Genomic DNA, 70,633 nt, shown 5'->3' on the forward strand with positions numbered 1-70,633 from the left:
TACCGTCGATCATCCGAGGACCAAGCAATCACACGAGGCACGACACCGAGATTTGTTAACGAGGTTCACCGATATGGCTACATCCCCGAGGCTTGACTACGGGCGCTCCTCCCCGTGACACCGTCACAATACCGCACCCGGTCACCCTGGACACCGGCACATGCCGCCGGCTTCCCCTGCGTTCCGGTGTTATTATGTTGGCATAGGTTACATCGTGTGTCTACCCCGCTATATATGAAAGGCCTAGGATACAAGTGTCCTACTAGGACACGACTCCACATCCTATGTAAACACGATACAACTACAAGTCCAACTGTAACCTATCTTGTACACTATATTCGACACAACTCTAACAAACTCCACCTTGGCGAATATTCTCCACCACCATGAATTCGTCAATGCGTCAAACTTCCATGTACATTGGACTTGAGCTTATCCCGTGAGCACCGCTGCTACTCCAAAGACTCCATATGACTCCACCTGTAACTTGTAGTCTCTCCTTTTCTTGACCACAGTCAACACTCGAGCAAAATTAAGTTCCTTGTTTCTTTAGTTTGTGCTCCCAACTTCCAGAGTATCCGTCCAACACCATCATACACCGATCACTGACCTGCGTGAAAGTGAACAACTCACATATTGGATGCCACACATAAGAGTTACCTGAACTCAACATAACCGCTCCTTTCTTGACCGTCTGTCTGAAACTTGAAGGAATTTCACCATTGCTTGTAGTCATCCCGAGTCAAATTCGCAGTTGTCTCACCACATGTATGACCACCAGAGCCCTGGCCCGTCTCCATGTCCCGTGCGTACCGCACGCCTCGCTGCTATTACCGCGTCGAGCCTCCGCTGTCCCGGTCGAGTCTCAAGGGTCGTGAACCCACACCACTCAACCCCCACTGCAGAGTACCATCGATCATCACCGACCGATGACGAGTTTCACGTTTGCATCAGACCACTGGGCTCCAGTCTGAACTACGTGTCCCTCGCTTTTTTTTCGCCTGCTGAATAGGCTTCGACCCCGTCGACTTACGCCGTAGCCCCTCAATCCAGCTCCACCTTCAACATGACTCCATGGTAGATGATCAATCCACCCCTGCGCCTCATAGACTTCAAGCTCCATGTATACACCACCTTGAATCAATCCCGCGCCATAGTCTTGTCGAAGCCGCACAAGTCTCGGACATGTGCACCATGTGTTTCCATGCCCAGAAGTCGGTCACCATCAGCATCACGCTCCTACGTCGTCTTCGCCGATTCCACCACCGTCTTCTGTACCAACCGACTCACATCGATCCGTCAGACTGCCTAAGTCCGACCCAGCCGAACTATTCCGGCTGTACGACACACTCGAGGCTCCCAAATCATCTTCTGCGAATCTCCATCCATCACTTGATAATTCCATCTTAGCTGACACGACTTCCCGCAACGCCATCAAGCATTCCCATTGTGCCAACAAATCTTTCATCCGTGTCTACCATAACCCAAGATTTTTAGTTCCATGAACTTCTCCGCCTCAAACGTGGTACCGTGGGCGCCACAGTTCTTTATATGGTTGGCCCTGCGAAAAATTATCCGAGCTTTCCTCACGTGATGCCCAAGTACACAAGCAAAACCTGACGTGGTACACCCTCGTGCACTAATAGCAAATTCCAACCAAAGAACACTTTTGATCTTCACGTGTAGTAGCTCTAGCTCAACTCCTGATGCTGTTGTTGCTTTGTCAATGTCCCAGCTAGTATGTATCGCTCGATGGATTTCCTCTTTCCGCATATTGATTTGCCTGCCTATCTCCGTGTCGCATGGAGAGTCGGTCTCCTTTTTGTCCAAACAAATCCACGGTGTTTCTTCTGTATGCACACGCCACGAGTCCTCCACGTATGCTTCAGCCTGCTCTTGAGCGACACCTATGCGAGACGCGCCTCTGGCCAGCTTCGGGCTTTGCACCCTGCTGCAGCCACATGAGCCGCACCGCCGTGGGCCTCGCCTAGGCTTCGCCAGACGCCAGCGATCCCACCCGCACGTACACGCGCTGCCGATGCTCGCCCGATCGATCCACCGATCGATCGCCGCACATCCCGTGCGCGCACGCGTGCCGCTGCACGCGCATACGAGATTAATCTGACGCAACCCGTCGCCGCCGACGCATCCACCACGCAACTGCTTCTTCATCCTATAGATCAACCCCCCTCACGCCTAGCTCATGATACCACTTGTTAAAATAAATTTAAGGCATACCGTCGATCATCCGAGGACCAAGCAATCACACGAGGCACGACACCGAGATTTGTTAACGAGGTTCACCGATATGGCTACATCCCCGGGGCTTGACTACGGGCGCTCCTTCCCGTGACACTGTCACAATACCGCACTCGGTCGCCCTGGACACCGGCACATGCCGCCGGCTTCCCCTGCGTTCCGGTGTTATTATGTTGGCATAGGTTACATCGTGTGTCTACCCCGCTATATATGAGAGGCCTATGATACAAGTGTCCTACTAGGACACGACTCCACATCCTATGTAAACACGATACAACTACAAGTCCAACTGTAACCTATCTTGTACTCCCTTCGTTCCTAAATATAAGTCTTTGTAGAGATTTCACTATGGACTACATACGGATGTATCTAGATGCATTTTAAAATATAGATTCACTCATTTTGCTTCGTATGTGGTCCATAGTGAAATCTCTTCAAAAACTTATATTCAAAAACGGAGGGAGTACACTATATTCGACACAACTCTAACATGAAGTCTACAAGACGTCACAAGGATGGAGGTTCAACGTCCCCAGGCTGAAGTGACCCCCCCCCATCAACCCGGTGCTGGCGCGTTCCTCTCTTAGTTTTGCGCTCCTTACTGTCTCTCAGTTCTGTTTGAACCTATGTATGGGTTAGTTATGAAGTAACCTGACCGTGGCGAGGTTTATTCTGGCGCTCTCCACATGTGGAGGCGTCCTTTTCGTCTTTTGGAGATCTGTTAGCTTTTGGGTAGTTTGTCGTTAGGGTGCCGTTTATTCGAATGCTTTGTTGTATCGCGTCTGACTATTTCGGGCTTGGTTTCCCTTAAGGATTTGACTAAGAGGGTGTTTGGTTACAGGGACTTATTGGTGTAGTCCCTTTAAGTCTCATCTAAACCAAACAAAAGGGACTTATAGGGATTTAAAGTGAACATTTAGGACTTATAAAATAAGACTCTTAAGGAGGGACTTATAGGGACTTATAGTTGTAATATGGTCTTTTAGTCCATGTTAAGTCTCAGGAACCAAACAGGTAGGAACGAGTTGGGACTTATAAGTTGGGATTAAAAGAAGTCCTAGGACTTATGAACCAAACAGGGCCTAACTTCCACACATTCGAAGGATTGCATCACATCTGCACGATTTCAAAAAGTAACAACGGTGAGTGTGGTGTGCGAGCCAATTCCTAATTCATTTCCAAGTCTGCATGCATGCATGCATATAAAACAGAAATAATGACATCAGCAAAGATTCTAAAGAAATTCAAAATTCAAAATGTTTTGTAGCCCTAACCGCCGGTCCAATCGAAAAATGTTTTCACATAAAAGAACTGTCTCGACGAGACCTTCGAAACAAGATTCCATGTTAATATGTTCCGACAACTTTTTTTTCGACTAAAATGTTATCACATCTGGGATATGCAAGTTATCACGTCTATGGTACATAAGTTACCACGATGTTTACATATAAAAATTCCGCGCATAAAAATGATTTCTTTCAACTTTCTCCCCACATGCAAATGCACTTAAGGTGCAGTAAAGCTAATGTCATCATAGATTCACTTTATTTTGAAATTTCAAAATGTTTTATAACCCAAACGGTCTGTTCGATTCAAAATCCATTTTCACCAAAAAATCCGTCATGACGAGACCTTCGAAACAAGATCCCATGTTGGTATGTTCCAACGACTTTTTCTTCTGGATCAAAAATTATCATGCCTGAGCTAAGTAAGGTATCAGCCCTGTTGTGTGTATGTTACCATGTAAATTATATAGATCTTATCAAAGTATATTTTCAGCAATTTTTTTCATGGGTCAAAGTTATCGTGGTGTTTATACATAAGTTATCAGGCCTGGGAGCCTGTATTACCATGTTATTTACAGAGTACGTTTTCAATAACACATTTCCACGGGTCAAAAGTTATCATGGTCTTCGTACCTAAGTTATCAGGTCCAGGAGCGTATCTTATCATGCTTTTACATAAAAGTTATCGTTGGTATGTTTTCAACAACCTTTTCCATGTTTCAAAATTATTGTGGTGTTTATATCTAAGTTATCAGGTCTGAGAGCCTATATTATCATGCTATTTACACAAAAAGTTATGGACAGTTCCACCTTCCGACCGTTCGATATCATGCCATTGACACATAAGTTACGAGGTATGTTTCAAAAATCTTTTTTCCCTTGGGTAAAAAACATTATCACGGGTGTTTGTGCGTGAGTTATCAGATATGTGGTGTGAAATATCACCATGCTATTGACATAGAAGTTATCGAGAATAAGTTTTCAACAACTTTTATCCTTACGGGTCAAAGTTACCACGTTTTTATAGCTAAGTTATCAGGTCCATAGTATCTTACCATGCTATTTACACATAATTTACTAGGTGTATTTGAATGCCTTTTTCACATGATAATTTTAACAAGAGAAAACATGATAACTATATTATGAACGACATGACATGATAACTATAGAGGGTGTCTCAAACTATAACATACAAGAAAGATTCAAAGCAAACTATACATATATATCATAAAAAAGAAATGCAACATACACAACTAATTGCTTGGCTAGTTGGTTAGCATGGTCAGGTTAGAGGTCTTAGCTTGCCTGGGAAATTAGGATGAGAAGAGGACTGACAAAATCATGCAAATTAGGAGGTGACCCACTAATTAATGTGCTTGTAAGGGTCAACTTCTTTGTACTGATTCGTGATATGAATGAAAAAATTCTCAAAAAAAAAATAGGAGGCACAATTAAAACAAACCCACAAAATTGAGGCAACCCATTTATCACGGTATAATCATGCCAAGATAATTGCAGTAACTCATTAATTATGGGATAATAAGGTTGCCTAGAATTATGATCGCAATTAAAGCATAATCCAATCACCATTAATTACGGGATCGTGGAAAAACGGAAGGAAATAACAACTACCGTACAATTAATAAGCGCCGTCCGGTTTGAAATGGACGCGATCCGAGTCGTGCGGATCTGTCGCAGAATTCCTGCCGACTGGATTTTAGCTTTCTTGTTCCCTTAATGGAAATCGGAAGGGGAAACCCTTCTTTGTTAAAAAAAATATTTCCCACGCGCTCCCTCGCTTCCTTCTCTACCCCGCGCTTTGTCACTGTAGCCGGCTCGCCGACGCCGACGACCACGACCATCGCAGCAGCCATAACGCCGTCCGACCACCTTCTCTTCTGCAGCAACCCAGCCGGCTTCACCACCGACCACCACCGCTTGCTGCAGCCGGCTTCGTCGCCGTTCACCACTACCGTGACACCTCGTCACAGCAGCAGGCTCGCCCGCTAGCCACCGTTGCTTCAACCCTCGTCGCAGCAGCCGGCCTCACGTCATCCCGATGCTTCCCGGCGAGCGACCTTGCAGCATCGGATGCTTCAGGCGAGTAGCCTTGCAGCACCGGTGCTTCGGTCGACGAGCGACCTCACAGCATCGATGCTTCCGGCGACCAGCCTCGCGGCACCAGTGCTCCGGTCGGCGATAGCATCCGATGCTTCCGGCGCTGCCCCGTCATGGTCGTCGTCTCGTCGACGCGGTCGCAGCATCATCGCGGCCAGCGGCGTGGTTGCAGCATCGCCGCGGTTATTCGACTCCGGGGTCCGCGGCCATGGACGCGCGCCTTTAGGCAGCATCGCCGTGGTTGTTCGACACCGTCACAGCACGCTTTTTGCGCCGTGGTCGTCGACATCCCGCACCACCTGCAGCACTATCTCACGGCACCGGCACCCTCCTTTCTTGCAGCAGCTCACACGCGTAGCGTCCAGCCCTGCAGCACCCGTCAACGGAAGCAGTCGTCGCCCTCAACCATGGTGGCCTAGAATGTCCGGTGGTGAGAGAGACGAGAAGGGCGGGCGTTGAGACGTGCGGCTGGAAAGTGTTTCATCGGCATAACGAGGAAGAGGATAAGCGGTGCGTGGGCCCTAGTGGACACGCATGGAGGCTGATGCGTTGGCTGTCTACATCCGGATGTACAGAATCAGTTTCCGGGAGAGAGCCAGGAAGATTGGATCGGTGTCGTGAGGAAAAGTGGAGAAGGACGTGGGCTCGTGGGGTGGGCAGTGGGACGACCGATCACGTAACAAAACCAGAACCGATCGCATAACAGTACCGGAAAACTGCACGAGTCGTAGTATAAGTGCCCTCATCCGGCCGTCTCGTTGAAACCATAAAAGACGATCAAGACGAGGACAGTTCCCTTGAACAACAACAAAAAAAGATAATCTACGCGGCGGCGGCGCCCGCGAGTGCCCCAACGTGAAGCCTGCTACCTCATCTTAACCCCGCGAAACACCAGAGAGGAGAGCGACGGCCGGTGGCAAGGAGATGGAGAGAGGATCCGGCAAGGAAATCGACTGGGAATCCTGGGCGATTAAGGACCGGATGAAGGAGATGGTATCCGTGGGGAGGGAGCGCGAAGACGTGCTTGACTCACTTACTCCTAGCCTTTCTGGGTGGAGGCAGATACACAAAGGGGAAAGCAGTAAATCGTCGTGGATGATCGCCGGAAAAGCCGCCAAGGAAACGGCGTCCGAACTGATGGAATCGGGCACAATGGAGCTACCCGAGAAAGAACTCGACAACATCTTGCAAGGTATGTAGGAGTTGGGCCACCGGATGTTGTCTATGGCGTATTTTCTGCGGAAATCCGGTGCCCCCAGCGTCTCCTTACACCAGGCCTCTGAGCTGCTTAGCGCTACATACAGATTACGGCGGAAATCCGGTGCCCCCAGCGTCTCCTTAGGAGGATTTCTACCAAGATACCGAGGCTGCTGAGAGTAGGAGTGCGGAGAATTTGTACCCAGATACGGAGGGTAGCAGTGCTGAGAGTGAGAGTGAAAGTGAGGTTACGGGTGACGATGATTGTGGTGATGACGATGAGGAGATTGGGAGTGATGATGATGACGAGGAGATTCCCAGCGAAATCTGCAATCTCACCAAGTACTTGAGATTTTGCTCTCATTATGAGAACAAGTTGGCGCTGATTGAAAATGAAGATGAAGATGAAGACAAGGACGAGGACGAGGACGAGGATGAGAATGGGGATGAAGATGAAGATGAGAATGAGGATATATCCGCATTGGAGTATCTCAAAAAGGAGATAGCTGATGAACAAGAAAGTTTCGGCGAAGTATATGACTGCTGGGAACGTGTATGGGGTAGCAAGATTGGAGGGTGCGGTGGCTTGGAAGATACAAGTAAAAAACTTCAATGCTACTCAGCTTACTCATCAATTAAATTTGTATCATCTGTTTGCTTCCATTTGTTACAAAATTTTAGCAGATCACTAACTTCATTTCTCCTTGAATGTAGAAAAGATAATAGTTTACTCGTTCATGTGAGATTTCTGACGGTTGACACTTGTCTTTGTTGATGCAGCTACATTGAGCCCTATGTTCTTTACCCACAGCTCACCTCGTGCCGTCCCATCCCCTGCTGCTATTGCAGGGCGCACGTTGTTGATCTATTCCATCAGGATTCTGGAAAAGAAAGGAAAAACCTTGAAGTGGCCACTCAAAGTGTATGGTGTGATCGTTGCTCGAGACACGGTGGATCGCAACCGCAACATTCTATTCTCTCGATCAAGGTGTAACTACCAAAAACTCGATAAACAAGTATGTACTATATATTTCAGTTTGCTCCTCAATTTTCTTTGTTTCCTCTTCCTACTTTCCTAGTCCATTGGAGTGTGTTCCTAGGAAACCATTGCAATCAAGAATAATGATATGATCCTTGCAGGATTCTTCTCTATGCTTGACTGGTCCATCTCGTGCAATTTTTGCTGTTGACACTGTTGACTTTGAAGTTGAACTCAAAATAAATGAGGGAGCCGAAGAAGATACAACATTGATCAGTTCTTGCAACCACCTTTATGACAGTGTATATGATTTAAATGTCCCTCAATTGAGGTCCGCAACTGTTGATAGTATGTCTTCAATATTGATCTGTGGCTGTTGGTGTGATGCAGAATTAACCTTTGAGAAGTTTGATACGGCGGTCCAGGCCACCATCGTGGGTGTTCACGTTGTTGAAGGGGGTTGGCCTTTCAAATGTGGATGCAGAGTTGCTTGCTCCTGGTCTTCTGCAACAAGGAATATTGGTCCCACTTCTAGGGAAGTTGTTTTGCTTGATTATCGTGGTGAAAATATGGATGTGGGATCAAATGGTTACCTTCATTTGTCGAGAAATGTTGTTCCTGTGGAGTTACAAGGAACACTGAGGCTTGTCATAGAGGCTTACCCGGAAGCTGGTTGTAAACCTGTAGAGGGTCATGTGGATTTCGGTGTCCAACATTGCCAAACAAGCAACCTATCATGTGAAGTTGACAACTCTACGGTCGAGGTTACTGTTGCCTGGTCCCCCCTTGTAAAGGAAAAGTTGGATCTGTTGGTGGAGGGCTATGCTGCCGGGCGTGATTGAAAAAATTGTGTATATGGATCCAACTATTTGTGTACCGACTATAATATGACTTGCTATGCTAGTGGTTTCTCAAAATCAAATTCCGTGTGTATCAACCTACTCGCACTCGAGTGTTCGATTTGTTTCGTCTTTCTATCTAGTTTTGTTCCTTTCTTTTGCAAACTTTCATTTAGCTTCGTTTGGCAAGAATGTTGTATTTTGCTGTATGTATATTTGTGTGTTAGCAGGATTAAAACTCTTTGAGAGTGGTTACGGCTAGAGGAGAGTGGATTAAGGCCTTGTTTGGATGTGTCTCACTGTGTCATCAATCAATCGATCACTGCAATTCCCTTTGCTTTCAATCTGTCTTGTGCCACTCCAGCTTTCACTCAAGCCATTCTTTGCCTGTCGACCATCACTCTTCCTCTTGCTTCCTTAGGAAAGAGCATAAAGAAGGCACCGAAAACAGGTGGGAAAGGAAAGGTATACTTTTGGTAGCCAACAAGCGGCCACGCTCATGCAAATTCTGAAGTTGTTTGTGTGAAAGAATTTCACACAGTGCCACTGTTCTATTCGATTCACAACAGAACTAGGTGTGACATTTTTTTACTTGATGTGACGGTGGCCCGATCTTTCGATGAGACTGGGGATAATTATCGATTTGGTGAATTTTGATCTTGATAATCCGGCTATACCACCGAATGATATGCCTTGGCAATCGATAAACCAATCTCCAATAGTTATTGATCTTGCCATAGACATGATCAACCTAAACAATGTGGTTCAAGTTCCTGCAAGAAACCAAAGGATGATAAACTGAGCAAGAATTATGATGAATTATGATTGGCAAGAATTATGATGAATTATGATTGGCAAGAATTATGATGAATTGCAATTTGAAATTGCGGATAATAAACTGAGCACACAAAAGATGAAAGAGTTCGGATCCACTGTGGATCTAACAAGGCGGCAGTCCTACATCAAGATGGCAACGGGGATGAACCCGTTGGGTTTTGCATGGACATCCTCCCCCCGACGAGAGAAACCCAAACCCGTCCCCTTCTCCCAAACTATGCGCGGGGACAATTTTTGGCCCATCCGATTTTCCGTACCCACAGAGAACCCATCCACATGAACGGTCATAAAAAAAACATTTGGGAGGCGACACTAGGAGGTAAGAAATGGGTGCGTGGTTTTTAGATTTTTGGGGCTGAGCATGCGATCTAGATGAGGGAGTGTGGTAAGCTAGCAGCTACAAGTGATTGTTTCGGGTGCACAGAGGCGGGACAACGGGGTTTTGGCCAGCCCAAGTCTATTATGGGGACCACATGTCATTTGTTTCACTGGTTTGATGAGTTTTGGGTGTGGGTAGTGCTGGAATTGGTTTGCACCCGTGAAAACTGACGGGTTTTAAATTTTATCCAAGAGCAGCCCCGCAGCAATAGAAATAGGTTCATCCTCATCCCCTGATAGGATAAAAATCCGTGGGGAAACGGGTTTCGAGGCCCCGTTGCCATCTTAAATCCTACATGTTTAGTAGATACAAATTATAGCGATAGCTAGACAATACAATAAAACCTAAATTATAAAACTGGAGAATCTATCTATTTATTAGGAGACGGATGATGTCAACCGGCGCCTGCCTCAGCACCTCGAACGACGTTGCGGTCCAAGGCCTTGTCCATACGTCCTACTCTCGTAGTCTTGGGCTCGTTCGTATGGGCATGCATGCATGGCTTGCACACGTATGGGCCTCATTCTTGGCATGCTTGCTGGCCTATGGTCCACTTAATGCATGTTGATTTAGTAATGCTCTAATGCAAAAAAATTGTACACATGCATATATAACTAGTGGTTGGGGCCTGTCATTGCTGGCCTCTTGAGAAGAAGTTGTGAGCCTATTTCTCTCTCTTAAATAAACCGAATAAACCTCACCTTCATCTCAAAATAAAAAAAAATTCTCGCAACATATGGACATCACATCCATCTCAAAAAGAAAAGGAAAAAGCCTAAAAAATCTCAAAAAGAAAAAAAGGCTCACTTCTGTCTTCCAAATATAATCTCCAAAAAAAACCTTTTTCACAAGAAAAAAAGTTTCACTTTCATCCTCCAAATATAATCTCGAAAACAAATCAAAAAGTTTCTCGCCGCGGCCAACCAGCATGCGTCAGGTGGCCATGCTGGTTGGCCACCCTTCTCCCGCACGTTACTGTGTGTAATATACACACATGTGTAGATCAATCAGTCCTCGCGTCTTCACCATTCTTCATGTCTTCTGTCATCCTATACATTATAAGATATTGTGTTGTGTTTTTGTTCTGAATAAAATAATAATAATTCATATAATTTCTATTAGAATTCACTAATAATTATTTTTATGCAAACAATTATGGTTATATTTTAAGGTCCATGTCCAAATCATACTCCTTTTCTTGGAAACAAAGCCGTCTTTGGCTTTGCTTATTATGAAAATAGACTAATCAAAAAAACAATGTGTACACATGGTATATAAATATATCATTCATTGTATCTCTCAAGTGTTGCACAATCAATATCTTGTGAGATTAAAAGTTAGGAATCATCACAAACAATATATCAACGGATTACATTGCAACTTAGTTTGCACCTATACTGCAGTGTATATTCATATCATCGAGTTGTAACACTCATCATTAAACCATCCCAACATATGTAGATAACTATTAGGGATATCCAAATTAGCATGTGTAGATAACCAATCAAGCAACATGCCACTTGACATGTAATCAACAATGATGCCGGACTTTGAAGCCTTCATGGCAGTTGATGATTTGGTTGTTTTTGCTCTGAGTGACCAAAAACAAGTCGTTGTCTATGGTGTCTTTGCGATCAAATGGGCGGAGGTGTGCATCAATGTGGCTCTCAAGTAGAGCGTCGTACCAACGACCAGGGTGGCTTCACTGTCGACGCCTTACATCGTCAATCTGCCGCCGCCATGAAGTTAAGACAAGGCAAAGACGGAAAAACTGGTGTGCTGGATTCGATTCGTGCGTATCCGTATATAAAGAAGCTAACCTAATACTCCCTCCGTTCGGAATTACTTGTCTCGGAAATGGATATATCTAGAACTAAAATACGTCTAGATACATCCATTTCTGTGACAAGTAATTCCGAACGGAGGGAGTACAACTCTGCTAAGAAGCCAGACACGACATGAAAGCCAGCCTAAATGCTCCTCTGCATGTTCCTTTTACCACGGCTACTAGATCATTGATGGCACGCGTTGTTGCGCCCGTCTATTTGTACAATGATATAGTAGGAATTTTGATAAATATATGGCCATATGAAATAATTAAGCTTGCCTAAACATAACCACACATTAGTTGGTAGTCCAAGGAAATCTTATATATATATATAGTCAGTAAAAGCAAGGTCACATATAAATTGACTTGGTATAACAGCATACACAACAATTTAGATAGTAAATACAACTAATCGGTACAGATAATAGGCAATAAGAAATAGATTGCTTTCATGATGCATAAATGAAATCTTCAAATGCCTCTACCAAAGAGCCACCATGTTTGGAAACAAAGAAGAATTATGGCAGCCAAATGCACCTGGCTATTTCTTGTGCAGGGCACACATTCATAGGACAACAGTCCTAACAAGGATTAAATTAATTGCAATATCAAATAATGATATACTAAATACTACCATACAAGCAGCAGCGGGGATACGTTGTAATCATATTGTTCATTTTGGTTTGCTTGTTTTGTTAAAGAGCAACCAGGCTGAAAGATATATGTAAGAAAGTGGCAGACCAACAATTCCATGTATACATGAAAAAGGCTTACCAAAACAAACCAGCATGGAAAATGGTGTCGCTACACTTTCACGAATTAAATAAGGTCCAAACTTACCAATAGCCCAGGTAACCAAAAAACACATGCACGAGGGTATCACTTACCTGGGAGAACTCTTGCAACTACGAGTCACCATCAGCTAATTCAGAAGGCCCCGTCCTCTTGCTATCAGCAGCTTTAGAGGTTCCTTCCATGTCATCAGTAGTAGTTTCTACCCCTCTGCATTTTTCCCGTCCTCCCAACTTTCTTTTTGTCCGGTGAAGGTGTTGCTGCTGCCGCATTTGCACTTATCTCCACCAGCAGTGCATCCTGGCTTCTGTTAAAGAAAAAATGATATCACCAGCCCCCAGTTTTGATTGCTTCTGTATCCGGCTTTGGTTTAGAGGTTCATGTAAAAGGAGCAGCTGTTAAAGAAGAAATGTAGACAGAGTATATTGTTTCTGGGTTATTTTTCCACTTGTGCTCTTAGAAATGATATAATAATTTTATCCTCATCCCAAAGTCAGTCAGTCACGTTTTATTTCTCCAGCCACCCAACTTACGTTTGGAATATCTTCTTTCCAAATATAATATACTCCCTCCGTTCCTAAATATTTGTCTTTCTAGAGATTTCAACAAGTGACTACATACGAAGCAAAATGAGTGAATCTATACTCTAAAATATGTCTACATACATCCGTATGTTGTAGCCATTTGAAATGTATAGAAAGACAAATATTTAGGAACGGAAGGAGTATCTAGCAGATCAACTGTTCAATTTACTTATGGTCTTAAGAAAATTTTATCAACTACCCTGGCAACATATTGGCTTTGTAGTAGTATCAAGAATTTAAGATACATGAAGAAACAACAGAAAAAAAAGGTACACTGAGAAGATCCAGTCACATTTATGAAACATCTTTCATCATGTTTCTACTCGAGGGATCAGTGTCAGCACTTGCCTGAGATCTCATCGCTGCGGCGCTCGGCACATGGCTTCCAAGACGTGGATTGTCAATAGCGAGTTTCTCACCTGAACGGTGACAACACAAGCCATAAAATCAAACAAACGTTAAAACTGATTTCGCGCACAAACATTCCCCTATATGCACGCTGAGCTCAACATCACATTACTCCGGGGCACTGGAGCCGAATCTCATCTTTGCGGCACAGGTCAGGCGCGTTTTACGGTCCAATGGAACCATGAATTTCAGTAAGCATGAGGGATCCCGACGAGATGCAATGTAGATCGATAGGATCAAGGACTCGCGAGGTGCGACCAGACGCAAGGGGCGGACACGAGCGTGCCGAGGAGGAGGCAGGCGAGGATGGCGAGCAGGATCCGGTAGGAGGCCAGGGCCGATAGCGATCGGGGGTCCTCGAGCGTGAGCGGGGCGCGAATGGGGACAGGGAGTGGGTACCTCTGGTGGAGCGGAGGGGACGAGCGCAGCACGCCGACCTTGCAGCCGTCACCGCCGCCCCGTGGGGAGGCGAGGAAGGAAGAGGGGGCGAAGGAGGCCTTCGCGTCGCGCTTCGCAGGGGAGCCGGAGGCGTGGGCCACCGCCGCCATCCTGGCGTGCCGCAGCCCGAAGTCGCCTGACCAGGGTTCCCGATCGAGAGAAAGGAGAGGTCGTGGTTTTTTTTTGAGGTCGTGGGTGGGTGTGGCCCGAGGAGATGTCGTTAATTTGTTCGCTGAGATGGGCTCTTCTTGGTGAGGCCGAATCAGCCGGCTGGCCCAATCAACGAGCGCCCTTCAATTTGGCTACGGGAGTAGCGTCCCCTAGGACAGCCGGCCCACTTGTAGGAAAACGAGGGAGATAGCACGCTAATCAGTGGCGGACCCAGGATTTGCTGACACCCCAGGCGAGAAACTAAGCCAATCTATGTCGCATAACTAATAAGAAACCAAACATAATATTCAATGGCAGCATTTGTTCCATGATGTGTCAACTTATGAAGCAAGACAGATCAAAAGACAATACGTAGCATATATAAATGATACAAAAGATTGATACCAAATCAAAGGATTGGTTGATCTAAGCCTCCCATGACTATATCTTCAATCGCACAAGAAGCTAAACCTTCAATTAGAAATTTTGAAATGCAAATCAGTGCATAATATAGCAGCTAAAAGTAGTTAATAACAAATGCAAAATATGAAAGCTTACGTTGTAGGACGAGGCAAAAGGCCTTTGCGTGTGCGGTAACTTATGTCTTGTTTCTTTTACTCATCTTGCGTTCCTGTAAATTTTTAGAGAAACAAAAATTTCTCAGTGCCAAATTTGGTTTCTACATCTAACAAACATTGGTATCAAGCAACAACATTTTAGTTTCTAACTGCTAAACTCAGATTGCTATGCTTACAAGATTAGACTAATCTGGACTAGCCTGCTACATGACAGATACTACTACATTCCTAGTTCCTAAAAGCAAAAGAAATCAAATAATGTATCATATGGGCGTATATGGCCACCACAACAAGGAAAGGTGAAGGAGCTGAAAGCTTGATCCTCATGTCAGCCCCCTGATTTCCACATGAAATATATTAGTTACAAAGAACCCAGCTATCCAGAATTAATCTACTGGGACAAAGACATACAACCGAGTAGTAAAATAACACAACCTCCCACGGCGTATGTTTTGATAGATACCAAACTACATTGTTCATGGCAGGTTAGCTTCATAACAGCAGTTCAGTCCAATTCAGAAATATAACGATCAGAAAGTTGAACTGTAATAATCATCTGAACATACACACAGGCATAGCTACGAATCAGGAGAATGCAACTTCAGAGCATTGTTTCATGGTGGTAAGAAAAATACTAGAATATACAAAGAGGAAAAAGAAAAGATATCAAACTTTTTGTTGGCAAAGCATCTCTATGGCATTCCCAACTTTTACCAGCAGAAAGAACCTAAAAGAAGTCCAGAAAAATGTTGTATAGGTGCAGCTTCACATAAGCAATTGCCATTGCAACCTATAACTTTTTCTGGATTCACCAATAATGAAGAACTACATATCGGACAGTGTAACATCAGCAGGCAGGTAGCGAATCCTGACTAAATCATCTTATCCTGCTATCATCATTTAACTCGGTCAGTAGTACTACAAATCTACAAAGGGAGATAAGCTGAAGAAATACCTGCAGTTTTTGGCTGTGCGGGGACGGAGAATGTCGGGGAGCCGCGAGGGACTGTGGGTGCCGCCGTGCCAGAGGAAGGGGACCAGAAGAGGAAGTGACCTGGTCGCGCTCGGACGGCGGAGGAGTGGCGATGCAGCGACGGAGAGCCGGTGGTGAGCGCGCCGCCGCTGTGGTGCTCGGCTTCTCGTTTCTCGCTATGCAAGCGGTAGGGTTGGGTAGGCACGACGGCAGGCGGCGGCGGCGGGCAGGGACCTAGGGTTCGTCCAAGTCGGGGGAAGGGGCAGCAGGCAGCCGGTTGGTTCATCCTAGGCCTGGGCATTCGGTATAAACCGAAATATCGGTTTCTACCGTTTGATGTTTTAGTAAATTCGGTTTCCAAAGTTGAAAACCGAAAAATCCATTTTAAAATAGGTAACCGAACATTCGGTTAACCAAGTTTTCGGTTTGGTATTCGGTTTATAGCATATTTACCGAATATGCTAAAAGAATTTTCTTAAAATCTAAAAAGCGATCGGCCACTAACTGACCGAAACGGGCGGCCGCGCTAGGCGACAAGCGGATCGCTACCAACCACCGCTTCACTTCTCTCCCAGAGAAAAAAAGCCGTCTTATCTCGATCCCTTTCTTCCTCGACAGTGGTGTGGTGTAGAAGGAGAGGAGCACCGGCGTCCACACCGGGGAGGTCGAAGGGTAGGCGGTAGATTGGAGGAGCCCAGCGAGCCGGTCGGCCGGCGCCATACAGAAGCAGCGCTGCCGTCTCCTTTCCCCCACTTTTTTAGGAGCTGGATCTGAGGTGGCCAACCGCCGCTGTCGCCGCCGCCCCGTCGGGAAAAGGCCACCATGTAGATCACGCAGCAGGCCGGTCCACCCGCTAAAATCTGTTGATTTTGCCCTTCGTTGTATCTTCTGCACCATCTGCTTCTCTATTCACCCGCCAAACAAATGAGTATGTGCCATGCTTTGCAGGAAATTCATTGAACAGATGTACCTCTTCTCCTGAAGCCGATGCTGCCATGCCTATGAATCGGATATGACCGATGCTTTGTCAAGGGCTCATATGAGAGAAGAAAAGGAGGCTGGAGATGCAGAGAAAGAAGCTCTAAGCTCAACAAAGGCATCAGGTTAATTTTGCTTCAATTCTTAGGGCCAACTTATTGTACTATGTAATCTATCTAGTTAGTTACCAGAAGATTTGCAATAAATAAATAGCTGCCTGGTTCTCAATAGGTTTGTAGCATAGTGCCAATTATGTGCAACAATACATGTTGAGAAGACAATCAAATGGAATTTAAATACAGTATTTTTCAAATGCGTTCTTTGCCAGGAAAGCAGAGAGGGAGAGAGAGAGGAGCAGTAGATGAACTAAATGGGTTGGTTGTGTTGGGTTGCAAGCCACGAACTGAGCATCACAAACATCCTGTACTAACCTAGAACTATAATTGGTATATGGATAATAGTATGCAGAGTTGGCCGCCGAAGCAGTAGGAGTTGTCCAGCACTGCTGCTTTAGTTGGATGGAAAAGCAGTCCTAGTTGCGCACCCAATTTTCTTGGGTGTCTCTGTGGCAAAATCAGTAGTACAAGTTGTGCATAATACTTGATGGAGTTGGCGCAGCAAAATAGTAAAATTTGAGTGTCATTTATATTATTTTTTCTATTTTTGTGGTCGAGTTTTTCTTCTAGAAGCCTGAAATCTGAATATTTCATTTCCCAAGAGTATCTAAATAATTGGCATCTCAAGATTTTCAGTTGCACAAGAGCATTCAGAAACATCCATTTTCCCTGATTTTTGGTTTGACAAGGATGAAAACGTCGGCATTAGAGTCGTGGTCGTGGCAGGGAAGGCGAACCCAGCGCAGCTCTGCCAGTGGCTCAAGAGGAAGATAAGCAAGGATGTCAAGATTTTCCGCCGTTGTCCACACGGGCTGAGAATTGTAATAAGCAGGTATGCATCCCTCTTGTCTACTTGTACTACAGAATGAAGGATGATGTGTGTAATATCCAAATGAATGTACGTTATTACGAAGGGCTAGCCGTGTGGGGTTAAGGTGCTTGCCGCCGGCGACCTGCGTGGCTCTCGGCCTGCATCCTCGCTGAACTCAACACCAACTATCGCGCGCCCGCGATGTGACTGCTGTTGCAACAACGACGGCCAACGGCTATTGAACGACGAGGATGCCCTTCGGGGTTATAGCATGCAAAGCAAAGCAGTTGCTCGATCCTCACAGCCAATATATCTCCGTGTAGAAGCAGAAGAAGCAGCAATTGATTCGTAAGCAGCAATTTTATCTGTTTCATTCCTTTGTATTTTTGCCCTCTGTTTCTGCTGAATGTATGTATCACTTTTTTCAGATATATTGATCTTCACATTCTTAGTTGGCATCCATAGTGGTTGTAGTTGTACACATAGCCGTTCTCAGTTGGATACGACAATTAGAAAGTTGCACAACACTAAACCTTTTTCCTACGGCGATGAAAGTGGAACGGTATACATTGAACTGAATACACATGGCGTTCATTTTTTTGGCATTTATAGTAATTCTTGTTGCACACATAGTTGTTTTCGTCGGAGACGATCATTACTAGTAGTTGTAGTTGCACATACAGTTGTTCTCAGTTGGATCCTATTATTGAAAAATTGCACACATGGCAATCATTTTTTGTTGGCATCTATAGTAGTTTTAGTTGCACACATAGTTGTTTTCAGTTGGACACGATTATTGGGAAGTTACACACACGGTGATCATTTTTGTTAGCATCTATAGTAGTTCTAATTGCACACATATTTGTTCTCAATTGGATACGATCATTGGAAAGTTGCACACACGGCGACCATTTTTTGTTGGCATCTATAGTACTTCTAGATATTATGCACATAATTGTTCTTAGTTAGATACGGTCATTCGGAAGTTACACACACGGTGATCATTTTTTGTTGGCATCTACAGTAGTTCTAGTTGCACACATAGTTGTTTTCAGTTGGACACGATCATTGGAAAGTTGCACACACGGCGATCATTTTTGGGTGGCATCTATAGTAGTTCTAGTTGCACACATAGTTGTTTTCAGTTGGATAGGGTCATTGGAAAGTTGCACACACGGCAATCATTTTTTGTTGGCATCTATAATAGTTCTAGTTGCACACATAGTTGTTTTCAGTTGGACACGGTCATTAGAAGTAGTTGGCAGGGGCAATAGAAGTAGTTGCACAGAATCTGCTAGTCAAAACTTCACGGTGGCGAAAGATTCCTCTTAGTAAAACTGCAGAGAAGAAAGGTGCGCGCGGAGGCAGTATCCAAAGGGGTAGATGCCACATCTTCTGCAGCAGCCGCTGTGGTAACATAAAGTTCCATCAGGAATATTTTTTACTCCACATACAGGCAGCCAAGTGTATGAATTTTCATACAAGTGTATGAATTTTCATACATGATTGCAGAAGGACTAATTAAGCATTGGCATGCTCAACTTTCTCAGTTGCTCAACGTTGCCATCTTCAAGTTTTTTAGAATTGTCCCAAGAGTATGTAACAACTTGGCATCCTCAGGCTTTCTAGTTGCAGAATAGTATCTAATTAGTTGGCAACCTCAGTAATTCTAGTTGCACAACAATATATAACTAGTTGACATCCTCATCTTTTCTAGTTGCACAAAAACTCAGATTAGTCCCATCTTAAAAAAATTGAGGATTTCCCTACAGTATGTAACGACTTGGCACCCTCAGGCTTTCTAGTTGCAGAAGAGTATCTATTTAGTTGGCACCCTCGGCAATTATAGTTGGACAACATTATCCAAGTAGTTGACATCCTCAGCCTCTCTAGTTGCATAAGAATTCAGATTTATCCCATCTTAAAAATTTTGAGGATTGCCCAACGGTATCTAATCACTTGGCACCCTCAGGATTTCTAGTTGCAGAAGAGTATCTATTTAGTTGGCACCCTCTACAATTCTAGTTGCACAACATTATTCAAGTAGTTGTCATCCTCAGCCTCTCTAGTTGCACAAGAATATCTCATTAGTTGGCATCATCAGCATTTCTAGTCGCACAAGAATATCTCATTAGTTGTCATCACCAGCATTTCTAGTTGCAGAACAAACATAATATCAAGTTGCCATCCTCAACATTTTAATCTAGTTTTCCAGAGAACAAATATTTGTATGTAATGATAACTAATCACCTTTGCCTTTTTTTGCAAACCGCGAGATATTGTTCAAGGAAATGAGAGTAATGAAGCAGATAATGTTGAACGATAGTCACAAGCTGGCTACCTGATGGAGACTACTCTGGATACCTGATGTTTGAGTTGGATAGAATACCTGTTTTAGTTGGCTATAATACTCTAGATACCTGATGCATTTTTTTCACCCCTGGATATGTTTGTTTGCAGACATCCATGTGAAAGTTGGTTTCAAACAATGGTTTTCTTGCACAGGGAACTGAATTTCTTATGCTTTTACTTGATCTTCCTTCTCTGCTCAAAATCATGGAGTTTTTTTTACTTGATTTGGGAGATTCAGAGGGAAAGGACAAGGGGTATAGTCAACAAGGTTTGGACATGGGAGAGGAGAAGGATTTCTTACCTTGGCGTTGCTTGGTAAGCTTCTCTTCTCTTCTTCATGTTTTTCTGACCAAGATCTCCTCACCTTGGCTACTTTGCCATGGCAGCTCTACAGGATCTGGTTCATGGCATTGTATCTGGTTTCTTTCATGGGGAAGAAGTTGACGACCAGCGAAGGAGAGAGGGTGGGCGAGAGGGGCGCTAGTAGTTTGATGGGTATCACGTGACAGCGGCGGGTGGTGAGGGGACTCCGTTAATCTGCTATTCCCTTTGTTTGCGCGTGAGAATAGGTGGGAACAGCTGGCGCAAAGGATCTTTCCTTCCCGGGACTAGGGGACAGACGCTTACCTTTTCTGGCCTGCCGCTCGCTAGACGCGTCCAAAAATTTTTGAGCTGCGTGCATGGCACCCTTACCGGTTATATAGCCAATCTATCCAACTGCTTGTGTGTGGCCGGCCGAGGTGGGACTAAACAACAACGGGCAGCGCCTCGTGGTTCTAAAGGTACGCACGTACAAGCACCGGTCAAACAGCAGCCTCATCACACTAGAGAAAGAAGCCCACAACGGCTTGTCTGCTTGGGCCTTGCATGCAATAATTTTTCGCAATAAAATATCACCCCCGATGGACTGATCCAACCAGTTGCTGAGCTGCATGCGTTCCTTGTCTCGATAAGTAAAAGCTGCATGCGCTTCTGTTGCATGCAGTCACGCACTGATCTAGCGCGTGATATTTTATTCTGGCGGCGCGGGAGAGCAAGATTCGTTCAGCACCTTCACATACGCTCGGTTTTTTATTCGGTTAACCTGGGTACTGCCAATTAGTTCGGTTAGCTAGTGTGAAAACTGAATTTTTATGTATTAGCCCAAAAAACCGAAATTTCGGTTTATTCGGTTTCGGCACCGGTTCGATCTTTGGTTCATCGGTTTTTATGCCCACCCCTAGTTCATCCTGTCGACTGTCGTCCAAGTCGACGCCCCAGGCAGGCAGGCAAGCAGGCAACGAACGAGATGGGCCTCACGCCCCAGGCCGCCTTTGTTAGCTACAGTACATTTTGCTACAGTAAACGAACAACATGGGCCTCACGCCCCCAGGCCGCCGCCTGGGCTGCCTGGGGCCTGGGTCCGCCCATGACGCTAATGATGATCAGACGGCCAGAAATTGATGTATCATGCAAACAAATGGCCGTGGTTGCTGATGGCCTGAGAGGGCTGGGATTAGGTGTGGTTATACTGTTCTTAATGGATTGGACATGCATGAACGAGCAATAATTGACCCATCCGACCGTAGAGCTCCAACTCGCCTCGCTCCAGTCCAGCATGGAGTACGCTGGCAAACATCTCATGAAAAACAAACACACAAAACATTTTTTTTGACTTATTGGTGGCAATGGGGGAGGTGTTAATTGTTGACAACTACAAGCAGAAACTCATCTCCCTTATTAGGTATAGATAGATAGAAAATATTGGGGTTGTGTTGGGGCGCGGCTATGTGTTGCTTGCAGCGACGCCTACGCAAGGCTCGCCTGCAGGGAGCCCGAACTGGTCTGGCCAGTAACCAATTGCCGCGTCTTGCTGATGTCAGGATGATGTCATGCTTGTTTCTTATTTTTGTTTTTTGTTTCAGTTCAGATATTAATTTTTGTTTTCTAATTTTGTTTATATTTTGTATACAAAAATGATTTACATAAAAATTTAAAAAATGTTAATCTTGCACTTGAAAAATGTTAAACGGGTACAAAAAATGTTTCTGATGTATGCCGACAATGTATAACATGAATGAGAAACTAGAAATATTTATCAATTGTATGAAAAATATTTAATCATGTGTATGAATTTCTTTTGTGACAATTAAAAAATGTCACACATTTAAGAAAATGTCGTATATGCAATGTAATTTTTTGTGTAATTCAAACAAAGTTTTCATACATTGAATAAAAGATTCGTCAAATTTTTTAAAAAATACAAGTTTCGAATATGTGTTCGTGATATTTTAGAAAAAAGTTTGCTGCATACTTCAAAAAAAATGTCTTCTATATTTTGAAAATGTATTTGAAAAAGTGCTTAACATGTATTTGAAAAACTCAAAACATGTTTTTGTACAAATGTGAAATTTGGATTTGAAAAATGTTAAATATGTATAAAAAGTATTTTAGATGTATACGAAAAACAATGTGTATCAAAAAGTTGAGATGTGTTACAAGAAGAAAAAGGACAGGCACGTTCATAGAACAAAAATAAAAGAACACCGACAAAAAACAGAAACGCAATCGAAGAAAGAAACCAAGAAACAAACAGAGAAAATCAAAGTAAAAGAAGAAGAAAATGAAAATCAAAGAAATCATGAAAAACAAACAAAACCAAAAACACAATGAAGAAAAAAAATAAAAACCCAAAGAAACCCATCGAAACAACAAAAAAGCTCCTTAAAAAAAGGGAAGCACTTACCATCAACCGGCGGATAACAGGGCCGCGTCCGTCACCTTCCCTGCGTGACACGCGCCCCGCAGACCATCCTTCAATAAACTCGCTTCTGCAACAGGAGCTATACTTCCGAAACATATGCGGTGTTGCAATACTCTATGACGGTCTATGTTTTACAGCAGAACTTCTCTTGTGAATTTTTTCTGTAACAAGACCTCAGTTACAAAAAAATACAAAAAAACTGACGTTGCAAAAAAAATCTGCAACAAAACATATGTTGCAGAAATAATTCCGCAACAAGACCTGCGTTGCAGAAATAAATTCCACAACAAGACATGTGTTGCAAAAATAATTCCACAACAAGACCTGTGTTGCAGTATGAAGGCGCGTTCGGCCGTGTGATGCGGTAATCCGACGGCTCGTGACCCGGAAAACAAAAAAGGCATGAAAAGAAAAAAGAAGAAAACCGGACTGATCGACGGAAACTGCGACCGGACGCGAAAACAGCGAAGGCATCGAGACCACAGACAACGGGCCAGCCCGTAGTCGTCCGCCCGCACTCGATTCCGATTAGGAATCGTTTTGGGCGAGACATAGCACTTGCGGCCGTGCCGGGCTGACCCGGCCTTCTCGTTGAAACCCCTTAATCCAATCAACATGGCGGCGGTTCCCTCGACAACAACAAAAAATCTAGGCGATGGCGGCGAGTATCCCAGCAGCCATCTCAACCAGATAGCGACGGCCGGTGGTGGCGGCCCCTGTGAGATGGAGACGGAATTCAGCAAGGAGATGGATAGGGGATCCAGCAAGGAGAAGGAGAGGGTTTGGGTTGGGGAACTCCGGAGGATACAGAGGGCATACGAGAGGGAGATGAAGAAGGAATCGGAAAAGGAGATGGATTGGGTTCGAAAATTCCGGAAGCTGGATAGGGACTACGGGGAGGCGATAGTGGAGGCGGCGGAGATGAAATGGGTTCGGAGATTCCGGAGGATGGAGAGGAAATACAAGGAGGAGATGGAGATCCAGTCGAGCAAGGACATGGGGCGGACCACCTACCTTGTCCACAACAAGAGGGAGGACACGTTGCTGAGTTGTACAAAACCTGAGAGCCTTGCCGACGCTCTCTGTCGCCACATTTGTATCCAGAGGAGGGAGATCACCGCCCTGGAGAGGCAGGTCGAATCACGAGGGTTGGCGACGATCGCCGGAAAGAAGGCTTATCTAGAGAGGCAAAGGAAAAAAGGAGGGGTTTACGCCCCACAGCAGATGCCACCCGAGATGATAGAGCAGTTGCCCGAGTTGTCCGTCTCTAGTGAAATCAACTTGCTCGGGGTGGTAAGTTTGCCCTATCTTGTTAGGAACCATGGGGAGGCACTTAATTTTCTCGTGCATGAGTGTCAGGAATTGGGCTATCGGATCCAGTCTCTCGCATCTATACTGAAGAAATCCAGTGTCCCTATCCGGCTGGACAAGGTCAAGAAGCTTCGTCTTATGTCCCAAGCATTTGTGACTATCTCGGAAAATATAATGGATTCACGCGGACACTTGAATGTGGATGACCTTAGTTCTTACCATGCCGCCTGGAAATCTACATGGGGCAGTGAGATAGCAGGATGTGGTTCGTTCGATGACATAAGTAAGTTTTTTCTTCTTCTCCTAGCTAGCTTGTTTACTTTTAATTCATTTGACTACGCATGTGTCATTCAATGTAATCAGATCACTCCCAGCATTTCCTTGTACTACAATCAAAGATTTTACTTGGCTTCATTTAGTAATTCATGTCACTTGTAATTCGGTTCTGCAGCCATGTTGAGCCCTATGCAATTCACGCACTCCACGCCTGGTATCTTTCCACACGCTGCTGTTGCCGGCCCAGCCCTGCAGATCTTCTCCATCAAAATTGTGAATGTGAATGCCAACTTGGGCTGGCCGCTCCGTGTGTACGGGGTGGTTGCTGCACGAGACACCGTGGACCGCAATCGCAACCTTCTTTTCTCCCGGTCAAGGGCAAACTGCCAACAAGTCACTGAAGCGGTATGTATTAATAACACTAAGGCCCTGTTTGGATACAAAGTAGTTTTTGAGTGTTTCTGAGAATACCATGGTTTCTGAAAAAAACTATAGTTTTAAATACTTTGAGATCTTTGGATCCAAGGAAAACCATATATAGTTAAACAAACAGGAGTATTCCCGAAACTGTGGTAATTTTGAAGTATTAATAAATCTACCTCTGTCCTCTTCTTTTTAAACAGAGAATTGAAAGGCTTTCTGTTTGTTCACACGTGGCATATATCTGTAGTGTGGCTTTTCGATCAACTGATCAGTAGTGAGTTACAGCATGTGGTGCAGCCATCGCCTGGTTGTTTTTCCTTGATGAATATGTTTCTTCGTGCCTTCTACTTCTTGTTTACATAGCCTAGCAACCTCTATTTATATTACACATCAAAGTTTACATAACTCATCATCCCATATTGATACGTCTAGCAGCCCTTGACATGTAAATTTGCAGATAGCTACTTTATCCACAAGTAAATTAAAACCAACATAAGCTGAAGGCTCGACCCACAAAGATATCTTAACTTGCGTTGAACCAAATTGTGCACGTCCTGACACAAAGTTATTGGAATTATTCTTTCCCTCATAGTCAATTGACATAATTCAAAACAAAGTAACTACACATAATTAAAAAAATTTACTCTGGTCAATACTGTAAAATGCCAAATGCACTTAGTTTTTCTAACATTGGAAATTACGGTAGTATTTGTGTAGTGTGGTATTCAGGGCCTACATGTTATAATATTGTGGTTTTGGGATACTATGGATTTTAAAATACTCTATACCCAAACGCAGCATAAGTGGTCTCTTCATCCTCCTTTGTTTTTTTGTCATGCATGTTATCTTGTTCATTAGTCTGTTTTGATTAAGTAGAGTAATGATAATGATGATAACGATGCTTGCAGGATCCTTTTTTGCTCTTGACTGGCCCTTCTCGTGCAATTGTGGCTGCGGACACGGTTAAATTTGAAGTTGAGCTTAGAATTATGTATGCTGGAGCAGATACCAAAGATGCAGTATTGTTCTCTTCTACCTATAATTACTATTCCATGCAGCAGTATGCCAAGCCCAGGATCAGCAGCTGCTGTGGTATGTTAGAGTTAAGTGTTGAGCGCCTTAGTAGAGCAGTCCAGGCCACTATCGTGGGTGTCCGTGTTGTTGAAGGGGAGTGGCCTTTTCAATATGGATGCCGGGTTTCTTGCTACTTATCTCCTGATGAAGATCTTGTTCCCACTACACCTACGGAAGTCGTGTTAGTTAACTGTAAGGTTGAGGAAATGGAGAAACAGTCTGATGGTTACGTAAATCTGTCAAGAAATGTTGTTTCAGTGCAACTAGAGCAAACGCTGAAAGTGGTCATTCAAGCCTATTCAGAATCTGGCCTTGAATATCTACATAATGTTGAGGTTGACTTCCCTGTGCAGCAATGCCAAACAACCAAGTGTTTATGTACAGTTGGTAACTCGACGGTTGAGATCGTTGTTGCTTGGTCCTTTCTTGCCATGGATAAGCTGGATCTTGTGCTGGAGGGGTATGTTACCCCAGTGTAGAGGGCTATTAACTTATACTGTAAGTGTCTTTGTATCTCTAAGATGCTCAACTGTTTCTTCTATTGTCCAACTATTACGTTGTGTCTACAGACTATGTACCGACTATAATTTATATGGTGTGTTGTGTTATGTGGAATATTTAAATTGTGATATGTTTCCCCCTGATTTGGCATAGTATTAACTTCTGCATCCTCGTTAATTACACAGTGTATATCTCACTGCTTGCTGGAATTTTTTAAGTTTTCTTTTAGTTATTTGTTGTCCCGTTGGTCCCTTGCTGCTTTCTGAGGCCATCAAATTTGGTGCTTACAATGTACTCCCTCCGTTCGGAATTACTTGTCGCAGAAATAGATGTATCTAGACGTATTTTAGTTCTAGATACATCAATTTCCGAGACAAGTAATTCCGAACGGAGGGAGTAGTTACTTTGGGCACATTGTCACGGAAAGATGTTTCTGAAACCAACAAACACGGTTATATGAAGGAAACGCCATCATGGCTTACGTTATTGAAAATCAAATAAGGCTTACATCTTTCACGAGAAGATCGAAAAGGAAGTCTCGAGGTTCATCGACCCAATTTTTTTACCTAGCAATCTCGTGAGCGACCGAATTTGCCTCCCGTAAGCAACGACAAAACTGGATGTTCCAATTGAAGCAATCAAGTCCATGCAATCATAAAAGGATATCTCCCAACAAGTCACGGAAGTGGTATTTTTTTATAAAAAAGAAGCGGTATGTATTGACAACACTAAGGCCCCTTTTGGATACAAATCATTTTTTTAGTTTTCTGATAACCCACTGGCATCCAAATGTTTCTTTGGCTGACCGGCTTGGATGGATGTTGGACAGGACAATGCCTTGCTCGCCATGGACTTCCGCACTCGCCGGTTTGCATCCTATGTGACCAAGAACAAAAAACTATTCACCACCTACTAGTTGGTTGTGTCCTCTCACGCATCGTCTGGCATGACATCTTTCATTGATGCCGGCTCACCATCGCTCCTCCAGACGACATCTTTCATTGATGCCGGCTCACCACCGCTCCTCCAGATGGCACGGTTGGCTTCTTCGACTAGTGGACCATGGCTATTGATAACCCCCCTCCCTCTCTCCCCCAAGCCACCACAAGGGCATCGAAACACTCACAACTCACATTTCATGGTCTATTTGGACACACTAGAACGCTTGCGTTTTTTATGGCGTCACAAGCTTGTACTTGGGCGAAAGCGGGTGCTGGAGGGCTTAATAACATCTTACATGTAACATAAACTCCTCCTATCTCGGGCTGAGCAACTTGCCCCTCTCTGCGTCAAAGCATCCTCGCTAGTGCCTGTCTGTGTAATTTCTTCTCCTACCAATAAAATGATACACATTCATGCGTATTTGCGAAGAAAAAAACCTATGAACATTTCCATTAATAAAAAAAATGGGGCAAGAGTTCTAAAAGAAAAAAACTGAGCCGAACTGTGAATCTTCGCTCCCGTGGCTCGCGGGGAGCGGCGCCGCTGCTACCCCCACGGATCCAGGGAGCAGCCGCCGCCGCCATGTCCGGCTGCCCCTGCTCCACCTCCACCTCCTCCTCTCCACTCTCCCTCCTGCCTTCCAGTTCCGTCCCCTCTACTCCGAGATGCAGTAGGGTCGCCTTCTCCTCGTGCGGCCCACGGAGGAGCGGGATGCGACGCAGAGGCACGCGCGATTGCAGCAGCAAGGATGAGAAGGCGGAGGCGGGGGAGGAGGGAGAGCCTGCGTTCAACCTGTTCGGGTTCGTGGAGTCGTGGAGCCGCAGCGCCATCCAGGTGCCGTGGAGTCGCCCGCTCAGGACGGCAAATGTCGGCCAGATGGTCTACGTAATGCCAACCTCCACTTCCTCTTGTCTGATCCTTCTTGCTGCGCGTTTTAGCGGCTGATGACTGACGTGCCTTGTTGCTGCGCGTTTTAGCGGCTGATGACTGACGTGCCTTGTTGCGTGTAGACGACAGAGGACAAAGAGAGGGAGTATGGCAATAGCGTGAGATGAGGAGAGCTGGGATGGTTCGTGAGGGAAACAGGTAATTTGCCTTTTGTTTTGACAGTAGGAAACAGATAATTTGCTTGCTCATCCTTGTGACGTGGAGATGACTTTCCTAGGGTAACATTTGTATCCGGAGGGGGTAGTGCTGCACCGTGTGAAACTTGATTGATTGTGACGGACCTTTGTGGAGCTGAAACTTGAAACTGTTGATCTTTCTTTTTTCTAATGCAATTTATGTATGATGTAACCCTCACTTTTGGCAATGAAACGCGAAAACAAACTTGTTGCTGCATGCTTTCATGATGATGCTATAAAACTGATGTTTTAGTTTGTAATCTTTGTCAGCTGTGTCACGCCCTTCAATGTTTAAGAATCATCAGAATGCTTGTTCCATGTTCTGTAAAGTGTAAACACAATCCTCGTGCTTGTTAGTTATCATACAGTTCGCAATACAATTGTAGGTTCTCCTGATCCACGTGAGATGACAGGCTGGATATGGGTTCAATTCAAAGGTCAGGAAATGTCTATGAAATTCCCGGTACAATACTACAATTGTGTCTACAAAACTGGAGTTAACCAAAGATACACGCATCACTCGCAAAAAAAATGCATATGTATGTTGTACCATTTGTAGAAGAGGACTTCCACAAGGCATTTGATGAAGTTTTTGTACTCTAAATATCACTGAACCATTCTTCTTAGTTGTCAGGTACATACTTGGAAGTTTTTTCGAAAATCCTTGCCATGAAAGTTCTCATATGGATTGTCTGAATCACCTCATCATTTCCTTATATATAGGGATTTCTTGCAGGTTGTTATGGTTTGACATGGGCATTGAAGAACTCGAGCAAACTTCTTAAGGTAGCAATTCTTAACCGCCCACTTACTATTTTTTCTCCAGTGCCTGGAGTCTTAAAGCAGCTCAGGTCAGCTATTTATGCTTCTCTTTATTCCTTAATTTTAGTTCTTCTACGTTGTAAATTCAACTAGCATGCTTTGGTAGGTTTCAAAACTCATAGGGAAAGTTCAATAAATTCTAGTTACAAACTAACCATATACAAGTAGTTAACCTTGTCGGGCATATGTTCTCTTTTAGACTTGGGATGCATAAATTCCTATGTTGATGAATCACTTGTTTGAGTTGAACGACTAGTCGTCGACTAGTCGACGAGTCGCAACTGGCAGGTCAACTCAACATGTCGACTCGACTAGTTGGCTGAGTCGAGCGACTCAATCGACTAGTCGTGGTTTTTGAGTCAAACGAGTCAAATTGGCCCCACCTGTCATATTTTTTTTCTATTTGCTTGCCGCATCCCCCCTGGAAACCTAGATCGCCCAGTCCCCGCCCCCCGACCCAAACCTCTCCTGCGACCCTATCCCTTGGCTGGTGCCGCCGCCCCATAATCCTGCCGGCCGGCGCCGCTGCAAGCTGGTTTGCTCCTCCCCTGGTTGCTGCGGTTGCTGGTCTGCTCCTCCCCTGGTTGCTGCATTTGCTGGTCTGCTCCTCCCCTAGTTGCTGCGGCTGCTGGTCTGCTCCTCCCCTGGTTGCTGCGACTGCTGGTCTGCTCCTCCCCTGGTTGCCGCTGGCTGCTGCAGGTCTGCTCCTCCCCTGGTAACTCATGTCGACTAGTCGACCATGAGTCTTGACTAGTCATGACTAGTCAAGAGTCGCTAGCCCAGAACGACTCGTCGACTCATCGACTCGAAAACCTTGGTGTTAATGCATCTTCATTTTGGAAATTGAAATACACAAGCCTTGAATTTTTCCTACTCTTAAACTCAACTTCAATTGGTTGCATCACAGTTCTTTCCATAGTAGCCGGAAACGGGGAACGGTAGGCCGTCCCTCGATCCCGATTCATCGACCCGGAATCGGATTCGGGAACGAGGTCGGATTCGGTACGATTTGATGAAGATTCGGCGTCCCCGCAGTCTGCTCCTCGATTCAGGTTCCAGGATCCAACAGCCAAAACGCGAGGCATAATTTACTCACGCTATCGTTTCTTTTCTCAGACCCTTCCCCAGACCCTGCGCAAGCGGGAGCTACATGCACTGGGGCTGCCCCCCTTATCGTTTCTTTTCTCAAGGACTCCTCGTTCTTCCTCAAGTCCAGTAATTGCAAGGGATCCATTAACAACAAGGAATGCTGACCGTCAGGGAGTCGTCATTCTCCAGGAACTGCGTTCCTCGACCCATGGTACCGTACCAGGTTCATCGTACCCAAACGGATTGGATCGCGTCCCCGCTATAAAAAATTCGTTCGAGAGATGTATATCCTCGTTGTACCCTATTTTTTTTCAGCCACCGACTCTCGTCCCTCGTTCCCGTTCCTCGTTCCCACCGTACCGGAAACATGGCAACTATGGTTCTTTCTCATTGGTTGGCGGTCTAATAACTTCTGCTTCGACATCATGGGCAATGGTACTCCTTTCAACTCCTACCCCCCAATTGCTATCATTTTTCTTGTTCTTATTTTGTTGATGGCTTCTAAATAGTCTTTCTTTTCCGATTTCATTGTATATCTACAATTGTAACCTTTTATTTGTGATGATTTTCCAAATTTGGAACCTATTTCTTTCCATATTTTCATACTGTAGGGTGCCTCTAAAATTAAATTCATGTTATTGAAATGTGATTTGCTGTTTGTTGATTTTGATATACGATTTCCAATTTCTTATAGCTATGAGAAGATTTGACATCATAGTGCATCCCATGTTTTGCTACGAGATATGCTACAAGGGCATCTTTAAAATCTCAATTCTATTTTTGCATAGATCTACCATTTTACTTTACATATGCTCCTGTTATGTTAGTCTTTAACATAGAACCATGGCATTCCGTGTTCTTTATCTTGAATCCTGTATTTAACTTCCTTGGCCTCGAATGAAGTATGATCAAGTTATTTTGGAATATATGCCGATGTTAGATAGTGTGTTCTTTTGATTTTGAAACCTATTCCTCAACAATTTTTGTTGCTTTTTTGAACTCAACAATTTAGTTTTGCTTTGTTTGATTTATTGGCTTTTATCCACTTTTAGACTTTACATAGTGGTGCCCTTCTGTTGGCAACTATAAGAAGGATCAAGGATGTTGACTAGAGGAGGGTGAACATGCTGCTACTCCCGTTGTTCCAAAATGTAAGGCATAGTTTGACTGCTCGAATTCATGCTTTGACCGTAAATTTCTCAAACAATATTTATTAAATGATCACACAATCATAATTATAGTAAAGAGCATTTGAATTCTAATCTAATGATGTCTATTTTTTGTAACATAAACTTCATACCATTAGACCAATTGTTGATCAAAGCATGAATTTGGACAGTTAAACTACATTAACTACATTATATTTTGGAATTGAGGTAGGACAGAATGTAATCAATTCATTGGTTTTAGGGTATTACGAGAAAATGAAGGTTATCTCAATTACAACTATGTGGAACAAGCGTATATGGCAAGGCAATTCTAGCAAGTAGTATTATCAAGATAAAGCTAGTGCTACCACGTGTCATAGGAATAGTTAAATACTATTGGGGTCCCACCTATTCTTACATGGAAAATCAACATCAAGTGAAGTCAACAATAGTCCAAGCAATTAGTCATGGTCAACAAATCAAAGGAGGGGGACAAACAAAAGACAAGTCAAAGTAAGAAACGAGAAGTAAAGAAGCCCATGATTAGAATAAGCCCATGAAGCTAAAGGCCTGTCATGGTGTAGAGATGAGAAGGATGACTCACCATGGACTATGTACCCTATCTCACCATGGATTAATACCAACTCTTACCTAAATACACCTCCATACCTACCACCCTATAGGGTAGCCTTGGTCACTTCTAAGGACCCTAGCCTAGGCTATGAATAGTTCCCATGGGCATGTACTCTCATTCACACTCGCCTGAATAGAATCAAGAGGAGTGGCACACCCCCTTCAAAGGAACCACGGTTCTTTGGAGGCCGGGTATTGGGATCCAGGCAGGCCCATCGAGGGGCATGTGCGAACGGTGTGACCGCACAGGGCCCCAAAAATCGTGGGGCCCCGATCGAAGCAAATAACCAAGAAAACAGGTGCCCATCGAGGGTGTGTGCAAACGGTGTGACCGCACAGGCCCCCAAAAACCGTGGGGCCCCTGGTCGAAACAAGAAAACAAGAAAGTGGGTGCCCATCGAGAGAAAACCAGAGAAATTAATTATCCCCCAACATACACTCGTGCGTAACTCCTCCTCCTCTAATCACGCTGCCATCGGGAGGGCAAGGGCAACTAGGGTTCCAACTTCCCCTCCTACCACTCAAGCAGTCAGTCCCGGCCAGCCGTGCCCTATGCCAGACTCTCGCCTCCTCATCCCGGCCTTTCCCCCGTCTTCTGCCGAATTCCCGTTGCCCCGACCAGGTAACCTCTCCACCCTTCTCCCTCCCTCCCGTGCCATGATTGGTTTTGTTATTTCCTTTTCTATAATTGTGCAATTGTTGAATCTGGTGAGATTATATGCTTTCCTTTCATGTCTTGCTTGCGAATTATGAACAATTGAGACGTGTCACTTCCTTCCCCCTTCCCTCCCGCGTCGCTCCCGCAGGCGACCGGGAGGGCAAACCCTAGCCGCCGCCGGCCTAGGCCTTCCTCTCCTCCCTCTCCCCTCGCCACCGCCTGGGTGCACCGCCGGGCAAAGCCCGGCCAGCGTGGGCGGCGGCAGGGCTTTTCCCCCCTCGCTCGACACTGGTGCGCACGGGATCTGGTGTTGGGCGGCGACGACGTGCTGACGCGGGGCGCGGCAGCGTGACGGCAGGCATTGGCGGCGGGGTCGTGGCGTCGAGATCCGGCGCGGGGGGCTGCGTGGTGCGGGCTTACGTGGCGGCGGCTCTGGTGTGGCCTGGTGCGGGCGACAGGGGCGCCGCCGGGGGGCTTGTGGTCGCGTGGGGCTTGACCTCTGTCCCAATCCGGCCGGATCTGCGGCCTGGAGGCCGGCCTACGGCGCGGGAGCGGATGGAGTCCCGGCTGGGCGGATGGAGTCCCAGCTGGGCGGATGGTGGCGGTGGATTTGGGGCTTCGGGTGGTTGCGTGCCCGGCTGGGCCTCTCGGCTGGAATCTGGTGGGCAGCGCGGGTTGGGGCAGTGGCCCGGCGTGGTTGCTGCTCTGGACGTGGGTGGTCGCGGTGCTGTATTGTCCTTCGGCGGCCGTCCGGCGGTGTCGCGACTACACGATAGATTGGCGGCTCGGACCGCGGCGACTGCTGGTTCTTCTCCGGCGTCGGCTCGTTTGCGGTCGGTCCGTATCGACCTCTGCTTCATCTCCTCATCGCGGGATCTACTTTTGTCGAAGGGCTGGCCCTCTCCCAGCTGCGGTCCATCAGTCGTCTCGCGCCCGGTGCGGCGGGACCGACCTCGTCTCGCGCACGGTGTCGTCGGACTGAGCTCGTCTCGCGCACAGTGCAGCAGGACCGACCTCGTCTCACACATGGTGCAGCAGGACCGAGCTTGTCCCGCGCCTGGTGCTGTAGGACGAGTCGATGGAGCTCTGTTTTGGCCGACCTACTGGGTCTCAGCGCCGGGGGTTGTCCAGTGGTGGGAAAGTCAGAATCTTTCTGCTCATCTCTTTGGTTGGGGTAGCGGCGGTTCTCGGGTGAGATGGTGTCTAGGTCTTGGATGCCAGGGCGGCGGCCCTGGGGGTGGTGGTTGCGCGGTGCTCTTGGGCCGAGCCTGTGGCTTGATGCTGCCCGGTGGCCATGGCCGTGTGGGCGGCGTGGTAGCCGGGGTGTGGCAATCGGTGGCGGTGAGTGTCGTCCGGGGTGAAAACCTGTTCTATCTTCGGACGGACCGGCGACGGCGAAGCTCGTTCCCTTCTTGAAGGCGTCGTCGCGGCTCTCACTACCCTTCGTGCGGCTCCAGGGGAAACCCTGATCCCTGGATCGAGCGGTGGCGGCGCTCTGGTGTTGTATCCTTCCTGAAGGCGCCGTCTTGGAGCCCACGGTTCGTCGTATGCGGCTTTGTCTCTTCTCGTTAGTGCTAGGGGTGGTGTGGCTGCGCTCAGCGCCTATGTATCCTGTCTTGGGTGTGTGCGTGTGTTGTGGTGGCGTGCGTTTGTACTGGGTGATCGTGATCTGTGCTTTATATATAAAGCGGGCGAAAGCCTTTTTCGGTAATTATGAACGATTTCTTGCTTTGGAGTGTATATTGTGAGTTTATACGTGGAATGGAGTTTGTTTGCAAGGTGTTTGTGAGAATGCCTGTATGAAAAGATATGTCTTTTGTGTATTATATAGAAATTGACAGCGAAATTAGACCAGTCACATTATCTGCAACTTTCTCCTCATGCCTAACAAGTTATTAACACCTTATGAAATGTCATATATATACAACTGATCATCATCTACATGTTGTTTCAGCATATGCATGTGATTTAGCAGGATTAACAACAGATGCCAATTCATTATTGGGATTATGGTCCTTTTTCAAAACGAATAATGAGCAATTAAGGTACTATGTAGGTAAACTTATGGAGTATAAAAAAGGGATAAGTATAGTTTTCATCCTTGAACTCTCGCCAAAGTATAGAAATCGTTCCTCAACTCCAAAACCACCAAAAGTCAGTCCCTCAACTATTTAAACTGGATACTTTTCGTCCCTCAAAACACTTAAGGTTGTTTTACTGTGACGTGGACCCGGTTTTGACTGAACCCGTCCACGTGGCCTGGTTTGACCGCCACGTCAATTACGTGACTATGGGCACCGGCCGGCTCTCTCTCGCTCCTGCATTCTCTCGATCCACTTTTTCATCTGAACAAGAGAAAAGTACATTCCAGAACTGAATATAACTGAATAAAATCTGAATATAACTGAACATAGTTTGGACATTTCAGAGCATTGTACTGAACTTAGTTGAACATAGTCTGGACCCAATTTAGTTGAACATAGTCTGAACCCAATTTAGTTGAACATAGTCTGACAAAGTACTAAACGGGAAAGGGAAACAGTACTGAATATAGTTTACAATCAACAACAAACATGAATTCTATGGATCTAGACAAGCAAACAAGCACTAGTCTAGGTAGTTTTGCTGGCACTTTCTTTGCTCTTTTATTTCTGCCAATTTGGGTACTTGTCGGGCTGTAGGTAACATTGACAGTAAAGGATGAACTGGAGTTCACATTTGCTGTCACATTTTTGACAGCACTATTGGAGAAAGCCTTTATCTTTTGCTTAGGCAATCCTAGGGATTTAGATGACCTTTTCTGCACAGGAGCTAATGTGGAGCACACTTTTTTGGACGGATGGTTCTCATCACTTGTAGCAGCTCCCTTTAGGTTAGTGCTTTGTTGAGATGTTTGCACATTTGCCTAACAGGATAGCAGAAGAAAGAAATTCATTAGGAGTATTTAACAAAACAAGAAATGTTTGCAAGTATGTAATATAGGCTTTTGTACCTTGGAAGTAGACATCTTGGAGTCTTTTCCATTGCATCTGGACTTGGATAATGATATAGCATTTTGTCCAATAGTAGCCAGTCCATCATTTGAACCTGAAGCATCATTTCCTGGACATGTTGTTTTGTTGTGACCAGTACACTTGTATTTCCTGTATCTAATTACAGTTCCAACCCTTGAAACTTTGGTAGCTTTTGGCCCTCTCCTTTTCTCTCTTTCCTAGGCCTTCCTGGCATCTTAACATATCCAGAGCTAGTGGTTTAGGCTTGTCTGATTCTGGCCAACCCTGAGGTCCTTCAACTGATTGCAGGCAATGTGCATATGTTCTCTTCAATGCTTCCACAGAGTAGCAACTAGCCACATAACCATGTACGTAATTGATTGGTGTGTTGATGGACTGCAGAAGTCTTTTGAGTTGCAAGTTATTGCAATACAATCATTCTCCGTACGTGGACAACTAGCCAATGCGACAAAATGATCTGCTGCTCCCTCTGATTCACCACTAGCATTTGGACCCATCAGAAGCTCAACATCACTGCCCGGCTCCCTGTCGTGTTCGTCATATTCAGAATTTGGACATATCTCAACATATATTTCAGCTACACTTCCAACAGCAACACAATCTTTAATCTGTTTGCAATCAATATCTAAAGCAACCATTTTTAGACCATAAAACATCTCTTTTTCAGGAAATAGCCAATGGAACATCTTCTCATCCTTTGTTTGGCAGTGCATACCAAAACTCTGAATAAGATCGAAAAAACTGCCCTTCAAAATGACATGGCCTCTTTTCCCCCAATATATTGCACTGATTTCCCATCATTAAAAAACTTCCCTTCAAAATGAAATCTAATGAACAACACCTCTCTGGGACCCATGTGACTAACCTATAATCATATAAAAAACAGAACTTGTTTGGCTGTAAAATCTGCAAGCAAAAAATACCTCCGGCGTCGAGCTTGCTGTCGTCGTTCAAGGGCACCACCGCCCTGCCCAGCCAGCGGCCACCGTGCAGCCGCAGCTGTGCTTACCCAGCAACCGCGGGCCTCAATCCCCCTAGGCCACGCTGTCGTAGCCACGCCTCACCGCCGGCCGCCGCCGCCGCCCATGGCTAATCGCCGCCGCTTCTCTAGCTAGGGTTCGTGAGAGAAAGGCGATTGAATGAATGTGGGAGAGCGAGAGAGTCGGCGGGTGCCCTTAGTCACGTGATTGACGTGGCGGTCATGGCGGTCAAATCAGGCCGCGTGGATGATTTCAGTCAAAACCGGGTCCAGGTCACAGCAAATCCACCTTAGGCGTTTTGAGGGACGAAAAAATATCCGATTTAAATAGTTGAGGGACTGATTTTTTGTGGTTTTGGATTTGAGGGACGATTTCCATATTTTGGCGAGAGTTCGAGGATGAAAAATATACTTATCCCTATAAAAAGTTTCATTGCTTGCAAGAGGAAGCTTTGACAAATGCTCAAACAGCAAACCAGAATGTTTGGTAGTAGGTTTCACAATCAGAATCAATGTTCCTAAATGCCTTAACCAGTTTTTCAAGGCTAGTTGTTATACAAGACAAAAAATAGGGCATGTCATGTTTCTAAATAAAATGCTACCATAAGTTCATAACATGCGCATGTGTAATAGAAACAAATAGATCCAACGCAAAATAGGATTAAGATTTTTTTTTGACAAACACAGTACAAGCAAAGCTGCTCAGAAACACACACACACACTCACCCCTACAAACGCAAAGCACGCACACCCTGTCATTGTGAACACCTTGAGAAACTGAACAGGTAGATCTTGAGATTGTCGAAGTCGCCACATGCACCTTGTAGTTGATGAGCATGCCATGCCACTGAAAGAAAGCACCAAAAAGCCTGGAATGAATCCAGGGAATTAAATTGTGGGCACCAGTGGCAAGTCCAGGACTTGAAACCCGGGTGTACTGGTGCCCCCACAAAGAATCTAACCAACTCGGCCAATTACCAAACAGGGTTGAGATTTTAAACACTGACAGTAACATATTTTGTAGCGAAACAAGAGATGCAAGTAAGAACATGTTATCATACACTTGTGTAAAGGATGAAAAACTAGGCCAAACAATACCTTCCAGATTATACATTAAGAATAAATAAATTCTGGACCTTATTTAGCAGTGGCCACAATAATGTTGTTTATGATGACTTTCTTTGTTGTCACATCGGAGGTATTTCATTTAGGTTAATCTTGATTATAAAACTCAATCCGCGTATTTCTTCCGTGAATTACTCAAAAATTTGGCCTCACAAGATTGGTTGGTTACAAACTTTAGAATTGAAACCCTTTTTCACACTTCTTTGTTGTGAGGGTCAATGAATGTCATCTAGGTGAATCTTGATTATAAAAATCAATCCTGTTTTTTATTCTGTGAGTTACTCTAAAGTTTAACCTCACAAGATTGGCTGGTTAAAAACTTTAGAATTGAAACCCTTTTCCCTCTAATTTGAAGGTAACCACATGATGCAAATTAAGATGATGCAAATTTGAGTCTCTGTCGACCGGTTCCTAAATTAAGATGATGCAAATTTGAGTCTCTGTCGACCTCCAAATAATTTGAAACTAAATAGGATGTAACAATGGTTGTACCAAAGAGACATGCGAGATGTCAGAGCTAGACAGAGGCACCTTTGGCCTATCAAAAGGTTGACTAAAGTAATATGGCTATATATTACCTCTAGGTGATTCCTAGTGACAGAGTGAAATGTAAACATGGTGCAACATTTATTAGGTACTAGTAGAACGCCCATGCGTTGCTACGGGCTACAATATATATAAATGAATCAAACAAATTATTAAAGTGGTCTTCAAGGTCGAACATATGTCTGGGCGTGTCTGGACATCAAACGGGCGCCCAACAAGATCCCCAAAATACAATTCAGGCTCTTCCAAATCCAGACCATATGTGAAGGAGAAATATGGTTGTCCAGACTATTTACCATTTTATCTCAAACACGCGGGCCCAACAAAAGAACCAACCCACGACACACCTTTCCCTTTTTCTGCCACAACCTCCCCTTCCCGCTTGATTTTCTAGCGGGACCAGATGACGTCCACCTCTCCTTCACCATGGCGCCCTATGTTTTTCATCCCGTCAACCGCCCCGCTCTCCACCGTATCCAAGTAAAAACAGAAGTAATTATGTCTTATTAACCTATATATATTCCTTGATGATATTCTTGACTACTACACAATTGCTTGCATTTAAAACTGAGAACTCCCTATAGACGGCGTGTAAAAAATCTGTTTGTGCTGCTAAATCCTAGTAACAAACTATTCTAAATTGTTAAGCTCATACAGCAACCTTGAAAACTTAAAAGAAATCATCTTTAACCAGTTATTATTATTAAGCTCATACAACAATCTTGGAAACTTACCAAAGATCATTTTTTTAACTTCTAGCTGTACCAAATGGCCCAACTCCTCTCTTATCGTTCTTCACATGATAACCGCAAGGAAGAACTTTTCAGTAGATAAAGAAGAGAGTTCACGTTTTGATGGTCCTTATTTTTGAATCCCATAAAAACCTTGAAAACAGAACTCAACACAATATATTGCAGGACCATGAGAACAAAATTTGTCCCCATCCTATGCTACTTATTCTTGACCTATCTATCAAACTTTCGTGGCACACCTTTAGATGCTGACATCTTTCTCCCAAAAATAGTAGGTTCAAAATGTATTTATTGGGACTCAGTACCTACCGATAGTTCCTACTTGTTTTTAAGTTTCAGCTTTTCTATCATACTCCCTCCATCCGAAAATACTTGTCGGACAAATGGATGTAACTAGATGTGTTTTAGTTGTAGATACATCTATTTTTATCCATTTCTCCGACAAGTATTTTGGGACGGAGGGAGTACAATATATTATAGGTGATTACAATGCTTTATATGTTGATTGATTAGTGCCACACAAATACCACAATACCAATTATTTAAAAGAATGGTTCCACTGTACAATGACGTTTGGACTACTTTAGCAATAATAACATGTGTTGAACCTGTAAAAAACACAGGAAAATTCTGAAATTGTAGTATAAGATTAAGTAACCTCGGACTATATTTATTCAGGTATAGAATGGAAGACAATATTGTGCAGGTATAGAATGGGCATCCCCTTGTGAACATTACATCATGGAAACAAACTTGTCTTGTGATAGAAATAGTGATAGAAGGAAATACTAACATGGTTAGGTAAAACAAAAAGATAATTGAGGCATACTTGTGAGTTGTGACAGAGAGAGAGGGAGATATCTTTCTCTCCGCTCCTCCTTCCACTCCACATTCATTCTTGTGACCATGTCTGAGCCCTATCTCTTTGAAATTTTGTACTAATACAGAATCCTTGGACCATTGAAATTCAACCGGAGACCACCCAACCTGAAAGGTTTTATGTATATAAATAATAGGTTGCAGAACTAACCACTCCTATTTATACGTATAACAAAAACAGTATATCACCAAAATCTGTACCGTCATCGATCGACATAAGCACAAAGATCAATCATGCATACCTTGAGTGGAAAATTCAGTAGACTTGCAAAGATAATCAATTCCTCTGTTCATTCCTCAGCGAAGAACCAACCAGTCCACAAGAGATAGGCAATTCCTCTGCCTATCAAACTCGTTGCCACCCGAGAGTAAAAGGGGAAAACCCAAGGGAAAAAAGCAGGGAAGAGGCCAGCCGTGGCTCAGGCTGCTCTGCTCCCAGCCGAATCAGCTGCCAACAACCTTCCGTTGACTCCGCTCCCTGCCAAATTGGCCGCTGCCGCTTGTTGTTGACACTGCTACTTACCAAAAAAGGATTCCCCCCGCTTTGTATTCCAAAGCAAACCACCAAGTACACATCGCAATGCTGGGGCGAGCAGCGCAACAAGCCCAAAGAAAAAGAAGAAGAAAAAAATGCCAACAACAACAGCTCGACAAAGCGCGGATGACCCGCGACCGCTGTGCCCTTCGGAAACAAACCCCCACAGCCCGAGGCTCCGAACTACCGCGAACTAAGCAGCACCTCCAAGAAGGGACGCGGCGCCGACGACGCTGCTGCCCGGACAAGTCCTAGGGTTTCCCCAGTATGCGGAGGGAGGTGGGGGATAGCTACTCCCGACACCCTCCAAGAAGGGATAGTAGCACCTCGGTGTCACCGCGTCGGAGCCGGACGAACCGGCAAGGATTTCTCCCGCACGCCAAACCCCACCAGCCAATCGGAGCCAACTAGCCAAACCACCGCCCAACAATGCGCCACCACGGTTGCGCCGCCACCAACACCGTCTCGATGCGAACACCACCACGAGGCCAAGAAGAGCGGAGAGAAGATCTGAGCGACGGGAGCAGCAACATCAAGGCCGAGCGGGAGGGAACCACCTCCACCGCCATCGTGCGGGAGGCCCGCGCCTCCGGCACCGTCGCGGTAGCTGTCCGGACACGGCAGCGGGGCATACCAGGCCACCCTGGCCCGGCCAGGCCCGAAACGGGCCCGCTAAGCCCCGCTGGCCACGCTGCAGCAAGCTGGCGTTGACGCTGCCAGGCCTCGCTGATCATCGCCGCTCGCCACCGCCTCCTGAAGGCCACGCCGACGCCACGCCTTTCGCCGGCCCGCCCCGACCCAGATGGAGCCTGAAGGGCCTAGATCGTGGCCGAGCGGGCGCCGCCAGCCCGCGCCGCCGCGCTGCCCCGCCGCCAATGGTGCCGCCGCCGCCTAGAGCTCACCCTCGCCGCCGCGCAGGACCGCCGCCACCTAAAGACACCGCCCGAGCTGCTCCGTCCCACGCCGGAAAAACCCTAGACGGGGAAGGGCTGGGGGCCGCCGCCACCAACGTCGCCCGAGCCAGGCCCGAGGCGGGCGCAGGCGACGGCGGCAGGGAGGAGGAGGGAGGGGGACGCGCGCGGGGACGGAGGAAAGGCGTGGCCGGCAGCCCTCGCGCTGCTACTTGCGCTGCTCCTCTTGATCTCGTCTCCTTCCGCCACCTCGCTGCTCCTCCTCCCATCACCGTCATCAGATCGGCAGAGACGAGAGAGAGGCACCGGCGTCCAACTGAGAGAGCGATCAAATCGAGAGGGAGAGAGAGATGCGGGAGTGGCGGCGGCGGCACGCAGATGGTTGGCAGGCGAGTGTGTCGGAAGCGGGAAGGAGGTGAGAGCGAGACGCAATGGGTATGAGTGTGTACGGCATATCGACCGAAGATGGTGGCAGAGCCAGGCGATGGTGTTCGTCACCTTACTCCAACGGAGGCCTAGGACGGCGCGATCCGCTAAACCCATCACCGACCATGAACCGGAGGAGGGCCGGGGCGTGGTAGCAGGCGACTGCTGCTGGTAGTGGAGAGCCGGAGACCAAGTCTCGGCATGCGCACGACGAGCTCCCACGAGGGCTGGCGGGGAGCGGCCGCGCTAGGATGGTGATGGCGGCGGCGGCGGCTTCTCGAGGTCGCGTAGGGAGAGTGCCCCTTGAACGAGGGGATCGAAAGCGAGGATGGGGGCTCGTGGGGATCGTGGCCAAGGAGCGGGTGCATGGTGAGGCTCGCGTGGAGAAAAGGGAGTGGGATCGATCGTGGGAAAAAAGGATCAGTTTCACGTACCTGCGAAGAAGGAGGTCAAACCATCACGACATTCGATCCTCCTTTAATAGTAGAGACTAAACATGATTTACAAGAATGTAAAACAACACATTATATTTCCAATGCAATCATTTTTCAGATAATGATATGGAGTCAGTCATTGGTCGCATATCTCCGTCGGTCCGTACAAGTCTATGGGATGGTGTGATCAAACTTCAGAAAATCACGGTGTTTGTGCTCGCCTTTTTTAGAAGGTAAATAAGTACCATGATTATGCTTTCAAATAATATTTTTACGTCATTCTCACCATTGATTTAGTATGATGTCTCATTGTTCTGTCTTTAGACAAGTAACATTATTCTGTCTTTAGACAAGCAACATATTTTCTTTCAATAACAGACAACCTTATACATGTAAAAATGATTGTTGTTTTTCCACTTACCAAATTGGTGTTTTGCTAAAACATCTTTCAATTTATTACAATAATAGCTTAAATAACATGGAGCACGGAGCAAAAAAAATGTCATTGAACTATTAACCACAATAGTAGCTTCTAAATTGATGTGGCTTCCTTCTATTAGTGTCTTAGGTATGAGTGAAAAAATATATTCAGTGTTAAAAGACAACAGATAAATGAGAGCAAAAAGGAGTATTATTAAATTTGATGCACGCCTTATATACTGAAATGACATTGAAGAAACAATATGCCCTTTAATCATATATATGCAGAGAGAGGCATGCAGCCATTCAGTAAATGTTTGAATTATAAGCATGAACTTGTATGTTGTGCCATCTGTTCTACCAATTGGTCCACAATGAATTCACTACTGCTGGGAGCATGTGTCATCTGAATGGCTTTGTTTCTTTGTTCCCAGAGAGAATTCATAACTCATAAATTGACCGCCATTGACACCACCTACAAAAGAGTGGCTCAACATTCTTTATCAATCCCTCCCTCTTTTCGATATCCTCTAGCGACAGAACAAACACCGTGAGACACAACTTAATCAACTATCATATATGCAGAGTAAAACACACCGCCTCATGCTTACTCAAGAACATGCATGGTGGACCAAGAGTCGAAAGTGAAGTTTTAATAGAATTTTAAAATCGCCGATGACAGATCAAAAGCAGATTGTGAAATTTAAACATTATCAATGAACTCCATCAGTCAACCTCGTCGTTGTTCCTATCCACCTTGACCTCCGCCGCAAGAGGCTTGTGCCACCGGCGCGATGGCGGCTGGTAACCTCCTCCTCCTTGACTTGACGCAGGCACCGGGAGTGAGCAGGGCAAGACAACGGCGCCCCAAATGTGCAACCGTGTGAGCCCGTCGTCGACGTGCTCGCTGTGCACCCCTGCCACGAGGTGAGGCTTGCGCGCTCCCCAGTCTCCCGTCATATTCCCTTCCCCTCAATCGAGCTCATCTCCTTCATCTCGTGCCCATGCCCCCATCGCGACGGGATTGCCGATTCCTCCTGCATAGAGCCTCCTCTGCACCGCCGACAGCGTCCTGGCTAGGTAGCACACGCGATAGTGTGTGCCTGGGTACTGACCTTCCCGCAACACATTCGACGAAGTCTTGCCCTACAACGGTGGCGATGAGCGTCTGCTTGGATCTGGATACTGCAGATGTCGCGGCGGCTGCCATGTGCAATGGAGAAGGCGCTGGCTTGCATCAGTGGCTCATGTCATCAAGCAGGTGCCTCAATCAATCCGTCCGCAAGGAAGCTGATCCGGCTGCTTAGCTCACAAGCGCCTCAATCGATCGGTCGATCCAGCCAGCTGCTTAGGTAGCTATATTTGTACGCGGGTGTTACCTTGGCCTCGTGCTCTGTATGAAGCTACCTCGGCCTCTCGTGATCCATATGAAGCGTCCTGTGGGATTGACCTCCTCGTCCGGTGGCTCCATCAGTTCCTCCTCTGCCTCCATGGGATCCGCTCCCTCGTGAGCCAATATTTAGAGGGGAGGGGGTGGGTAGAAGGCAACGATGGATGTAGAGTTCTCCGAGTCTAGGTCCTGACTTTTTTGGGGCCAATCCAGGTACTTAGGTGGGGATGGGGTAGGCCGAAGAAGGCCCAATGCAGCGATGGCGCGACATACCAAAATGAACGGACAGAGAACCAAGAAAGGATCCTCCCTTTTATATCATTTAATTTTATTATTCAATTTAATTAATTAATTATATTATACCCTCATCTAACTTATGTTTAATATAGAAATGATCAATCTCCACATGCTTCGTTCTATCATGCTGGACTGGGTTGTTGGCTATGTTGATAGCTGATTTATTATTGCACCACACCTTCACAGGGCCCTTTTTAAGTACTTTTCAGTTCTGACAGGAGATTGTTTTAGCCTTAACAGGAGATTTCTTTTCAGTTCTGACAGGAGATTGCTTGGTCACAACATCTTAGTAAGGCCTACTGTCATGGCCATGTACTCTGCTTCAGTTGTCGGTCTCGACACAATGGATTGCTTCTTTCTCCATGACACAAGGTTCCCTCCAACAAAAACACAATATCAAGAAGTTGATCTTCTATTATCAAGGCAATTAGCCCAATCAGCATCACAATACCCCTCTACATTCAAGTGTCCATTGCCTTTGAACCATAGGCCTCTTCCAGGACTCCATTTTAGATAGCGCAATTCTATGTGCTGCCTCTAAATGCCCACTTCTTGGGTCATGCATGTAGCGGCTCACCACTCACAGCATAGGACATGTCAGGTCTGGTGTGGCACAAATAGATGAGTCGGCCGACAAGCCGCTGGTAGCTCTCTCGACCGGATCTCCTGACTGTGCACATAGCTGATGGTTTTGCTCAATCGGAGTTGACGCAGCTCGGCACCCAACATACTCGTCTCAGTGAGCAGATCCAATACATATTTTCTTAGAGCGAGAACTATTCCTTTAGCTGAGCTTGCAATCTCAGTTCCCAAAAAATACTTGAGTTGACCTAGATCCTTAATCTCGAATTCTTTTCTCAACATCACCTTCAGCCGACTTATCTCTACATTATCGTCTCCAGTGATAACAATACCATCCACATTAACTGCAAGGATGATAATATGACTCTCTGAATGCCTATAGGAGTATAGGACACAATATGATCCCCATGACACTGTTTATAAGAGCATCTCCAGCCGTTGAGCCCCCTAGGAGGCATTTTTTTCGCCGTCTGGGGGGCTGCCGGCGATAATTTTAGCCTGGGTCTCAAAAACTTTCCACTCGTTGTCCCCCTCACCCCCTCGTCTGTCTCTCCTCTGCTCGGCCATGGAGGTGGAGGCGGCATGGCCCTGCTCCTCTCCCTTCTCTCCACCCAACCTCGCCGCCGTCCATTCACCCCATCTCCTTCTCCCTCGCCACCTGCTTCTGCTCCTCCTTCTCGCCATTCGCCATTCAGCCTCGGCCCGCTCCATGCCGGCAAGCGGCGGCTGCGTGAGATGGAGCCCCATCTTCTTCGACCCGTTGATGGCACGCCGCTGCACCGGAAGGACCGGAGGGCGCGGGGGACGGAGAGGCTGCCGGCGAGCGGAGCCAGGGGACGCGGAGGCCCGGCCACGCAGAGGCGGGCGCGAGCTCCGCCCCGGTCACGCAGGCGGGCGGGCGCGGGCGGGCGAGCTCCGCCACGCACAGGAGGATGGGCACGAGCCGCCCCGGCCACGAGCTTCGCCCCAGTCACAGGCTTCTCGGCGGCCTCCTGGCCTGGCCGCCAACGCCCTGGCGATGTAGCGAGAGGAGAGACCAGAGCCCGATGGCACCTCATCGTTCCTTTTTGTACTGCTCCGCTTGTAGAGCTGCCCGACCTCGACCCGGCCGCTCGTGGTCGCCGAGTCCAAGAACGCGTGGCCGCACTTGGGGAGCAGCCGGCGGCGCCGCCCAGTGTCCGGCTCCGGCCTCGCGCGGCCACGACCTTCGCCCCGTCCACAAGCTTCTCGGCGGCCTCCTGGCCTGGCCGCCGCGCGCCCCCCGCCTCACCGCTGGGCCAACGGCTGGAGATGTACGCGAGCAGGGCCATGGACGAGCTCCTCGCCTCCCTGCGTGCTCCGGCGCCCTCCCTGCGAGCTCACGCGGCCGCCGTGACGCCTGTAGGAATAAGCCACGGCGGGGCTGAGAGTGTGCGCGTGTGTGTGTATGCGCAGGTCACGTCAGGCCCGTGGTGGCCTCGGGTGCGTGTGGTGCGAGTTAGTTAGCTGGTTGTTAGCATTGACCGGTGGAGATGGCCGCGTCGTGCGCATAGTGTGCATGACCGGGCTGATGGATTGCATGCAGGGTAATTAGCTAGGCGGCGTGCGTACGTGTGCAAAAGGAAACATGGGCGCTGCGTTGTTGTGCCACTACAAAGCCATGGCCACGAGTGTGTTTGTACTGAGTGGAGCACCATGTAGACATTGCAAAGAGAAAAAAGATTCGGGCGTTCGTGCGCCCGTGGCGGCGTTCGTGCGCCGGCCCGAAATTTCTTGTGTCTTGTGTCTTTTTCTACCTCTAGCCGAGAGTGAGGAGAGGGAGAGGTAGCTAGAGGGCTGCGGTTCCAACAATTGGTATCAGAGCTTGGTGTCTTGGGCGTGCTTGCCGTACCGGAGGCATGGCAGCGATGGCGGCGCTCGCCGGCGGCTGCGCGATGGAGCTCCGGGCCGTGTGTCGGCCTATGGAGGTGGGCGGCGCTGTGACTGCCATGGCGCGTGGCAGAGGCGACGGACGGTGACGTCGTACGTGTGGCGACCGCGGAGGCCGCTGAGGCGCTGCGTGGTGGCGCGGCGGCGCAGCACGGCATGGCGGCATGGAGGCCGCGGCGGTGCAGGACAATAAGACGCGGCGGCGAGCTGGGCGCGACCGGTGCGTGTTATGGGTGCGCACCGGACGCGTCGGGCGCGCCGGGACCGCGGGCGTGGACCGTGTCGAGGCGCTGGACCTGGTTGCGCAGATCGCGCACGTGCGCGCCGGGAGCGCGGGCCGGGAGCGCGGGGACGTGGGGAGTGCGCGCGAAGGGCACGACGGTCGTGGAGACGAGGAGATCGCGAGGGACCTGCGTGGTGGCGCAGAGGTCGCGACGGCTCGGCGCGACAACCGTGGAAGGTGCGTGGCACGGAGACGCTGCGGAGGTGTACATGGCGGCGAGACGACGACGACGAGTCAGGGCCCCTGTCGGCAGGCCGTGCGGTGAAGCCATGGCTTAGGGGGTGAAATATAGGAATAAGCCACGGCGGGGCTGAGAGTGTGCGCGTGTGTGTGTATGCGCAGGTCACGTCAGGCCCGTGGTGGCCTCGGGTGCGTGTGGTGCGAGTTAGTTAGCTGGTTGTTAGCATTGACCGGTGGAGATGGCCGCGTCGTGCGCATAGCGCGCGCGTAGTGTGCATGACCGGGCTGATGGATTGCATGCAGGGTAATTAGCTAGGCGGCGTGCGTACGTGTGCAAAAGGAAACGTGGGCGCTGCGTTGTTGTGCCACTACAAAGCCATGGCCACGAGTGTGTTTGTACTGAGTGGAGCACCATGTAGACATTGCAAAGAGAAAAAAGATTCGGCCGTTCGTGCGCCCGTGGCGGCGTTCGTGCGCCGGCCCGGAATTTCTTGTGTCTTGTGTCTTCTTCTACCTCTAGCCGAGAGTGAGGAGAGGGAGAGGTAGCTAGGGTTGCCGGCATGGCAACAACAACGCCCGTGCCCGCCGTGACTCTGGCGCCCGACCGCCGTGACGCCCACGCTCGCCCGTGCCCCAGCTCCGGCGCCCTGCTCGCCGCGCCCATCCCGTCCCGTGCGCCCCTGCTTGCCTCGATGGGTGGGGGATGGGGGAGTGTGCTTGTGCGGCCGAGCACGTGGGTGGGCTGAGAAAAGAGAGGGAGAGAGAGAGGAGAGAGGGAGTTGAGACACTGACAATGGACCTTTGCATGCAAATAATATTGCCGGCGTCCCCAGCAGCCCCCCGGGGGGCTGGGTTTCGCCTGCGCGCGCCGGCCGTAATTTTCCTCGAATCCGGCAAAAACTGGGGTCTTGGGGTCACGAGTGGGAGGAATTTTAATCGCCGATGGTGAAAAAGTGCCTTGGGGAGGCTTCTTGGGGGGACGGCTGAAGATGCTCTAACCCATACTGCATATGGCTCGTCGGAATCTATCAAACCACTCGGTGATTGCTTGAGACCATACAGACTTCTTCAATTGGCACACCTTGTCCGTGGTGCTTGGACTACCAAAGCTAGGTAGAATCTCCATATAAACTTCTTCCTGAAGATCTTCATGTAACAATGCATTCTTGACATCCAACTGATGCAATGGCCAACCAGAGCTAACCACAAGAAATAAGAGTTCTTATTGTAGTCATCTTTGCAGCGGGTGCAAAGGTTTCATCATAGCCAATCCCATAAGTTTGACCTTAGCCCCTTGCCACTAGTCTTACCTTGTACCGTTCTACTTTCCCTTCCAGGGTTTGCTTCACGGTATACACCCACTAGCAAGTAACTTCCTGCTGGAAGAGAAACAAGATACCATGTCTTGTTCTTCTAAAGAGCTTTCATTACCTCCATCATGGCCTCATACCACTTTGGATCCTGTATTTCCTTGGGATCACAACAGATTGTAATGAAGCAATGAAAGCTCTATACCCTGGCGACAGTGAGTCATATGCCACATAGCTTGCAACATCATGCTCAAAATTGCACCTTCCAGGAGGCTTTCCTGCTTTAGCTTGTGGTTCTTTCCCGCTTTAGCTGGTTCTTTCCTGCTTTAGCTTGTGGTTCTTTCCTTGATGCAATAGGCAAATTCAATGAATCATCACCTATGATACAGGGCTCACTCTTAGATGAGTCCACTTCGATAGGCATTGAAATCTGCTGTTTAAACTGGCATCAACCAAGGAGCTTATAGACACCAAACTAATAGGAAATGATGGAACGCATAAGACCGAAGACAATGTGATACACGAAGTGTATTTCACAGTGTCGATCCGTTTGATAGAACGATAAGTTCCATCAACGACTTGAATAATCTTTTTATGCATAGGTGGATGTGGAGCATATGATTCAAACTCACTCCACCTTCCTGTGACATGTGCTAATGCTCCAAGAGTCTAGTATCCAGTTGGAATAAGAAGTTTTATTTGAGGTACCTTTGCCAATATGAGCAAGATTAACAAGATTTCCTAGAACTGTTGTTTTTCCACTTTGGTTTGGAATTTCTGCAGTCCTCTTTCACTGTCTCAATTTCTCTAACTCTTCCACTGAGGGTTTAAGCATCTTACTTGATCCTTTTGCACTCAAAGTTAGATTGCCATTTTTTCCTCAAACAAATGAGTGGATTTTTCATGTAGCTTCTTAATTCTTTGATTCCCCACCCCCCACCCCCATTGTTCAATGTCACCGGAAAACACCAAGAGCCTCTTCTCTTCTGCTCTATTGGATCTTCTCTTGCACTTTACTTGAGCAACAACAGTTAAAAAGTAGGTTCAGTGCAGCTAGCACACCAATGCCATGAATCCACCACGCTGCTCCCTCTCACAAACACCAACCACACCTCCTACTAGAAGTTCTCCTTTGCCTTCTTTCAGCAACCAGCGGAAAAAACAGCTCCTTCTCTCCACTAACAGATTTCGGCAACACACCTCTTCTCTGCTTCTTGCTACAGTACTCACTGCACCAGCACCGCTACCTCCAGGTGATAGTAGCCGTAAGGCTTCACCCAGCTCTCCTTTCACCAGCACCGACCAGCACTGCAGGCCTGCAGATCCTTCTACTTGCACGCGCTGCTGGCAGCCGTCTTGGCTGAAGCTTTCGATTTCGAGCAGCCACACCTCTGCCTCCTGTTGCTGCCCCCATCATCCACGACCTGCAGTACCTGCACGAGCCACAAGAAAGGGCCCCAGTTCCAGATTGCACACCACAAGCTTCAATGCCGACCTGTTGCGTTGCCCCACTCTCCTGGCCGCAGGCACCTCTTCTCTCCGCTCTAGTCCACCACCAGCAGCGCTTCTCTTCCCCTTGCTCCAGACCAGTTCCTCTCTGCTACAGGCCATGGCTCTGTTGCAGCTTCTCCCGTGCGATTTCCCCCTCACTCCAGGAAGCTCCACTAGCACCAGAACCTTCCTCACCCACAGCTACGAGTACCACCTTTCCTCTCGCCTTCGGCGATGGCTTCAGCCGTAACCTGGGTCTGATACCATGTTGTCTGTTGGGGAAAAATCTGGAACACTCTCTTGCTCTTTAGCTACAGCCTACAAGTATGAGTAGATATACACAAGGGTGGGCCTTTGGGCCAAACCCATACACACACTCCACACATACACTCAGCCCAATATATATCCTTAGTTCCTTACTAGGATGTTGATTGGTAGAAGTTTGCATCGTGCTTCTAAGTTATGTAACTGTTTTACTACTCAATCCAGTCAAATCTCCATTTCCTTACGTAATAGGTGTTCAAGCCTTCAACTGTAGGACATGAGATGGTTTTGGTCCTTTAGGCATCACTTTCATAGTAGTACAGGGACAAAACATACATTTTCTATTGGTACTAATGGGGCATATTGTCAAAAAAGAATTTGATAGCGAGAGGCCACTGAGGTCAAAACAAGTCAAACTCGAACAAAACGAGCCTTTTGTCATATTATTATATGAATTATAGAAGGTAGTTGTAACATGTTAATTATTTTGGGGTTGAAACATTTCGTTGTTGCAACATCTCCAATTCATATGATTCTATTTTTTGTATGTAACACGAGTTTGCACTAGTGTCTTCCCTACTATTTTCCACTTAAAAATGATACAAGGAATAATTGAGCAGGAAAAATAAAATAGACTTGAACAAAAGTCCACATATACATACGGAAATATACACTATCTGATGACCAGTACCAAAAATCTTAAATATGAAGCCTTCAACTGTAGGACGTGAGATGGTTTTGCTCTAATACGTATCATTAGCAAAGTATTCTTTGAACATCCTAAACCATTCATGAATGTTAGGTGTGTCACCATCAAATATGATCATGTTATTGTGATTCCAGTAGCTCCAGCATACAAGAATAACCATCTCAAAGAAGCATTTGTCTTGGCTCCCCTGTTTACTTTCTTCTGACATATCCAATCATGATCCTTAACCCACCCCTATGTCCTGGATATGGAAGCCATACTGTGAATGTAAACATAGGCTCTTTTCTGACTCCTGCTTTGACATGCTCTATAACAGAGATTTTCTGGGGAAGGACTGCAATACTCTTATTTTTTGGATGTGACTTGGCCAAATTTTTTGGTGGAGTGGAATTTGGACATGCAACTCATGGATATGTCAGAAGAAAGTAAACTTTGTTGCTGGAAAAAAAAGATCCTTGCCCACAGTGAGTTTCCAGGAGCTATCATCATCAAAGTAGCTCAATTGATCATGAATAATGACAAGGTTGTTGCATTGGGAGGATGGCATAGAAGACAGGGGAGGGTGAAACATGTCATATATAGATTCTTAGGTTAAGCTCTTCTGTATGGTGGTCTCCTCATCAATAGTAAAATAATGCAACTGGGGGGGGGGGGGGGTGATTGGATTTAGATTGCATAGTATGATCAGACCATGTGTCCTACCAAAACCTACCAGTATCACCGCTCCCAACATCACATTTAGCCAAAGACTGAAATTGGTCCCATGCAGACATACAATCTCGGATGTTCTGCTTGTTGAAGAATATGTATATTCTCTGATGAAGTGCCTCTACACCACATGACTTAGGCCTACATGCAAGACCTCATTTGGCAAGACATTTACTCCCTCCGTCCCATAATGTAAGACGTTTTTTGACACTAGCGTAGTGCCAAAAAACATCTTACATTATGAGACGGAAGGAGTACCTTGCTATCAATATCTTTGCCTACATGATAATAGTACCATTTTCTTAGTGAAGGTCTGAAGCATAACTAAATTGATATATATGGTGCTTTAATTGCTTTCTGCAAGTTAGAACTAATATAATTTGTCTTTGTACGACAACACATGTCTTGAGTTGCTCAGATTTAATGATAATCTGATGTGCATAGTGTATTTATTTGTTTCCACCGTAATCATACAGTAGGAATATACCTGTTTCTTAGATTGAGAAACAAATATTTAGTTGTTGTGAATGGTGGATGTTCAAACCATGTTGTTTCTTGTTATAAGATATCCTTGTGTTCTTTTTGCAGTGGGGAAAAAATTCAAGATATTGTCTGGCCGAAAACCATAGAAATTGAAGGAAGAGTGAAATGGGGGGATTTTAAAAAATTCCTCAAGGATCTTCGTCACTCTCAAAACCGGTCGATAATGGTAAGATTATTTTCTTACATTATAGATGATTCATCCTTGTTCTTATGATTTGACACTCTCCCCCTATAGGATTATTTACTATTGTGCTGAAATGAGTTTGAAATTGTATGTGACATACCTAGATAATTACTCCCTCCGTTACTAAATATAAGACTATTTAGAGATTTTAATATGGACTACATACAAATGTATATAGACGTATTTTAGAGTGTAGATTCGCTCATTTTGCTCTGTATGTAGTCCATGTTGGAATCTCTAAGAAGACTTTATATTTTGGAACGGAGGGAGTATGTGTTTTGTAGCGTGAGTTTTCTTTCATCATAAGTTTTACTAGTTGATGAAACATCACAGAAATAAACCTGAACTAATATTTACTTGCAATCAATATTCTATTAGGTAATTTCCCTGTGCTTGAATGCTGGGTCTTTGAAAGATGGCTTAAAGGGAACGAAGGAGGTAACGTTGACACTTGATTTTCCATTTCCAGTCTTTGTAAGGTATGGACATTCAGAATATTATGTTTAAGGTATTTATGACACTGATGCAGGTTGCAGACAAATTAAAAGTGAACAAAAGAATTGGTTTAGCAACAATAGAAGATGATACATGTATTTATGTATGTCCCGGACAGAAGGAGATAATAACAGTCCTTCAAAAATATGGTTTCTGGGAAGGCGCGTCAACAGTCGATACAAACCAAGACTCGTTAATCGGTTTTGTTGTACGGGACCGAATATCACCGGTAAACACAAGCAAGGGAGAGATAAGCATTGACAAAATACAAGAAATTGGGGGCACTCATGTGGAAGCACAACAAGTGATATATGGTAAGCTTGTATTATCTATTAGCCCACATACATGGAAGTCTTATTCTCTCACTGTCCTCCTCTGGTAGTTGCTGATCATGCACATCATCCTTCTCTTCTTTCAGATCAACGATCATACCCTGTTCACCCTCTTCATGTTCCAGTAGATGATGGCATATATTTTCGGCCTCCTCCTCTGGTACTAGCAGAGCAAGGCGCATATCCTTCATGTCCTCCTCCTGGACTACTAAGTCATGACTTTCATGCTCGGCATCCTCCTCCTGGACTACCAGGTCAAGGGTTACATCCTCGACATCCTCCTCATGCCCCAGAATGTCAAGGCGTCTTTCACTCGCATGCTCCTTGCGCAAGAGACCAAGGTTTCATTTCCCATCGTCCACCCAATTTTGCACCAGGATATTTGAGTCCCTCAACTGGTCATGGAAACAACAATGGTATTTCTCCTGACTAGCAACATTGGATGTTTAGCGAATGGCGTGAGACTGACTATGTTATTGCAGGTTCATTACACTTGAGGCCACCTAGCGGTTCTGCTCCTGGTCATGTGTGGCCTCCCATGTTGCACCCAAGGTCCGGGGATGATCGTTATGGTTTTGAAGGATCGAAAGGTTTCTCTCGCTCTAGCTCCACATATTACTCTAGATACGACAATGGCTCAGGTAGCAGGCCTCGCAACTAAAGTCATTGATGAAAGTGTAGCCTTGTCCCAAACAACATTCTGAATGATTTATCTTAGATTGGTGTATTCAGAAGTACAAGCCAGACACCAAGACATGGATTCTTGTTTCCTTTTCCTTTTGGACAAGTTACTCCCAATATCTGCAGAACAGAATTTTTGATGTGTACAATGATGTATTACTATGTTCCAACTGGCATTGCTTCATGTATCTTAAGATTTGGTGCTCAATGATGTTATTATGTATTTTTGTGGATAAGCCATAGGAAGTTTTTCTTCTGAATAGTTGAAGTGTGTCATAGCGAACTACTCCGGTATGGTAGATATGGCGATGGAACAAGTCCTCTAAGTCTCCTCCCTGTCTTGGAACTAGTTCTACTAAAAAGCTTGTCAAACACCTCCCTCCTTGTCGACTGCCAGAGAGCTTCCGCAGGATGCCAGCCGGTTGCCCAATAAGCTTGGCTTCGAATATAAAATCGTGGTAAGCTACACCGCAGTTGGAGTTTTAGGTGGTGTTGCCGGTTGTGAGTGTTTTTTCCCACATTGGCTGCTCTCTTTATTATAATTGTTCCCTTGACATAAATAGATTTAAAAAAAAATTTGGATGCTAAGTATTAAAAAGCTAGTTCTAATGGAGAGTTTTAGGGAGGTTCCATCACTGCAGCCAAGAGGGTGTGTAACAGAATGGCCCATGAACTAGCTGCTTACGCTAGGAGATTTGAGGACAGTGTTACCGTTGCTGATGTCCCAACTTCGGCTCAGGCGCCTCCTCCAGGAGGAATGTAATGCTAGTCAGTAATGTAATTGGCCTGGGCCTTCTCTAAAAAATAAAAGTTTTGAAAAGCTAGTTGATTTTCATTTGGGTAACTGTCGGTTTTTTGCCCATTCTGTTTTTTTTTTGAGGGCACAAGGTATATGTGCGCACATTTCCTCTGTCCTGATTGTATCCCTTCTCGTCTGCCTTTGATTTGGGTCATAGCCAAGTTCCCCCCTACTACTAACTGACCTAAAACTTGAGAAAAGAAAATCTAACGGTTGTGATCTTCTAGACCCAATAAGAGCAACTTCAATAGCCCACCTAAAAAACTTTCTGTAAAAGTCGTTTTACAGGATGTCTCTATAATTTAGAGGAACTTGTCGGAAGACAACTTTTTTTTAATTCCTGTAAACATCTTTCACTAAGATATTTTTTCTTATAATTTTTCATTAAACAAGCCTAGCTAATGGCCCATGGCCCGCAAGTCAGTGACACATGTGATGGTGGCCGATAAGGTGGCGTGGCAGCGATGATGATGGTGGCCGGCGAGGTGGCGTGGCGCCATGGCGTGAGGGTGTTCGGGCATGAAGGTTCAAAGCCGTTTCAGGCTGTCAAAATTATACATAAAGATCATCTTTCCGTAAACATAAGGAAAGTTATCGGCAATTATAGAGGAAGGATCCCTAAAAAAAAATAAGGGAGCTATTGAAGAGCTATTTTTGCCTCAACCTCTTGTAAACAATTGTGTTTTTAATCATATGGGAACTATTAGAATTGCTTGAACACCCGATGGGTAAACAACTTTGGTTGACTGCCCTGCGCGGAAAGCTGACCCTACATGGGTTGATGGTAGACATTTGTCTCTATAGTACTTTAAGAAAATATATAAGTTTTCATGTTTTACTTTTTTTCTCTTCATCTCTTCGTCCAACATTCCCTGCATGTGATAATCAATCACCTTAATCTACCCCCTAACCAATTTTATTTTAATTTATTTGCCAATCTTCTCATCAAACTATAAGATAAATCACGAGTGCGATTTGAAATTTTACACAATCACATTAATATAGGCATGTAATCATAAGTTAAATATTAAAATATTTATACCCCGTCGCAACGCACGGACATTGTCCTAGTAAAAAAAACCACCTGTTTGTAAGAAAAACCTTGAACATGAGCATATAAACAATGGGACAACTAACGTACCTGTGCATGTTGACAACACATGACAAAGGAAAAAGAGTAAGGCAAGATAGTAAGATCAGGAGAGCTAAGATGGTTCGTGAGGGAAGGGTCACACTGTTGCTGACGGACCGTATTGCACCATGTGAAAATGTAATTGACACCCCCTCCATCCCATAATCTACTATATCACTAAGCTCCCTAGGATTGGAGGCCTGTCATTCAATTGAGGTCACCAATTTGAGATTGGGTCACCGATTTTGATCGGGTCAACAATCTCTCACTCAATTATTTTAATTCATCATGCTCTCTAATTTTGGAGCTCTTTTATTCCATTGAGAAATTCAATATTGAATTTTGTTTATGATTTTGACATGATTAACAATTTTTCAAATCAATCGGAAGCAACTGGCCTATAAAAACATATCAATCCCAGGCACAATCTCAACATCTAGAAAAAATAAGCGTCAACATGTGATACTGTAGCATCAATATAGTACATGCAGCCGACGAAAATTTCCCTTCATAAGTATGAGTTGATTACCAGGCAACACAAAATCACACCGCGAAAGACGCACCAAAACACCGCATTATATGAATGAAACAAAAAACACTCCATCATCTTCCCCACCGATCCAACCAAATACTCCCTCCATTCCAAAGTATAACACTAGTAGAAAACAGGGCCTTGGTTCAGGCCGGGCCAACCCATTAGTCCCGGTTCAGCCCAGATCCGGGACCCATGGGGGCATAGGTCCCGGTTCGTGAGGCCAGGGGGCTGGCCGGGCCATCGTGGGGCATCGGTCCCGGTTCATCTGGCACCTTTGGTCCCGGTTCGAGGCTCGAACCGGGACCAATGTGCTTCGCTCCTGGCCCACCACCATTGGTCCCGGTTGGTGGCTTGAACCGGGACCAAAGGGTGTCCTTTAGTCCCGGTTCCAGCCACGAACCGGGACCAATGATGTGCCTATATATACCCCCTTGCCGGCGAGCAGAGCACTCCACACTGCTCTGTTTTTTCTGGACGGTGAGGGGAGGGCTTTGTGGTGCTCTAGCTCACCTCCTATGCACATGAGGTGTTCGATGAAATGCCCGAGCCACACTACTTAAGCTTTTTCCTCTTCAAGCTCGACCTCCAAACTCCATTTTCCTCAATATTTGTCTAGGTTTAGCGGTCTGTCACGTCCCATTCCCGTCTTCACCACCTTTGATCGCCCGCGCTGATCTCGTCGCCGACACCACCGTGGTGAGCCTCTTGCTCTTATCTTCTTTCTGAAAGGAAAAAAATTCTTACTTGTATGTTTAGATAGATACTTGTATAATTTTCTTACTTTTATTATTGCTTCTTATTATATAGTGCGATGGTTTTGGTATCCGCCCCTGTCAGCCCTCGTCCTATCTATGATTCGGATGTGGTATATATTATATTTTATAACTATTTGGTTCGTTTATTGTTTATGACAATTATGCCGACCAACATGACATAGATTTTATTTATCTAGGAGGTATGTGAACCGGAAATTTCAACCAACCCTATTGTCGAGGGGTTAAATTTAGTTGAAGAAGAAAGCAATTACTTGAAGGAAAAATAAAAAAAAAATTGAGGAGGAGAAGATGATATTGGAGTTGCATGTTGCGGATGTTGTCGATAATCACAAGATCAAGATGGATGCAATGCGCTTGAAGATTAGAAAGATTAGAAAATATGTCATTCATACTGAGGCTTGGTATCATTATGCCGTTGGATCAATTGTTACCTTGGTTGTGATTATGATCGCATTTGTTGTTGCATTGAAATGTTTTACATAGTTTCAATGTATGTTTTAATTAGATGCTCTAGAGAGCTATATGTTGTTCAATGAGAACTATGTATGTACTTTGGTTTTAATGTGATGACGAACTTCTATTAATTTGGTCACTTATCTATTCATGATGTTCTGTAATGGTTTTTGACACACTTAATTATATATAATGCATGCAGATGAACCGGCAATGGATGTACGGTGACAGACACACCTTTGAGTGCGTGCATAATTTTCTCGAAGTGGCTGAGGCAAATAAGTAAAATGGTTTTATGTGTTGTCCATGCCCTATATGTGGGAATACGAAGTTTTACTCTGACTCGAAAACCCTTCACACCCACCTGCTTTATAAGGGTTTCATGCCACACTATAATGTTTGGACCAAGCACGGAGTAATAGGGGTTATGATGGAAGACAATGAAGAAGAAGAGGACGATGAAAACTATGTGCCCTCTGAATACGGTGATGCCGCAACGGGGGAAGATGCTGAAGATCAAGAGGAACCAGACAATGTGCCCGTCGATGATCTCCGTCGGGTCATTGTTGATGCAAGGAGACGGTGCGAAGGTCAAAAGGAGAAGCTGAAGTTCGATCGCATGTTAGAGGATCACAAAAAAAGTTTGTACCCCAATTGCGAAGATGGCAACACGAAGCTCGGTACCGTACTGGAATTGCTGCAGTGGAAGGCAGAGAATGGTGTGTCTGACAAAGGATTTGAGAAGCTACTGAAAATATTGAAGAAGAAGCTTCCAAAGGATAACGAATTGCCCGACAGTATGTATGTAGCAAAGAAGGTTGTATGCCCTATAGGAATGGAGGTGCAGAAGATACATGCATGCCCTAATGACTGCATCCTCTATCGCGGTGCGTACGAGGATTTGAACGCATGCCCAGTATGCGGTGCATTGCGGTATAAGATCATATGAGATGACCCTGGTGATGTTGACGGCGAGCGCCCCAAGAAGAGAGTTCCTGCCAAGGTGATGTGGTATGCTCCTATAATACCACGGTTGAAACACTTGTTCAGAAATAAAGAGCATGCCAAGTTGATGCAATGGCACAGAGAGGACCATAAGAAAGATGGGAAGTTAAGAGCACCCGCTGACGGGTCACAGTGGAGAAAAATCGAGAGAAAGTACTGGGAGGAGTTTGCAGGTGACGCAAGGAACGTATGGTTTGGTTTAAGCGTGGATGGCATTAATCCTTTTGGGGAGCAGAGCAGCAATCACAGCACCTGGACCGTGACTCTATGTATCTATAACCTTTCTCCTTGGCTGTGCATGAAGCGGAAGTTCATTATGATGCCAGTTCTCACCCAAGGCCCTAAGCAACCCGACAACGACATTGATGTGTACCTAAGGCCATTAGTTGAAGAACTTTTACAACTGTGGATTGGAAACAGTGTACATGTGTGGGATGAGCACAAACAGGAGGAATTTGACTTGCATGTGTTGCTGTTTGTAACCATCAATGATTGGCCTGCTCTCAGTAACCTTTCAGGATAGACAAACACGGGATACCACGCATGCACGCACTATTTAGATGACACCGAAAGTATATTCCTGGACAAATGCAGGAAGAATGTGTACCTGGGGCATCGTCGATTTCTTTCGACCAACCATCAATGTCGAAAGAAAGGCAAGCATTTCAAAGGCGAGGCAGATCACCGAAAGAAGCCCACCATGCGTACCGGTGATCAGGTACTTGATACGTCTCCAACGTATCTATAATTTTTGATTGTTCCATGCTATTATATTATCTGTTTTGGATTTTAATGGGCTTTATTATACACTTTTATATTATTTTTGGGACTAACCTATTAACCGGAGGCCCAGTCCAAATTGCTGTTTTTTGCCTATTTCAGTGTTTCGCCGGAAAGGAATATCAAACGGAATCCAAACGGAATGAAATCTTCGGGAGAGTGATTTTTGGAACAAACTTGATCTAGGAGACTTGGAGTGGACGTCAAGAAAGAAGCGAGGAGGCCATGAGGCAGGGAGGCGCGCCTGCCCCCCTGGGCGCGCCCCCACCCTCGTGGGCCCCTCGCAGCTCCACCGACCTACTTCTTCCTCCTATATATACCCATATAACCCGAAAACATCCAGGAGCACCAGAGATCGGGAGTTCCGCCACCGCAAGCCTCTATAGCCACCAAAAACCAATTGGGACCCTGTTCCGGCACCCTGCCGGAGGGGGATCCCTCACCGGTGGCCATCTTCATCATCCCGACTCTCTCCATGACGAGGAGGGAGTAGTTCACCCTCAGGGCTGAGGGTATGTATCAGTAGCTATGTGTTTGATCTCTCTCTCTCTCTCGTGTTCTTGATTTGGCACGATCTTGATGTATCGCGAGCTTTGCTATTATATTTGGATCTTATGATGTTTCTCCCCCTCTACTCTCTTGTAATGGATTGAGTTTCCCTTTGAAGTTATCTTATCGGATTGAGTCTTTAAGGATTTGAGAACACTTGATGTATGTCTTGCATGTGCTTATCTGTCGTGACAATGGGTTATTCACGTGATCTACCTGATGTACGTTTTGGTGATCAACTTGCGGGTTCAGTGACCTTGTGAACTTATGCATAGGGGTTGGCACACGTTTTCGTCTTGACTCTTCGGTAGAAACTTTGGGGCACTCTTTGAAGTACTTTGTGTTGGTTGAATAGATGAATCTGAGATTGTGTGATGCATATCGTATAATCATGCCCACGGATACTTGAGGTGACATTGGAGTATCTAGGTGACATTAGGGGTTTGGTTGATTTGTGTCTTAAGGTGTTATTCTAGTACGAACTCTATGATAGATCGAAGGGAAAGAATAGCTTTGTGTTATTTTACTACGGACTCTTGAATAGATCGACCAGGAAGGATAACTTTGAGGTGTTTTCGTACCCTACAATAATCTCTTCGTTTGTTCTCCGCTATTAGTGACTTTGGAGTGACTCTTTGTTGCATGTTGAGGGATAGTTATATGATCCAATTATGTTATTATTGTTGAGAGAACTTGCATTAGTGAAAGTATGAACCCTAGGCCTTGTTTCAACGCATTGCAATACCGTTTGTGCTCACTTTTATCATTAGTTAACTTGCTGTTTTTATATTTTCAGATTACAAAAACCTATATCTACCATCCATATTGCACTTGTATCACCATCTCTTCCCCGAACTAGTGCACCTATACAATTTACCATTGTATTGGGTGTGTTGGGGACACAAGAGACTCTTTGTTATTTGGTTGCAGGGTTGTTTGAGAGAGACCGTCTTCATCCTACGCCTCCCACGGATTGATAAACCTTAGGTCATCCACTTGAGGGAAATTTGCTACTGTCCTACAAACCTCTGCACTTGGAGGCCCAACAATGTCTACAAGAAGAAGGTTGTGTAGTAGACATTAGTACTTGCTATGGTCAATGATTTAAAAGTAATCTTCGGAAAGGGTCCCGACGGACTATCTGTTCTGAATGACGCTGAGGGACGCGCACCCATGTGGAATAAGAAATCTATATTTTGGGACCTACCCTACTGGAATGACCTAGAGGTGCGCTCTTCAATCGACATGATGCACGTGATGAAGAACCTTTGTGTGAACCTGCTAGGCTTCTTGGGTATGCATGGGAAGACAAAAGATACACTGGAGGCACGGGAGGACCTGCAATGTTTGCACGAAAAAGATGGCATGCCTCCAAAGCAGTATGAAGGTCCTGCCAGCTATGCTCTTACCAAAGAAGAGAAGGAAATCTTCTTTGATCTCCTACTCAGTATGAAGGTCCCGTCTAGCTACTCGTCGAATATAAAGGGAATAATAAATATGGCAGAGAAAAAGTTCCAGAACCTAAAGTCTCATGACTGCCACGTGATTATGACGCAACTGCTTCCGGTTGAATTGAGGGGGCTTCTATCGGAAAACATTTGATTAGCCATTGTGAAGCTATGTTCATTCCTAAATGCAATCTCTCAGAAGGTGATCGATCCAGAAATCCTACCAAGGTTAAGGAGTGATGTGGCGCAATGCCTTGTCAGTTTCGAGCTGGTGTTCCCTCCATCCTTCTTCAATATCATGGCGCACGTCCTAGTTCATCTAGTCGACAGATTGTCGTTCTGTGCCCTGTATTTCTACATAATATGTTCCCCTTTGGGAGGCTCATGGGAGTCCTAAAGAAATATGTTCGTAACCACGCTAGGCCAGAAGGAAGCATCTCCATGGGCCATCAAACAGAGGATGTCATTGGGTTTTGTGTTGACTTCATTCCTAACCTTAAGAAGATAGGTCTCCCTCAATCGCGGTATGAGGGGAGACTGGGTGGAAAAGGCATGCTAGGAGGGGACTCAATAATATGTAGGGACGGGCATTCTGCTTCCTCGCTGCACCGACGTTGTCGCCGCGCCCCGCGTCCTCGCTGTGAGCGCCGCCGGCCCCAATCCCCTCCTCTCCCGTCTGATTTTTTTGTATGATTTTTTGTTGTTGTATGTATTGATGTATTGATGTATGATTTTTTTTGTTCATAGATTTTTTTTGTTCATAAAAGTTGTGCACTTTTGTATAGAAACTTGGTTTTTTTTCATATGTACGAAAATGTAGAGTGAAAACAAAAACAAACATATAAGAACAAACAAAGGAAAAAATGAAGAAGGAAAAGAAAACCGCCCGGCCCGGCCACCACTGCATTTTCATAAAGTGTTTGCACCGAGTCCACATCGCACCGAGCACCCGCGGCGAAGCAAGTCTTTTTTCTAAGGTAGTATTTTTGTTAAAGTGAGGGGCGACGTCGGACATGACATGAGGGGCACTACTAGGGAAAACCCTAGTAGTAGCGCGAGTTTAGTGCCCACTAGTAGCGCGGGTAATCGTGCTACTAATAAGGCGCTACAGCTATTACTTAGCAGTAGAACGTACGACGTGCGCTACTGCTAATACTCATAGCCGCATCATTTGTTCTATAAAGCGCTGCTGCTAATCTAGCTAGTAGCAGCGTTTTTCCTGTCCATCTTTACTAGTATTCTTTTTTCTTTTTTTATTTTGAGTGTATTTATACGCCGTTATACAAATTTTGGTACAATACCAATTATGTGGTTTATATCATTATGTTCATAACAGTGTGTCAAATAAATGTGGATTAGGTTCAAGTGGAGGCAATATGTGGTGCGTGTCAAAAGTATACTACTAATCCAAACTTGATCTAGTTTGGACTAGTAGTACTTTTGATGTGCACCACATGTTGCCTCCACTTGAATCTAATCCGCCAGCACAAGATATGTAATCATCATCATAGTCATTACCACCAACAGTAGTTATTTAATCATCATAGTCATAGTGTAGCACATCATCATCTTCAAACTCATTCTAGCTAGCCAATCACCACCAACACTAGCTGTGGTAGCTATTTAATCACCACCAACACTAGCTAATAATAATCATCATAGTCATTACCATCAACACTAGCTATGTAATCATCATAGTCATAGTGTAGCACATCATCATCTTCAAACTCATTTCTAGCTAGCTAATTAATCACTCCTGCTGCTCTCTCTCAGGTAAAATAACATAAAACATGTGTAGCACTCCTACTTCATCAAGTTGGAGCATGCATATGAACCTGTCTCCTAATCATGGGCCGTGCTTCTGATTGCTACCCCCTAGTACTTTGCTATGATCATTCACAAGTTTTCCCCAGTGTTTCGCTATTAAGCATTCCTCGCTATTAGAAATCATGTATGCACTAAAGTGCATTGTAGGATATCTTGGCCATAAGCTAACAATTCTCATGCGACCTTTAGTCTCCATCTAATGAGGCACAACATTCATCGGGAGTCCCTTTTGAAGAACATCGTATAGTAACATATTTAGCAATGAAGTTTAGCTTAACAAATAATGTATGCAAAAGATGCACTGAGGACAAATAGTAAAAATCTTACCATATTTCCTAAATAGATGTGACCGTAGTTAAGTACGAACACTATTGGTCGCACGTTTTGAGTACTAAGATTTTCAAGTCCAAAAAAATAATTTGTCTTGACAGTATGAAGATCCTCAAGCCATGAAACATAATGACTTATCTCCTCGCAGTTTAGTTCAGCCCCGGGACAGTAGTAGGTCCTGTCTACCAAGCGCCGGACATGTTTGCTTGATTGGAAATAAGCTGTCAATAGAAATTAGTTGTCAACTATTTTTGAATAAACAATATCAAAGACATAAATATGGTTGAGAAACTCACATAATGGTATAACTGGAGGCGTCTGCACATCGACCCAGATGTCGATATTACCTTCAATATCATCTTCCGGACGAATATCAAAGGTGATAACCATATCAGGCTCAAATGCATAAGTCCTGCATAGTGCTTGCCAAGTTTTGCATCCAAAATAGGTGTAGGTGTCTGCGTTGTATAATTTTGCGTGGAAAATACAACCATGCTCGGTCTTCAAGTAAACTCTCTTTACCACCATAGTAGTTTTCATAGGACTAAAACCTATCTTATCCAAGACAAAAACTCTTGCATGGCAGGGGATACGCTAGTACAATAGTAAAAAAATTAAATTATAAGTTGAAGCAAATGAAGCAGATATCATGCTTAATTACGAAAAAAGACTTGTCGTTGTGACTTACTGTATCCACTTCGAAGTTCTTGTCCAGCTTGATGCTGAAGTGCCTATCATCATCTAGGAAGATTCTGTCGCACAAGCCGCGCTCGTCTTTGCAGTATTTGCAAATACCGAAAACCTTTTCGTTGTTAGTCATTTCCTATGTTCATAGTTGAAATATTAATTGAAAATCGATCGAAGACAACTACCAGGATACTCAACACACAAATCCGGGGCACTCAATATTTCCTACATATTCTGGCACAAGTCATGCAAAAATTCACGGAAAAATCCGGCATGACCTTTGCTAAAATAGGACATATGGAGCACCTGAAATTTGCTGGAACGGAAATGAATCTACACTTCGGCAAAATATAGGCCACTCGGAGGTGTAACCTGCAAACATGACCGGCCACTTGGGCAAGCACATATCCTATTTGAGCAACACAACATATACATTTCAAAATATCTTATAGGACTCATATTTCCATGAGCATTCAATAAGCAAAACCAAATCATAAAATAAATAAGTATTCAAATTAGCATGCATTCAATAAGAAAAAGTAAATCATCTCTTGCGTCCGTACATCGTCGAATATTATCACTAATACATCCCGAATAGTATCATACATATAACATCACTAATACAACTAAAACCCTAGCGAACAACGGGTATCGGCGCGGGCGGTGGACACCCAAAGAGAAGGAACCATCACAAGATCATAGCTCCAGTGAGATCCCTGGATAACCTGCCAGGTATTGGAGAACCTGTGCTCCAGCGCAAACAAGTAGCAACGGACGTACGCGTCCTCCTCGCTGACACGGTGACGTACCCCCTCTGCGGGGTCTTCAAGCTTCTTGGCCATCACTGGCCCACGCGACCGCCACCAAAGAAGGTTCGGGTCAACAACGGGCTGACTCCTCACCAAGCTGCGCCCCTGGTAGGTAGCGCCTCCCAGTACCAGCCTGGCGGAGCCCAGTCCCGGACATGGCCCATCTGGTCAAGCAGGCGTCCTCCACCGAGTCGACAACGAGGATGCGGGATAGGCATCGTCGACGTCGATGTGGGAAAAAATGCTTTAACTAAAAAAATAACAACAAATATGACATCTTCAACTAGTTCTATTAATTCAACTAGCTCTTACTAAAAATAAACTTAATATAAATAAAAATAAACTTGTACCTAATTAGTACCTAGTTCTTACTAACTAATTTGTACCTAGGAACTACTGCCCTAATTACCATCTAATTGGATGAACCTAGGGTGTGGAAAGTGGTAGCGGATATTCCAATTATCCAACTTAAAAGTGAAGTAAGTGGTCAAATTTTACTCGTTTTATGATTCATCTTAGAAATTTGATTCGTTTTCACCCTTACATGAACCCTAACTAATTTGAGCCGCATCCGCATCCGATTGGTTTCCACACCCTTACATGAACCCTAACTAATTTGATGCAACTAATATTTGAAGAACCCTAGGTAGAGGTAGGGGAGAGGGAGGAGCAGGCGTGCTCACCTCGGGTGCCTGCGGCGAGGGAGGGGTAGGCGGCGTCGCGGTCGGGGTCGCGGCTCGGGCGCGCGGCGGAGGGCGGCGTCGAGGTCGGGGTCGGGGGCGGCGTCGAGGTCGGGGTCAGGGGCGGCATTGAATCTGGGGTCGGGGGCGGCGCCGAGGGTGTGCGGAGAGCACGCGGCAGCCGACGGGCGACGGCGGCAGCGAGAGTGGAGGAGTTGGAATTGGGAAAAGTGGCCGCGGGGAAGGACGAACCCCGTGGTTAAGTCAGAAGTAGCTGTAGCGCGTTCCAGAAAGCGCGCTACTGATAAGCTAGCTACAACGTGGTCTCCGATATGCGCTACTGCTACTCCTTTCTCTTTTCCCCCCTTTTCAATTATTTTTCTTTACAATTTATTTTTTTCCTTTCACCTTCTTCTATTTCTTTCATTTTCATTTACTCTTCTATTTGCTTTCCATTTAATTTTACATCCTTTAGGAGTAGCGCATTTCAGCGTAAACGCGCTGCTACAAAGCAAGTAGCCGTAGCGCGGTTCTACATAGATCGCTACTACTATGTGTAGCCTAACGGCTAAGCCGTGAGAATTTTAGTAGTAGCGAGTTTAGAGTCAGGCGCGCTACTGCTAGGACTTTATCTATAGCGCGGTTTACACAAGTGCGCTACTCCTACTTAGCACCAGTAGTGATGTGATGAGGGGGTGAGCGTCGTTGTCGTCTACCCCCTCCCCGATAATATTGACATGAGGAGGGATGCCAGACATGACATAGGGAGGACGTCGGACATGACATGAGGGGGGACATCGAAAAAAATGTATGCAAATTTTTTTTTAAACTTGTTAAACGACATGAGGGGGGATGTCGGACATGACATGAGGGGGCCGGGGTCATCGAGGGGTCGAGGGGTCGAGGGGTTGAGGGTCAAGGATCGCCGAGGGGTCGAGGGTCTCTGTTTAACAAGAATGCCACCATTATGGATGTGCACAAGTTGATCCATTTTTTTTCTGATCTCATCTATATATATATATTCTTCTATATGTCATGTTGTCTTTAAAAGTATTGAAGAAATCCATGGCTACATCATTTGCTGGAAGTAACAGGCGCATAACGGTACGAAGCTCTCCAAAATTGTTTTGGAACGGAGTCCCGGATAGGATAATTTGCATTTTGGTACGAAGTTTAGCGAACTACTGCCCTAATTACCATCTAATTGGATGAACCTAGGGTGTGGAAAGTGGTAGCGGATATTCCAATTATCCAACTTAAAAGTGAAATAAGTGGTCAAATTTTACTCGTTTTATGATTCATCTTAGAAATTTGATTCGTTTCCACCCTTACACGAACCCTAATTATTTGAGCCACATCCGCATCCAATTGGTTTCCACACCCTTACACGAACCCTAACTAATTTGATGCAACTAAAATTTGAAGAACCCTAGGCAGAGGTAGGGGAGAGGGAGGAGCAGGCGTGCTCACCTCGGGTGCCTGCGGCGAGGGAGGGGCAGGCGGCGTCGCGGTCGGGGTCGCGGCTCGGGCGCGCGACGGAGGGCGGCGTCGAGGTCGGGGTCGGGGGCGGCGTTGAATCCGGGGTCGGGGGCGGCGCCGAGGGTGTGCGGAGAGCGCGCGGCAGCCGACGGGCTACGGCGGCGGCGAGAGCGGAGGAGTTGGATTTGGGGAAAGTGGCCGCGGGGAAGGACGAACCCCGTGGTTAAGTCAGAAGTAGCTGTAGCACGTTCCAGAAAGCGCGCTACTGATAAGCTAGCTACATCGTGTTCTCCGATATGCACTACTGCTACTCCTTTCTCTTTCCCCCCTTTTTCATTTATTTTTCTTTACAATTTATTTTTTTCCTTTCACCTTCTTCTATTTCTTTCATTTTCATTTACTTTTCTATTTGCTTTCCATTTAATTTTACATCCTTTAGGAGTAGCGCATTTCAGCGTAAACGCGCTGCTACAAAGCAAGTAGCCGTAGCGTGGTTCTACATAGATTGCTACTACTATGTGTAGCCTATCGGCTAAGCCGTGAGAATTTTAGTAGTAGCGAGTTTAGAGTCAGGCGCACTACTGCTAGGACTTTATCTATAGCGCGGTTTGCACAAGTGCACTACTGCTACTTAGCACCAGTAGTGATGTGATGAGGGGGTGAGCGTCGTTGTCGTCTACCCCCTCCCCGATAATATTGACATGAGGAGGGATGCCGGACATGACATGAGGGAGGACGTCGGACATGACATGAGGGGGGACGTCGAAAAAAATGTATGCAAACAAAATTTAAACTTTATAAACGACATGAGGGGGGACGTCGGACATGACATGAGGGGGCCGGGGTCGTCGAGGGGTCGAGGGGTCGAGGGGTCGAGGGTCAAGGATCGCCGAGGGTCGAGGGTCTCTGTTTAACAAGAATGCCCCCATTATGGATGTGCACAAGTTGATCCATTTTTTTTTTCTAATCTCATCTATATATATATTCTTCTATATGTCACGTTGTCTGTTAAAGTATTGAAGAAATCCATGGCTACATCATTTGCTGGAAGTAACAGGCATATGACGCTACGAAGCTCTTCAAAGTTGTTTTGGAATAGAGTTCCTGATAGAATGATTCACTTTTTGGTACAGATTTTAGCAAAGGCCTTCCAAATAGCGATATTCGGAAGGCTCTTGCTAAACTTCGTACCAAAAAGCGAATTATCCTATCCGGGACTCCATTCCAAAACAATTTTGGAGAGCTTCGTACCGTTATGTGCCTGTTACTTTTGGCAAATGATGAAGAAATGGTTTTCTTGAATCCTTTGACACTAGACAACATGAAATATAGAAGGGTAGATGAGATCAGAAAAAATGTGGACCATTTTCTGCACATCCAGAATGGCGCCATCTTGTTAAACCCCTTAAAGGTTAAGGAATCCGAGCAGTCGAGGATCGAAACTAGATAGGGTAGGGGGTCAAGGGTCGCCGAGGGAATGAGGGTCGAGAGTCGTCGAGGGTCGAGGATCGCCGAGGGGTCGACAGGTTGACGTCGATCAACCCCCTCTCGCTTGACCAACTCTCGAGGACACCCAAACCATAGAAAAAAATGTTGTCGATCTCGTACCCCCTCCCGCCCCTACCCGACAAACTCTCTCGAGATTTATAAGAGATTTATCAAGAATGCCCCCATTATGGATGTGCATAATTAAGTTGATCCCTATTTTTTCAGATCTCGTCTACCATTCTATATGTGCACGTTCTCTTGTGTCAAAGTATTGAATCCTTTGACACTAGACAACATGACATACAGAAGGGTAGACGAGATTAGGAAAAATAGGGACCATTTTTTTGCACGTCCAGAATGGCGCCATCTTGTTAAATCCCTTGTTTGACATTCATGAGAGAGGCGGTCTGCACGTCGGACATTCATGAGAGAGGCGGTCTGGGCCAAACCCTAGAAGCGTTGCCGAGGCCACCCCAAACCCTAGAAGCGTCGAGACCACCCAAATTTACCAAGTTAAAAGAGTGTTGTCGAGGCCACCCCAAACCCTAGAAGTGTTTTGATTAGCTAGCTAGGTCTATGTTTGCCACTATTAATATATCCATCTCTCATGTTTGTATATTAATTGCCATGTTGTAATATTTGCAGAAACTATGGATCAACAAAGAGAATTCGAATAAGAAGAGATATTGGGGGACATAATCCGCGACAGAGGTGATGTCTTGTCGTTTCTCAACAACCTCGATGGTCTGGAAGGAGAGGAAGCAGGCTACGATGATCGAATAATGGAGGAGGAAAGTCATGATCATGATGGTGGCTCCGACGACCGTGATGACGACTCCGGTGACCGAACGGAGTTGGGATATATATATATATATATATATATATATATATATATATATATAGCCTGTGCTGACTAGATAATTGATGCATTAATTGTTTTGGTATGTACATATATTAACTCTTCTTTCTTCTTTTATAGCCCTCCGGATCAAGCAAAACTTCGGTAACGATACGAGGCCCGAAGAAAAAGTTGCACTAGGATGAAAGGTTCACGATCACAAAAATCACGCGTGATGGCCAATCGATTGAACCCTTCCGGACCAAGGAAGCATTTTCTGCTCAGTGCGGGGTTCTTGTTAGGGACATGATCCCGATCAGCATCCACCAATGCTATAAGCCTAAGAAGGAAGACCCTCAATTTTCTTTTGTCGAAGATAGACAGAAAGATGATTTTTAGATCGCATTGAAGGAAAATTTCACTCTACCGGCAGAGGAGGATCCGGATAAGCCAGTTATAGAGCCATTGGTCAAGGCTCATGCTATCAAGAAGATGGCAGGTCTATTCAGGAGGTGGAAGAATCAGTTGAAATCAACATATGTCGACAAAAACAAGCCTCCAGAATTAACCGGCCGATTTGAGAAGATAAGAGATCACTGGGCCAAATTTGTGGCCCACAAGACATTGGAGAAGGGTAAGAAGATGTCAGCGACAAACAAGATAAATGCTGCAAAGAAGGAGCATCACCACCGCACGGGGTCAGGTGGCTACCTCCAAGCCCGGCCGTTGTGGGACAAGGCTGAGCAGGACCTGATTGTTAAAGGGGTCGAACCAGATACATTGCACTAGCCAGACCGTTCAAGGACTTGGTTCTTTGGGGTTGGGGGAACTTTGGACCCTGAAACAGGGAAGTGTTGTTGGACGGACAAGCAACTTGCAACACCCATCAGAAAGCTTTAGGAAGCAATCAAGGCAGCGCAGGAAGGGACGTCCATTCCCGACAAAGAGAACGACAAGCTCACACAGGCCCTCGGGAATCCTGAGCACCCTAGAC

General features: G+C 45.7%; 5 protein-coding genes and 1 long non-coding RNA gene across 8 annotated transcripts; 5 read left to right on the forward strand and 1 right to left on the reverse strand.

The window, feature by feature from the left end:
- The first annotated feature begins 6,587 nt into the window (after positions 1-6,587).
- Positions 6,588-8,712, forward strand: LOC123039549 (uncharacterized). Its single transcript, XM_044462668.1, has 4 exons — positions 6,588-6,656; positions 7,006-7,459; positions 7,641-7,876; positions 8,001-8,712. Exons 1-4 carry the CDS (start codon positions 6,588-6,590, stop codon positions 8,679-8,681), a joined length of 1,440 nt encoding a protein of 479 aa, XP_044318603.1. The 3' UTR covers positions 8,682-8,712.
- A 2,453-nt stretch (positions 8,713-11,165) lies between these two features.
- Positions 11,166-15,952, reverse strand: LOC123047139 (uncharacterized). Its single transcript, XR_006422808.1, has 3 exons — positions 15,628-15,952; positions 14,653-14,725; positions 11,166-14,565 (listed from the first exon to the last, which is right to left on the reverse strand). It is a non-coding gene; the product is annotated as an uncharacterized lncRNA (long non-coding RNA).
- Positions 15,953-16,242: 290 nt separating this feature from the next.
- Positions 16,243-20,104, forward strand: LOC123047140 (uncharacterized). 3 transcript variants are annotated; one of them, XR_006422809.1, is made up of 3 exons: positions 16,243-16,748; positions 17,429-17,571; positions 17,654-20,104. XR_006422809.1 is itself a non-coding variant. In XM_044470630.1 (3 exons), exons 1-3 carry the CDS (start codon positions 16,658-16,660, stop codon positions 17,721-17,723), a joined length of 357 nt encoding a protein of 118 aa, XP_044326565.1. In that variant the 5' UTR covers positions 16,243-16,657; the 3' UTR covers positions 17,724-20,104. The 3 variants fall into 3 exon arrangements, 1 of the variants encoding a protein (XP_044326565.1); XR_006422810.1 differs by having other exon boundaries at positions 17,660-20,104; XM_044470630.1 differs by having other exon boundaries at positions 17,376-17,571.
- Positions 20,105-22,954: 2,850 nt separating this feature from the next.
- LOC123047141 (uncharacterized) lies at positions 22,955-26,223 on the forward strand. Its single transcript, XM_044470631.1, has 3 exons — positions 22,955-24,239; positions 24,408-24,637; positions 25,564-26,223. Exons 1-3 carry the CDS (start codon positions 23,261-23,263, stop codon positions 26,206-26,208), a joined length of 1,854 nt encoding a protein of 617 aa, XP_044326566.1. The 5' UTR covers positions 22,955-23,260; the 3' UTR covers positions 26,209-26,223.
- A 1,453-nt stretch (positions 26,224-27,676) lies between these two features.
- Positions 27,677-28,463, forward strand: LOC123042454 (uncharacterized). The gene is made up of 2 exons (XM_044464902.1): positions 27,677-28,057; positions 28,183-28,463. The coding sequence occupies exons 1-2, from the start codon at positions 27,755-27,757 to the stop codon at positions 28,225-28,227; spliced, it is 348 nt and encodes a 115-aa protein (XP_044320837.1). The 5' UTR covers positions 27,677-27,754; the 3' UTR covers positions 28,228-28,463.
- A 3,961-nt stretch (positions 28,464-32,424) lies between these two features.
- On the forward strand, positions 32,425-54,232 carry LOC123047142 (uncharacterized). The gene is made up of 7 exons (XM_044470632.1): positions 32,425-32,610; positions 42,366-42,480; positions 52,378-52,498; positions 52,895-52,954; positions 53,046-53,325; positions 53,430-53,759; positions 53,826-54,232. The coding sequence occupies exons 1-7, from the start codon at positions 32,541-32,543 to the stop codon at positions 54,002-54,004; spliced, it is 1,155 nt and encodes a 384-aa protein (XP_044326567.1). The 5' UTR covers positions 32,425-32,540; the 3' UTR covers positions 54,005-54,232.
- Positions 54,233-70,633: the final 16,401 nt, after the last annotated feature.

This window comes from Triticum aestivum, chromosome 2B (assembly GCF_018294505.1).
Source record: "Triticum aestivum cultivar Chinese Spring chromosome 2B, IWGSC CS RefSeq v2.1, whole genome shotgun sequence".
Taxonomy (NCBI): Eukaryota; Viridiplantae; Streptophyta; class Magnoliopsida; order Poales; family Poaceae; genus Triticum; species Triticum aestivum.

Bases quoted from the DNA above. Each gene is read 5' to 3' on its own strand.
- LOC123039549 (XM_044462668.1), top strand. From the start codon at position 6,588: ATGGAGAGAGGATCCGGCAAGGAAATCGACTGGGAATCCTGGGCGATT. The intron at 6,657-7,005 runs GTATCCGTGGGG...GCGTCTCCTTAG, and splicing joins AGGACCGGATGAAGGAGATG to GAGGATTTCTACCAAGATAC. The intron at 7,877-8,000 runs GTATGTACTATA...TGATCCTTGCAG, and splicing joins ACCAAAAACTCGATAAACAA to GATTCTTCTCTATGCTTGAC.
- LOC123047140 (XM_044470630.1), top strand. From the start codon at position 16,658: ATGACCGATGCTTTGTCAAGGGCTCATATGAGAGAAGAAAAGGAGGCT. The intron at 16,749-17,375 runs GTTAATTTTGCT...CAAGATTTTCAG, and splicing joins AAGCTCAACAAAGGCATCAG to TTGCACAAGAGCATTCAGAA. The intron at 17,572-17,653 runs GTATGCATCCCT...GTTATTACGAAG, and splicing joins CTGAGAATTGTAATAAGCAG to GGCTAGCCGTGTGGGGTTAA.
- LOC123047141 (XM_044470631.1), top strand. From the start codon at position 23,261: ATGGCGGCGGTTCCCTCGACAACAACAAAAAATCTAGGCGATGGCGGC. The intron at 24,240-24,407 runs GTAAGTTTTTTC...TCGGTTCTGCAG, and splicing joins TGGTTCGTTCGATGACATAA to CCATGTTGAGCCCTATGCAA. The intron at 24,638-25,563 runs GTATGTATTAAT...CGATGCTTGCAG, and splicing joins GCCAACAAGTCACTGAAGCG to GATCCTTTTTTGCTCTTGAC.
- LOC123042454 (XM_044464902.1), top strand. From the start codon at position 27,755: ATGTCCGGCTGCCCCTGCTCCACCTCCACCTCCTCCTCTCCACTCTCC. The intron at 28,058-28,182 runs GTAATGCCAACC...TGTTGCGTGTAG, and splicing joins ATGTCGGCCAGATGGTCTAC to ACGACAGAGGACAAAGAGAG.
- LOC123047142 (XM_044470632.1), top strand. From the start codon at position 32,541: ATGCCAGACTCTCGCCTCCTCATCCCGGCCTTTCCCCCGTCTTCTGCC. The intron at 42,481-52,377 runs GTAAATAAGTAC...TTCTTTTTGCAG, and splicing joins GTGCTCGCCTTTTTTAGAAG to TGGGGAAAAAATTCAAGATA. The intron at 53,760-53,825 runs GTATTTCTCCTG...ATGTTATTGCAG, and splicing joins TGGTCATGGAAACAACAATG to GTTCATTACACTTGAGGCCA.